The 72,089-nt window shown below is 43.0% G+C and overlaps 1 protein-coding gene and 1 pseudogene across 4 annotated transcripts; both read left to right on the top strand.

Annotated features, from left to right (window-relative positions):
• The first annotated feature begins 18,436 nt into the window (after positions 1-18,436).
• LOC125408114 (chromobox protein homolog 1-like) lies at positions 18,437-19,269 on the top strand (annotated as a pseudogene).
• Positions 19,270-32,240: 12,971 nt separating this feature from the next.
• Positions 32,241-71,432, top strand: Asb9 (ankyrin repeat and SOCS box containing 9). 4 transcript variants are annotated; one of them, XM_048446185.2, is made up of 8 exons: positions 32,241-32,334; positions 41,045-41,258; positions 50,190-50,269; positions 60,083-60,190; positions 62,506-62,656; positions 64,996-65,130; positions 66,889-67,080; positions 71,220-71,432. In XM_048446185.2, exons 2-8 carry the CDS (start codon positions 41,177-41,179, stop codon positions 71,342-71,344), a joined length of 873 nt encoding a protein of 290 aa, XP_048302142.1. In that variant the 5' UTR covers positions 32,241-32,334; positions 41,045-41,176; the 3' UTR covers positions 71,345-71,432. The 4 variants fall into 4 exon arrangements, with proteins under 4 accessions (XP_048302142.1, XP_085540676.1, XP_048302143.1 ...); XM_085684550.2 differs by lacking the exon at positions 32,241-32,334 and adding an exon at positions 40,735-40,875; XM_048446186.2 differs by lacking the exon at positions 32,241-32,334 and adding an exon at positions 40,834-40,929.
• The last annotated feature ends 657 nt before the right edge of the window (positions 71,433-72,089 follow it).

Here is a 72,089-nt window from a genome sequence, read left to right as displayed (position 1 = left end):
TTCTACTGGGCCGCACCAAAATCAAGTTAGGCTTTGGCAGTTAAACTGGGCCTCACCAAGCTCAAGTAAGGCTCAGAAAGTTACACTGGGCCTCTCCAAGCTTACTTTAGACTTAGGAAGATACACTGGGCATTATCAAGCTCAAGTTAGGCTCAGGAAATTACACTCGATCTCATCAAACTTAAGTCAATCTCAGGAAGTTAAACTGTGCTGCACCAAGCCAAAATTGATCTCACAAAATTTCACTGGGGCCCACCAAGCTCAAGTTAGGCTCAGGATGTTACACTGGGCCTCCCCAAAATCAAGTTAGGCTGTGACAGTTAAACTGGGCCTCACCAAGCTCAAGTTAGGCTCAGAAATTTACACTGGGACTCTCCTAGCTCATATTAGGCTCAGGAAGTTACACTCGACCTCATAAAAATCAAGTTAGACTTAGAAATTACACTCGATCTCGTTAAACTCAAGTTAAACTCAGGAAGTTAAACTGGCGTTCATGAATCTCAAGTTAGGCTTAGGAATTTACAGTGGGCCTCATCAAACTCAAGATAGGCTCAGGAAGTTACACTGGGCCTCACCAATCTCAAGTTAGGCTCAGGATGTTACACTGGGCCTCACCAAAATCAAGTTAGGCTGTGACAGTTAAACTGGGCCTCACCAAGCTCAAGTTAGGCTCAGAAAGTTACACTGGGACGCTCCAAGCTCATATTAGGCTCAGGAAGTTACACTCGACCTCATAAAAATCAAGTTAGACTTAGAAATTACACTCGATCTCGTCAAACTCAAGTTAAACTCAGGAAGTTAAACTGGCATTCATGAATCTCAAGTTAGGCTTAGGAATTTACAGTGGGCCTCATCAAACTCAAGTTAGGCTCAGGAAGTTACACTGGGCCTCACCAATCTCAAGTTAGGCTCAGGCAGTTACACTGGGCCTCGTCAAGCTCAAGTTAGGCTCAGGACGTTTCACTGAGCCCCAGCAAGCTCTTATTAGGCTCAAGAAGTTACACTGGGCATCAGCAAAATCAAGTTACGCTGTGGCAGTTAAACTGGGCCTCACCAAGCTCAAGTTAGGCTCAGAAAGTTACACTGGGCCTCGTCAGGCTCAAGTTAGGCTCAGGAATTTACACTGGGCCTCACCAACCTCAATTTAGATTCAGAAAATTACACTGGGCACACCAAGCTCAAGTTAGACTCCGGAAATTACACTGGGCCTTATCAAGCTCAAGTTAGGCTCAGGAAGTTAGACTCGACCTCTTCAAACTCAAGTTAAATTCAGGAAGAAAAACTGGCCTTCACGAATCTCAAGTTAGGCTTAGGAATTTACAGTGGGCCTCATCAAACTCAAGTTAGGCTCAGGTAGTTACACTGGGCCTCACCAGGCTCAAGTGAGGCTCAGGCAGTTACACTGGGCCTCACCAAGCTCAAGTTAGGCTCAGGCAGTTACACTGGGCCTCACCAAGCTCAAGTTAGGCTCAGGAATTTACACTGGGCCTCATCAAACTCAAGTTAGGCTCAGGACGTTTCACAGGGCGCCACTAAGCTCTTGTTAGGCTCAAGAAGTTACATTGGGCCTCACCAAAATCAAGTTAGCCTGTGGCAGTTAAACTGGGCCTCACCAAGCTCAAGTTATGCTCAGAAAGTTACACTGGGCCTCTCCAAGCTCAAGTTAGGCTCAGGAAGTTACACTGGGCCTCACCAACCTCAATTTAGATTCAGAAAGTTACACTGGGACTCACAAAGCTCAAGTTAGTCTTCAGAAATTACACTGGGCCTTATCAAGCTCAAGATAGGCTCAGGAAGTTACACTCGACCTCGTCAAACTCAAGTTAAACTTAGGAAGTTAAACTGGCCTTTCCGAATCTCAATTTAGGCTAAGGAATTTACATTGGGCCTCATCAAACTCAAGTTAGGCTCAGACAGTTATACTGAACATCACCAGGCTCAAGTTTGGCTCAAGAAGTTACACTGGGCCTCACCAAACTCAAGTTAGGATAAGGCAGTTACACTGGGCCTCACCAAGCTCAAGTTAGGCTCAGGAATTTTCACTGGGCCTCATCAAACTCAAGTTAGGCTCAGGACGTTTCACTGGGCCCCACCAAGCTTTTGTTAGGCTCAAGAATTTACACTAGGCCTCACCAAAATCTAGTTAGGCTATGGCAGTTAAACTGGGCCTCACCAAGCTCAAGTTAGGCTCAGAAAGTTACACTGGGACTCTCCAAGCTCATATTAGGCTCAGGAAGTTACACTCGACTTCATAAAAATCAAGTTAGACTTAGAAATTACACTCGATCTCGTCAAACTCAAGTTAAACTCAGGAAGTTAAACTCGCGTTCATGAATCTCAAGTTATGCTTAGGAATTTACAGTGGGCCTCATCAAACTCAAGTTAGGCTCAGGAAGTTACACTTGGCCTCACCAAAATCAAGTTAGGCTGTGGCAGTTAAACTGTGCCTCTCCAAGCTCAAGTTAGGCTCAGATATTTACACTGGGTCTCTCCAAGCTCAAGTTAGGCTCAGGAAATTACACTGGGCCTCACCAATCTCAATTTAGATTCAGAAAGTTAGACTGGGCCTCACCAAACTCAAGTTAGTCTTCAGAAATTACAGTGGGCCTTATCAAGCTCAAGATAGGCTCAGGAAGTTACACTTGACCTCGTCAAACTCAAGTTAAACTCAGGTAGTTAAATTGGCCTTCAGGAATCTCAAGGTAGGCTTAGGAATTTACAGTGGGCCCCATCAAACTCAAGTTAGGCTCAGGTTATTACACTGGGCCTGACCAGGTTAAAGTTAGGCTCAGGAAGTTACACTGGGCCTCATCAATCTCAAGTTAGGCTCAGGCAGTTACACTGGGTCTCACCAAGTTGCAGTTAGTCTCAGGAAGTTACACTCGACCTCATAAAAATCAAGTTAGACTTAGAAGTAACACTCGATAGCGTCAAACTCAAGTTAAACTCAGGAAGTAAAACTGGCGTTCATGAATCTCAAGTTAGGCTTAGGAATTTACAGTGGGCCTCATTAACTCAAGTTCGGCTCAGGAATTTTCACTGGGTCTCACCAGGCTCAAGTTAGGCTCAGGCAGTTACACTGGGCCTCATCAAATTCAAGTTAGGCTCAGGACGTTACACTGAGCCCCAGCAAGCTCTTGTTAGGCTCAAGAAGTTACACTGGGCCTCAGCAAAATCAAGTTAGGCTGTGGCAGTTAACCTGGGCCTAACCAAGCTCAAGTTAGGCTCAGAATGTTACACTGGGCCTCTCCAAGCTCAAGTTAGGCTGAGGCAGTTACACTAGGCCTCTCCAACCTCAATTTAGATTCAGAACGTTACACTGGCCCTCACCAAACTCAAGTTAGACTTCAGAATATACAATGGGCCTTATCAAGCTCAAGTTAGGCTCAGGAAGTTTCACTCGACCTCGTCAAACTCAAGTCAAACTCAGGAAGTTAAACTGGCCTTCACGAATCTCAAGATAGGCTTAGGAATTTACAGTGGGCCTCATCAAGCTCAAGTTGGGCTCAGGTAGTTACAGTGGCCCTCACCAGGCTCAAGGTAGGCTCAAGAAGTTATACTGGGCCTCACCAAACTCAAGTTAGGATCAGGTAGTTACACTGGGCCTCACAAAGCTCAAGTTAGGCCCAGGAATTTACACTGGGCCCCACCAAGCTCTTGTTAGGCTCAAGAAGTTACAATGGGCCTCACCAAGCTCAAGTTAGGCTCAGGAATTTACACTGGGCTTCATCAAACTCAAGTTAGGCTCAGGACGTTTCTCTGGGCCCCACCAAGCTCTTACTAGGCTCAAGAAGTTACACTGGGCCCCAACAAAATCAAGTTAGGCTTTGGCAGTTAAACTGGGCCTCACCAAGCTCAAGTTAGGCTCAGAAAGTTACACTGGGCCTCTCCAAGCTCAAGTTAGATTTAGTAAGTTATACTGGGCCTTATCAAGCTTAAGTTAGGCTCAGGAAGTTACACTGGGCCTCACCAGGCTCAAGTTAGTCTCAGGAAGTTAAACTGGGGCTCACCAATCTCAAGTTAGGCTCAGCCAGATATACTGGGCCTCATCAAATTAAAATTAGGCTCAGGAAGTTTCACTGAGCCCCAGCAAGCTCTTGTTATGCTCAAGAAATTACACCTGGCCTCAGCAAAATCAAGTGAGGCTGTGGCCGTTAAACTGGGCCTCACCAAGCTCAAGTTAGGCTCAGAAAGTTACACTGGGCCTCTCCAAGCTCAAGTTAGGCTCAGGAAGTTACACTGGGCCTCACCAACCTCAATTTAGATTCAGAAAGTTCCACTGGGCCTCACCAAACTCAAGTTAGACTTAGGAAATTACACTGGGTTTATCAAGCTCAAGTCAGGCTCAGGAAGTTACACTCGTCCTCGTCAAACTCAAGTTCAATTCAGGGAGTAAAACTGGCCTTCACGAATCTCAAGTTAGGCTTAGGAATTTACAGTGGGCCTCATCAAACTCAAGTTAGGCTCAGTTAATTACACTGGGTCTCACCAGGCTCAAGTTAGGCTCAGGAAGTTACACTGGGCCTCACCAAGCTCAAGTTAGGCTCAGGAATTTACACTGGGCCTCATCAAACTAAAGTTAAACTCAGGTCGTTTCACTGGGCCCCACCAAGCTCTTGTTAGGCTCAAGAAGTTACACTGGGCCTCACCAAGCTCAAGTTAGGCTCAGAAATTTACACTGGGACTCTCCAAGCTCATATTAGGCTCAGGAAGTTACACTCGACCTCATAAAAATCAAGTTAGACTTAGAAATTACACTCGATCTCGTTAAACTCAAGTTAAACTCAGGAAGTTAAACTGGCGTTCATGAATCTCAAGTTAGGCTTAGGAATTTACAGTGGGCCTCATCAAACTCAAGATAGGCTCAGGAAGTTACACTGGGCCTCACCAATCTCAAGTTAGGCTCAGGATGTTACACTGGGCCTCACCAAAATCAAGTTAGGCTGTGACAGTTAAACTGGGCCTCACCAAGCTCAAGTTAGGCTCAGAAAGTTACACTGGGACTCTCCAAGCTCATATTAGGCTCAGGAAGTTACACTTGACCTCATAAAAATCAAGTTAGACTTAGAAATTACACTCGATCTCGTCAAACTCAAGTTAAACTCAGGAAGTTAAACTGGCATTCATGAATCTCAAGTTAGGCTTAGGAATTTACAGTGGGCCTCATCAAACTCAAGTTAGGCTCAGGAAGTTACACTGGGCCTCACCAATCTCAAGTTAGGCTCAGGCAGTTACACTGGGCCTCGTCAAGCTCAAGTTAGGCTCAGGACGTTTCACTGAGCCCCAGCAAGCTCTTATTAGGCTCAAGAAGTTACACTGGGCATCAGCAAAATCAAGTTACGCTGTGGCAGTTAAACTGGGCCTCACCAATCTCAAGTTAGGCTCAGAAAGTTACACTGGGCCTCGTCAGGCTCAAGTTAGGCTCAGGAATTTACACTGGGCCTCACCAACCTCAATTTAGATTCAGAAAGTTACACTGGGCGCACCAAGCTCAAGTTAGACTTCGGAAATTACCCTGGGCCTTATCAAGCTCAAGTTAGGCTCAGGAAGTTAGACTCGACCTCTTCAAACTCAAGTTAAATTCAGGAAGAAAAACTGGCCTTCACGAATCTCAAGTTAGGCTTAGGAATTTACAGTGGGCCTCATCAAACTCAAGTTATGCTCAGGTAGTTACACTGGGCCTCACCAGGCTCAAGTGAGGCTCAGGCAGTTACACTGGGCCTCACCAAGCTCAAGTTAGGCTCAGGCAGTTACACTGGGCCTCACCAAGCTCAAGTTAGGCTCAGGAATTTACACTGGGCCTCATCAAACTCAAGTTAGGCTCAGGACGTTTGACAGGGCGCCACCAAGCTCTTGTTAGGCTCAAGAAGTTACATTGGGCCTCACCAAAATCAAGTTAGCCTGTGGCAGTTAAACTGGGCCTCACCAAGCTCAAGTTATGCTCAGAAAGTTACACTGGGCCTCTCCAAGCTCAAGTTAGGCTCAGGAAGTTACACTGGGCCTCACCAACCTCAATTTAGATTCAGAAAGTTACACTGGGACTCACAAAGCTCAAGTTAGTCTTCAGAAATTACACTGGGCCTTATCAAGCTCAAGATAGGCTCAGGAAGTTACACTCGACCTCGTCAAACTCAAGTTAAACTTAGGAAGTTAAACTGGCCTTTCCGAATCTCAATTTAGGCTTAGGAATTTACATTGGGCCTCATCAAACTCAAGTTAGGCTCAGACAGTTATACTGAACATCACCAGGCTCAAGTTTGGCTCAAGAAGTTACACAGGGCCTCACCAAACTCAAGTTAGGATAAGGCAGTTACACTGGGCCTCACCAAGCTCAAGTTAGGCTCAGGAATTTTCACTGGGCCTCATCAAACTCAAGTTAGGTTCAGGACGTTTCACTGGGCCCCACCAAGCTTTTGTTAGGCTCAAGAATTTACACTAGGCCTCACCAAAATCTAGTTAGGCTATGGCAGTTAAACTGGGCCTCAGCAAACTCAAGTTAGGCTCACAAAGTTACACTGGGCCTCTCCAAGCTCAAGTTAGACTTAGGAAGATACACTGGGCATTATCAAGCTCAAGTTAGGCTCAGGAAGTTACACTGGGCCTCACCAGGCTCAAGTTAGGCTCAGAAAGTTACACTGGGCCTCACCAATCTCAACTTAGGCTCAGACAGATATACTGGGCCTGATCAAATTAAAATTAGGCTCAGGAAGTTTCACTGAGCCCCAGCAAGCTCTTGTTATGCTCAAAAAATTACACTGGGCCTCAGCAAAATCAAGTTAGGCTGTGGCAGTTAAACTGAGCCTCACCAAGCTCAAGTTAGGCTCAGAAAATTACACTGGGCCTCTCCAAGCTGAAGTTATGCTCAGGAAGTTACACTGGGCCTCACCAACCTCAACTTAGATTCAGAAAGTTACACTGGGCCTCACCAAGGTCAAGTTAGCCTTCAGAAATTACACTGGTCCTTATCAAGCTCAAGATAGGCTCAGGAAGTTACACTGGGCCTCTCCAAGCACAACTTAGGCTCAGGAAGTTAAACTGGGCCTCACCAACCTCAATTTAGATTCAGAAAGTTCCACTGGCCCTCACCAAACTCATGTTAGACTTAGGAAATTACACTGGGCCTTATCAAGCTCAAGTCAGGCTCAGGAAGTTACACTCGACCTCATCAAACTCAAGTTAAATTCAGGAAGTAAAACTGGCCATCACGAATCTCAAGTTAGGCTTAGGAATTTACAGTGGGCTTCATCAAACTCAAGTTAGGCTCAGGAATTTTCACTGGGCCTCACCAGGCTCAAGTTAGGTTCAGGCATTTACACTGGGCCTCACCAAGCTCAAGTGAGGCTCAGGCAGTTACACTGGGCCTCACCAAGCTCAAGTTAGGCTCAGGAATTTACACTGGGCCTCATCAAACTCAAGTTAGGCTCAGGAAGTTTCACAGGGCCCCACCAAGCTCTTATTAGGCCCATGAAGTTACATTGGACCTCACCAAAATCAAGTTAGGCTGTGGCAGTTAAACTGGGCCTCAACAATCTCAAGTTAGGCTCAGAAAGTTACACTGGGCCTCACCAACCTCAATTTAGATTCAGAAATTTACACTGGGTTTCACCAAGCTCAAGTTAGACTTCGGAAATTACACTGGGCCTTATCAACTCAAGTTAGCCTCAGGAAGTTTCACTGAGTCCCAGCAAGCTCTTGGCAGGCTCAAGAAGTTACTCTGGGCCTCAGCAAAATCAGGTTAGGCTGTGCCAGTTAAACTGGGCCTCACGAAGCTCAAGTCAGGCTCAGGAAGTTACACTGGGCCTCACCAACCTCAATTTAGATTCAGAATGTTACACTGGGACTCACCAAGCTCATGTTAGACTTAGGAAATTACACTGGGCCTTATCAAGCTCAAGTCAGGCTCAGGAATTTACACTCGACCTCGTCAAACTCAAGTTAAACTGAGGAAGCTAAACTGGCCTTCATGAATCTCAACTTAGGCTTAGGAATTTACAGTGGGCCTCATCAAACTCAAGTTAGGTTCAGGTTGTTACACCGGACCTCACCAGGCTCAAGTTAGGCTCAGGAAGTTACACTGGGCCTCACCAAGCTCAAGTTAGGCTCAGGCAGTTACACTGGGCCTCACCAAGCTCAAGGTAGGCTCAGGAATTTACACTGGGCCTCATCAAACTCAAGTTAGGCTCAGGTCGTTTCACTGGGCCCCACCAAGCTCTTGTTAGGCTCAAGAAGTTACACTGGGCCTCAGAAAAATCAAGTAGGCTGTGGCAGTTAAATTGGGCCTCACCAAGCTCAAGTTAGGCTTAGAAATTTACCTTGGGCCTCTCCACGCTCAAGTTAGGCTCAGGAAGTTACACTGGGCCTCACCAACCTCAATTTAGATTCAGAAAGTTACACTGGGCCTCACCAAGCTCAAGTTAGTCTTCAGAAATTACACTGGGCCTTATCAAGCTCAAGATAGGCTCAGGAAGTTACACTCGACCTCATCAAACTCAAGTTAAATTCAGGAAGTAAAACTGGCCTTCACGAATCTCAAGTTAGGCTTAGGAATTTACAGTGGGCCTCATCAAACTCAAGTTAGTCTCAGGTAGTTACACTGGGCCTCACCAGGCTCAAGTTAGGTTCAGGCATTTACACTGGGCCTCACCAAGCTCAAGTGAGGCTCAGGCAGTTACACTGGGCCTCACCAAGCTCAAGTTAGGCTCAGGAATTTACACTGGGCCTCATCAAACTCAAGTTAGGCTCAGGAAGTTTCACAGGGCCCCACCAAGCTCTTATTAGGCCCATGAAGTTACATTGGACCTCACCAAAATCAAGTTAGGCTGTGGCAGTTAAACTGGGCCTCAACAATCTCAAGTTAGGCTCAGAAAGTTACACTGGGCCTCACCAACCTCAATTTAGATTCAGAAATTTACACTGGGTTTCACCAAGCTCAAGTTAGACTTCGGAAATTACACTGGGCCTTATCAACTCAAGTTAGCCTCAGGAAGTTTCACTGAGTCCCAGCAAGCTCTTGGCAGGCTCAAGAAGTTACTCTGGGCCTCAGCAAAATCAGGTTAGGCTGTGCCAGTTAAACTGGGCCTCACGAAGCTCAAGTCAGGCTCAGGAAGTTACACTGGGCCTCACCAACCTCAATTTAGATTCAGAATGTTACACTGGGACTCACCAAGCTCATGTTAGACTTAGGAAATTACACTGGGCCTTATCAAGCTCAAGTCAGGCTCAGGAATTTACACTCGACCTCGTCAAACTCAAGTTAAACTGAGGAAGCTAAACTGGCCTTCATGAATCTCAACTTAGGCTTAGGAATTTACAGTGGGCCTCATCAAACTCAAGTTAGGTTCAGGTTGTTACACCGGACCTCACCAGGCTCAAGTTAGGCTCAGGAAGTTACACTGGGCCTCACCAAGCTCAAGTTAGGCTCAGGCAGTTACACTGGGCCTCACCAAGCTCAAGGTAGGCTCAGGAATTTACACTGGGCCTCATCAAACTCAAGTTAGGCTCAGGTCGTTTCACTGGGCCCCACCAAGCTCTTGTTAGGCTCAAGAAGTTACACTGGGCCTCAGAAAAATCAAGTAGGCTGTGGCAGTTAAATTGGGCCTCACCAAGCTCAAGTTAGGCTTAGAAATTTACCTTGGGCTTCTCCACGCTCAAGTTAGGCTCAGGAAGTTACACTGGGCCTCACCAACCTCAATTTAGATTCAGAAAGTTACACTGGGCCTCACCAAGCTCAAGTTAGTCTTCAGAAATTACACTGGGCCTTATCAAGCTCAAGATAGGCTCAGGAAGTTACACTCGACCTCATCAAACTCAAGTTAAATTCAGGAAGTAAAACTGGCCTTCACGAATCTCAAGTTAGGCTTAGGAATTTACAGTGGGCCTCATCAAACTCAAGTTAGTCTCAGGTAGTTACACTGGGCCTCACCAGGCTCAAGTTAGGCCCAGGAATTTACACTGGGCCTCATCAAACTCAAGTTAGGCTCAGGTCGTTTCATTGGGCCCCACCAAACTCTTGTTAGGCTCAAGAAGTTACACTGGGCCTCACCAAGCTCAAGTTAGGCTCAGGAATTTACACTGGGCCTCATCAAACTCATGTTAGGCTCAGGACGTTTCACTGGGCCCCACCAAGCTCTTCTTAAGCTCAAGAAGTTCTACTGGGCCGCACCAAAATGAAGTTAGGCTATGGCAGTTAAACTGGGCCTCTTCATCCTCAAGTAAGGCTCAGAAAGTTACACTGGAACTCTCCAAGCTCACTTTAGACTTAGGACGATACACTGGGCATTATCAAGCTCAAGTTAGGCTCAGGAATTTACACTCGATCTCATCAAACTTAAGTTAATCTCAGGAAGTTAAACTGTGCTGCACCAAGCTAAAATTGATCTCACAAAATTTCCCTGGGACCCAACAAGCTCAAGTTAGGCTCAGGAAGTTACACTGGGCCTCACCAACCTCAATTTAGATTCAGAAAGTGACACTGGGCCTCACCAAGCTCAAGTTAGACTTAGGAAATTACACTGGCCCTGATCAAACACAAGTCAGGTTCAGGCGTTTACACTCGACCTCCTCAATCTCAAGTTAAACTCAGGAAGTTAAAATGGCCTTCACGAATCTCAAGTTAGGCTTAGGAATTATAGTGGGCCTCAGCAAACTCAAGTTAGGCTCAGGTAGTTACACTGGGCCTCACCAGGCTCAAGTTAGGCTCAAGAAGTTACACTGGGCCTCACCAAGCTCAAGTTGCTCAGGAATTTACACTGGGCCTCATCAAACTCACGTTAGGCTTAGGAAGTTTCACTGAGCCCCACCAAGAACTTGTTATGCTCAAGAAGTTACACTGGGCCTCACCAAAATCAAGTTAGGCTATGGCAGTTAAACTGGACCTCACCAAGCTCAAGTAAGGCTCAGAAAGTTACACTGGGTCTCTCCAAGCTCAGGTTATACTTAGGAAGATACACTGGGTACTATCAAAATCAAGTTAGGCTCAGGAATTTACACTCGATCTCATCAAACTCAAGTTAATCTCAGGAAGTTAAACTGTGCTTCACCAAGCTAAAATTGGTCTCAGAAAATTTCACTGGGGCCCACCAAGCTCAAGTTAGGCTCAGGATGTTACACTGGGCCTCACCAAAATCAAGTTAGGCTGTGACAGTTAAACTGGGCCTCACCAAGCTCAAGTTAGGCTCAGAAATTTACACTGGGACTCTCCAAGCTCATATTAGGCTCAGGAAGTTACACTCGACCTCATAAAAATCAAGTTAGATTTAGAAATTACTCTCGATCTCGTCAAACTCAAGTTAAACTCAGGAAGTTAAACTCGCGTTCATGAATCTCAAGTTAGGCTTAGGAATTTTCAGTGGGCCTCATCAAACTCAAGTTAGGCTCAGGAAGTTACACTTGGCCTCACCAAAATCAAGTTAGGCTGTGGCAGTTAAACTGTGCCTCTCCAAGCTCAAGTTAGGCTCAGATATTTACACTGGGTCTCTCCAAGCTCAAGTTAGGCTCAGGAAGTTACACTCGATCTCATTAAACTCAAGTTAATCTCAGCAAGTTAACCTTTGATACACCAAGCTAAAATTGGTCTCAGAAAATTTCATTGGGGCCCACCAAGCTCAAGTTAGGCTCAAGATGTTACACTGGGCCACACTAAGCTCACTTTAGGCTCAGGACGTTTCACTGCGCCCCACCAAGCTCTTGTTAAGCTCAGCAAGTTATACTGGACCTCACCAAAATCAAGTTAGGCTATGGCAGTTAAACTGGGCCTCACCAATCTCAAGTAAGGCTCAGAAAGTTACACTGTGCCTCTCCAAGCTCACATTTGACTTAGGAAGATACACTGGGCATTATCAAGCTCAAGTTAGGCTCAGGAAGTTAAACTGTGCTTCACCAAGCTAAAATTGGTCTCAGAAAATTTCACTGGGGCCCACCAAGCTCAAGTTAGGCTCAGGATGTTACACTGGGTCTCACCAAAATCAAGTTAGGCTGTGACAGTTAAACTGGGCCTCACCAAGCTCAAGTTATGCTCAGAAAGTTACACTGGGACTCTCCAAGCTCATATTAGGCTCAGGAATTTACACTCGACCTCATAAAAATCAAGTTAGACTTAGAAATTATACTCGATCTCGTCAAACTCAAGTTAAACTCAGTAAGTTAAAGTGGCGTTCATGAATCTCAAGTTAGGCTTATTGATTTACAGTGGGCCTCATTAACTCAAGTTAGGCTCAGGAATTTACACTGGGCCTCACCAGGCTCAGGTTAGGCTCAGGAAGTTACACTGGGCCTCACCAATCTCAAGTTAGGCTCAGGCAGTTACACTGGGCCTCATCAAATTCAAGTTAGGCTCAGGACGTTTCCCTGAGCCCCAGCAACCTCTTGTTAGGCTCAAGAAGTTACACTGGGCCTCAGCAAAACCAAGTTAGGCTGTGACACTTAAACTGGGGCTCACCAAGCTCAAGCTAGACTCAGGAAGTTACACTGGGCCTCTCCAAGCTCAAGTTAGGCTCAGGAAGTTACACTGGGCCTCACCAACCTCAATTTAGATTCAGAAAGTTAAACAGGGCCTCAAAAGCTCAAGTTAGACTTCCGAAATTACACTGGGCCTTATCAAGCTCAAGTTAGGCTCAGGAAGTTTCACTCGACCTCATCAAACTCAAGTCAAACTCAGGAAGTTAAACTGGCCTTCACGAATCTCAAGATAGGCTTAGGAATTTACACTGGGCCTCACCAAACTCAAGTTAGGATCAGGCAGTTAGACTGGGCCTCACCATGCTCAAGGTAGGCTCAGGAATTTACACTGGGTCTTATAAAACTCACATTAGGCTCAGGACTTTTCACTGGGCCCCTCCAAGCTCTTTTTAGGCTCAAGAAACTACAATGGGCCTCACCAAACTCAAATTAGGCTCAGGAATTCACACTGGGCTTCATCAAACTCAAGTTAGATTCAGAAAGTTACACTGGCCTCGCCAAGCTCAAGTTAGACTTAGAAAATTACATTGGGCCTTCTCAAGCTCAAATTAGGCTCAGGAAGTTACACTCAACCTCGTCAAACTCAAGTTAAACTCAGGAAGTCAAACTGGCCTTCACGAATCTCAAGTTAGGCTTTGGAATTTACAGTGGGCTTCATCAAACTCAAGTTAGGCTCAGGTACTTACACTGGGCCTCTCCAGGCTCAAGTTAGGCTCAGGAAGTTACACTGTGTCTCTCCAAGTTCAAGTTAGGCTCAGGAAGTTACACTGTGCCTCACCAATATCTAGTTAGGCTCAGGACGTTTCAGTAGCCCCCACTGAGCTCTTGTTAGGCACAAGAAGTTACACTGGGCCTCACCAAAATCAAGTTAGACTGTGGCATTTAAACTGTGCCTCACCAAGCGCACGTTAGGCTGAGGAAGTTACAATGGGACTCACCAAACTCAATTTAGATTCAGAAAGTTACACTGGCCTCGCCAAGCTCAAGTTAGACTTAGGAAATTACACTGGGCCTTATCAAGCTTAAGTTAGGGTCAGAAAGTTACACTCGACCTTGTCAAACTCAAGTTAAACTCAGGAAGTTAAACTGGACTTCACACATCTCAACTTAGGCTTAGTAATTTACAGTGGGCCTCATCAAACTCAAGTTAGGCTCAGGTAGTTACACTGGGCCTGACCAGGCTAAAGTTAGGCTCAGGAAGTTAATCTGGGCCTCACAAATCCCAAGTTAGGCTCAGGCAGTAACACTGGGCCTCACCAAGATGCAGTTAGGCTCAGGAAGTTACACTCGATCTCAACAAACTCAAGTTAATCTCAGGAATTTAAACTGTGCTTCACAAAGCTAAAATTGGTCTCAAAAATTTCACTGGTGTCCACCAAGCTCAAGTTAGGCTCAGAATGTTCCACTGGGCCTCACCAAAATCAAGTTAGGCTGTGGCATTTGAACTGGGCCTCACCAAGCGCAAGTTATGCTCAGGAAGTTACACTGGGACTCACCAAACTCAGTTTAAATTCAGAAATTTACACTGGGCCTCGCCAAGCTCAAGTTAGACTTAGGAAATGACACTGGGCCTTATCAAGTTCAAGTTAGGCTCTGGAAGTTACATTCGACCTAGTCATACTCAAGTTAACCTCAGGAAGTTAAACTGGACTTCAATAATCTCAAGTTATGCTTATGAATTTAGTGGGCTTCATCAAACTCAAGTTAGGCTCAGGCAGTTACACTGGGCCTCACCAGGCTCAAGTTAGGCTCAGGAAATTACACTCGACCTTGTCAAACTCAAGTGACACTCAGGAAGTTAAACTGGCCTTCACGAATCTCAAGGTAGGCTTAGGAATTTACAGTGGGCCTCATCAAACTCAAGTTAGGCTCAGGAAGTTACACTGGGCCTCACCAAACTCAAGTTAGGCTCAGGCAGTTACACTGGGCCTCACTAAGTTGCAGTTAGGCTCAGGAAGTTACACTCGATATCATCAAACTCAAGTTAATCTCAGGAATTTAAACTGTGCTTCACCAAGCTAAAATTGGTCTCAGAATATTTCACTGGGGCCCACCAAGCTCAAGTTAGGCTCAGGATGTTACACTGGGCCTCACCAAAGTTAAGTTAGGCTGTGACAGTTATACTGGGTCTCACCAAGCTCAAGTTAGGCTCAGGAATTTGTGCTGGGCCTCATCAAACTCAATTTAGGCTCAGGACGTTTCACTGGGCCCCACCAAGCTCTTGTTAGGCTCAAGAAGTTACACTGGGCCTCACCAAAATCAAGACAGGCTGTGGCAGTTAAACTCGGCCTCACCAAGCTCAAGTTAGGCTCTGAACGTTACACTGGGACACTCCAAGCTCAAGTTAGACTTGGGAAGTTACGCTGGCCCTTATCATGCTCAAGTTAGGCTCAGGAAGTTAATCTCGACCTCATAAAAATCAAGTTAGACTTAGAAGTTACACTCGATCTTGTCAAACTCAAGTTAAACTGAAAAAGTTAAACTGGCGTTCATGAATCTCAAGTTAGGCATAGGAATTTACAATGGGCCTCATCAAACTCAAGTTAGTCTCAGGAATTTACACTGAGCCTCACCAGGCTCAACTTAGGCTCAGGAAGTTACGCTGGGCCTCCCCAATCTCAAGTTAGTCTCAGGCAGTTACACTGGGCCTCATCAACCTCAAGTTAGGCTCTGGACGTTTCACTGAGCCCCACCAAGGTCTTGTTGGGCTCAAGACGTTACACTGGGCCTCAGAAAAGTCAAGTTAGCCTGTGGCACTTAAACTGGGCCTCACCAAGCTCAAGCAAGGCTCAGAAATTTACACTGGGACTCTCCAAGCTCAAGTTAGGCTCAGGAAGTTACACTGGGCCTCATGAAGCTCAAGTTAGGCTCAGGAAGTTACACTCATATTTATCAAGCTAAAATTAGGCTTAGAAATTTACACTGGACATCATCAAACTCATGTTAGACTCAGATAGATACACTGGGCTTTACCAATCTCAAGTTAGGCTCAGTAAGTTTACCTGTGCCCACTAAGCACAAGTTAGTCTTAGGAAGTTACCCTGTGCCCCATCAAGCTCAAGTTAGGCTCAGGAATTTACACTTGGCCTCACCAAGCTGAAGTTAGGTTTAGGATGTTACACTGGGCCTTATCAAGCTCAAATTATGCTTAGGAAATTACACTGGAACTCATCAGACTCAAGTTAGACTCAGGAAGCTACACTGGGCTTCACCAAGCTTAAATTAGGCTTAGGAATTTACGCTCGACCTTATCAAGCTCAGGTTAGGCTGAGGACATTTCACTGGGCACCACCAAGGTCAAGTTAGGCTCTGGCAGTAAAACTGGGCCTAACCAAGCTCAAGTTAGACTCAGGAAGTTTCATTGGGCCTCACCAAGCTTAAATTAGGCTCAGGAATTTACACTGGGCCCCAACAAGCTCAAGTTAGGCTCAGGAATTTACACTCTGCCTCACCAAGCTCAAGTTGGGCTCAGAAAGTTACAATGGGCCTCTCTAAGCTCAAGTTAGACTTAGGAAGTTACACTGGACGTTATCAAGCTCAAGTTATGCTCAGGAAGTTACAGTCGACCTCATCAAACTCAAATTGGACTCAGGAAGTTACACTGGGCCTCACCCAGCTCAAGTGAGGCTCAGCAAGTTACACTGGGCCTCATCATCCTCAAATTTGGCTTAGGAACTTACACTGGACCTCATCAAACTCAAGTTAATCTCAGGAATTTACACTGGGCTTCACCAAGTCAAATTAGTCTCAGAAAGTTTCACTGGGCCCCACCAAGCTCAAGTTAGGCTCAGGAAGTTACACTCTGCCTCACTAAGGTCATGTTAAGCTCAGGAAGTTACACTGGGCCTCATCAAACTCAAGTTACCTTCAGGAAGTTACACTGGGTCTCTCCAAGCTTAAATTAGGCTTAGGACGTTACACTGGACCTAATCAAGCTAAAATTATGCTTAGGAAGTTACACTGGACCTCATCAAACTCATGTTAGACTCAGGAATTTACATTGGGCTTCACCAATCTCAAGTTAGGCTCAGAAAGTTTCACTGTGCCCCACCAAGCTCAAGTTAGGCTCAGGAAGTTACACTGGTCCCACCATGCTCAATTTAGGGTCAGGAATTTACACTTGGCCTCACCAAGCTCAAGTTAGGCTTAGGAAGTTACATTGGGCCTTATCAAGCTCAAATTATGCTTAGGAAATTACACTGGACCTCATCAGACTCAAGTTTGACTCAGGAAGTTACATTGGCTTCACCAAGCTTAAATTAGGCTTAGGAATTTACACTCTGCCTCATCAAACTCAAGTTAGGCTCAGGAAGTTACACTGGGCCTTCCCAAGCTCAAGTTAGGTTTAGGAATTTATACTGGGCCTTATCATGCTCAGGTTTGGCTTAGGAAGTTACACTGGCCTCATCAAACTCAAGTGAGGCTCAGGCAGTCACACTGGGCTTCACCAAGCTCAAATTAGTCTCAGAAAGTTTCTCTCGGCCCCACCAAGCTCAATTTAGGCTCAGGAAGTTTCTCTGGGCCCCACCATGCTCAAGTTAGGCTGAGGAAGTTACACTGGGCCCCACCAAGGTCACGTTAGTCTCTGGACCTTTCCCTGGGCCCCACCAAGCTCTAGTTAGTGTCAAGAAGTTACACTGGGCCTCCACAAGCTCACGTTAGATTCAGGAAGTTACACTGGACCTTATCAACCTCAAGTTAGGCTCAGGAAGTTACATTGGGCCTCATCTAGCTCAAGTTAGGCTCAGAAAGTTACACTGAGCCTCACCAAGCTCATGTTAGTCTTAGGAAGTTACATTGGGCCTCATGAGGCCCAACATACCATAAGATTCAGCTATGCCACTTTTGCACATATACCCAAAGATCTTGATGTCCTACTAACTAAGCAGAAGATGCAGCCACATCATGTTCTGCAGGCTGAGAGAGAGAATGATACTGGACCTGGCTTGGGCTTTTGAAACCTCACAGCCTAAACCCAGTGACACACTTCCTCTAACACGGACATACCTACTCCAGCACAACCATATTTTCTAATCCTCCTAAATATTTCAATCTAATCCCCAGTGACTAAGCATTAAAATATATGAGCCTATAAAGTGTATTCTTACTCAAACCACCACAATATCTATGGACTGGTGAGTGGATAATGAAAATGTGGTACATTTATATAATGGAATATTATTCAGCTGTTCAGAAAAATAAAATTATGAAATTCACAGCTTAATGGATGGAGATAGGAGTGGTCATTCTGAGTGAGGTAACCTAGACTCAGAAAGACATCCATGAATCTTTAGATCTGTGAATTTAAATTAGAGTACCAATAGAAGTCAGGAAGCTAGTAGAGTTCTTTCAACAGAGGAGAGATGGAATGCAGGTGGGATAAATGGGGGTGATGGAAAATAATGAAGCAAGGATTAAATGGGTGGGAGATGGAATGGTGAGACTAAGTGGACTTGGTGGACAACAACAGCCACAACATGGCACCTGGAGAAGTGGCTTAGCAGTTAAGAGCATTTCATGCTTCTGCAGAGGACCTGGGTGTGGTTCCCAGCACTGATACCAGGCATATCTCAACTGCTTGTCGCTCTGGTTCTGATGCCCTCTGGACTCCGCAAACCTCTACATACACAGGGTGTACATTAACTCAAGAGCATACACATGAAAGAACACATGAAATTGGGATGGGAGAGTTGTGGTTAGGGAGTAATTGTATAGGAAGGATTGAGAGTGGAGTTCATTAATACATATTTTGCAGGGAGGCTCTCTTGTTTGGCTGGCCTTCAGCCATGCCTGCAGTGTGCTGCTTCAGCTAGGTGCTACTGCAGCCACATAGATTTTTTTTTTAAACCTCTCTTCTTTGGGGGCTAATCCCTTGGGCTGTGTGACTCAATATGTGAATAGCACGGCACCTATTCCCCTTGGACACTTTGGTACTGTTATGAGCAGTATCACTCTTTACATTAGAAAGCTGATGAGTAATATGGGGAAAGAAAACAGGAAGAATGTGGAGGATGTGCTAGAAGAGGAAGAGATGGTGGAAAAAGTTCTTGATTGGTGAGTTGTCAAAGGCAAAGGGGGATATTTTCTAAAATGGAAGTGTCTACCAGATGAGGATAACACATGGGAACCAGAAGAGAACCCAGATTGCTCTGAACTCATCTGAGTTTCTTACAGTCACAGAAAACAGCTCACGAGACAGAAAACTCAGAGGGAGGCAAGTACAAAGATGATTCTCATTCTGAAGATAAGGGCGAGGAAAGCAAACCAAAGACGTGCTGCGGAATATTCCTACTCTGTGAACGTATGCCACTGTGGTTGATTTAATACAGAGCTCAGTGGCTATTAGCTAGGAAGAGGTTAGGTGGGACATTTGGGGACAAAGAGGTCTCATGGAAGAAAAAAAGTCGAATTGCCAGCTGGACACAGAGGGAGAAAGTCCTGCAGGAGGAGCAGTAAAAGTCATTAGTCTTGTGGCAACAACTAAGATAAATAGAAATGGGTTAGGTGCTAGTGGGACAAGCCTAAGCTATAGGCCAAGGTTTTATAATTAATAAGTCTCTGTGCTGTGTGTGTGTGTGTGTGTGTGTGTGTGTGTATGAGAGAGAGAGAGAGAGAGAGAGAGAGGAAGAGAGAGAGAGAGAGAGAGAGAGAGAGAGAGAGAGAGAGAGAGAGCTGGCAGATCAAAGAAACATCTGTCTGCAAAGAAGAAAGAGTCAGAAAAGTAAGTAAGGAGGCTTTGCCTGGGGTCTGGAGCCTGCACGGATTATTGGAGCTACTGACTCCAGTGGACAGCTCATGTTCCAGATGAAATGAAAGAGCTCTGAGGAGACTGACCTGGTCCTTGCCAAGGAAACCAATGCCAAGTGCCCACAGGTTGTCATATCCTTCTATGTGGAAAGGCTAATGTGCCATTCCTACCCCTCAGAGGATGGTGATAGAAGAGACAAGAATTGGTCCTCTTGAGGTCCAGCCTGTCACCTTTGATTGTGAATTTTAATGGGGGAGGAAGGAGTTCTACTTGTCTTGACACCACAGAGGTGGCTTGAGAAGATGTCCTTTGAAGAGCCAGCATAGTTTCTGTGCCCTGCAGCAGATCAACTGCTTCACATCATTTCAAGCTGTATAATTTGCATCCCCATACCAGTGGAATGGTGTTTCAAGGCAATCTGTTCTGTGCCTCGCTAAGAGAGCGGAGGGCCTTCCATGCAGGCCACAACCTGTAGAACTTGGATGTGGGAAAGCAAAGACACTGCTGATCTTCAGAGAGCATCTACACAACCCACAGCTTTCTTCCCAATAGTATGAATCACATTTTTACAGCCTAGCATGTGTGTAGTTTTTGACTATTCCTGGTATTGGTGGTTAGAAGATTGGGGTAGCGAGGAAGGGAGATGGGTAGAATCATTTTGGTTAAATTTGGAGCCTAATTGAGGAAATGGTGAAACAGTAGAAAGAACAACTAACTAATGGATTGGTTCTATGTTTTTTGAATAGTTTGTCTTTTCAAAAAATTTCATTGGCACCGTAAATGAAGATGGAGAGACTATTAAAAAAACTCTGTGAATACTGAAACCCACAGCCAAGGTGTTCCTGACCTGAGCTCACTGTGGACCGCAAAGGACAAAGCCCGTTCCAGAGTTCCCAGAGCCGCCATTTGAAGATGGAAATTGAGGAGGAACGGTTTTATTGGAGAGAATATACAGGTGACCATTCTGCCTTAGTGGTGCTAATTCCTAAAACTGGAGAAAAGATCTTTCCAATTATGAAGCTATAAATATCAGTTTGTCCATCCCTGCTACTGGCTCATGTATTGCAGGAGGGCCTATGGGAGGTGGGACAGGAGGGCCTGTACTCTTAGGGTGGAAACTCTTGGAACCTCTGTTCTTTTTTTGTTGTTTGTTTGTTTGTTTTTCTCGGTTTTGAACCCCAAAACTGCTCATGGTAGACTCAGTTACTGATAACACAAACCCCACTGGGTCAGTTTAAGGGTTGAATGACTTCACAGGTCTCCTGTTCTCAGGAGAGTAACTTTCATATTGGAGTAGTGGTTCACTTGAGAATAAAAACTCTTCAGATTAACTGATATCCAAAATACTGTCTTGAATCATGAGATAAAATCAGCTTTTAGTATTGTCTAGACCTGCACATAGAAATACATTGTAAAATCTTTTTAAGCATATGTATGTGAAAACTTGGCTTAAATGTAGACTTCATACCATACTGCCAGTTTTTCTCTTTAAACTATGGACTTATAAAAAAGCCTAAAACATATCATTCATGTATGAAATTTTTAGACAATAAAAATTAGCAAATAAGTGGCTTTGCACTCACAAAATAAGTATTAAAATTTGAAGATCCAATACAAAACAGAATATAGTATAAAATATTACTAACATTTGCTATCAGTCACACATTAAAGGGATCAATTTATTTACATCTTTTTACTTTTGTAAGATTTATTTATTGTTTTATGTGTATTAGTGATTTGTCTTCATATGTATATATGTACACCATGTACATAGTTGGTGTCCAAGAAATCAGATCCTCTGCAACTGGAGTTAGAGATGATTGTGGGTGCTGGGAATTGAACCCATGTCCTCTGGAAGAGTAGCAAGTGCTCATAACCTCTGAGCCAACTCTAGCCCATCATTTTACTTTTTCAATGTGAACATAACAAACTTTTAAATTATGCATGTGGCTCATATTATATTTGTTAGCATTGTTTATTCTTGACTGTTTTGTGATTTTATAATATCGAATAATTCCAAGTAGTTAATTATGGGGGGTATGGTGGTTTTAATAGGTATGACCCAATAGACTCATGTGTTTGAATGCTTGGCCCATAGGGAGTGGCATTACTATGAAGTGTGGTCTTGTTGGAGGAAGTATATTACTATGGGGGCAGGCTTTGAGGTCTTATATGCTCAAGCCATGCCCAGTGTGAGACACAATTCTTCTGCTGCCTATGGATCAAGATGTAAAACTCTCATCTACATCTCCAGCACCATGTGTGCCTGATTCCTGTCAAAATGATAATGGACTAAACTGTTGTGGATTTTAAAATTTTTTATTAATAAATAAAGCTTAGAGTCAAATATTAGGGAATAAATCTGATTGATCCATGAAGCAATGGAGAAATGATCACCTGATCCTTTTTTCCACCTTTCCTGATCAAAAAGAGTGCACATTTAGCCGGGTGGTGGTGGTGCACACCTTTAATCCCAGCACTCAGGAGGCAGAGGCAGGAAGATCTCTGTGAGTCCGAGGCCAGACTGGTCTACATGAGCTAGTTTCAGGACAGGCACCAAAAGCTACAGAGAAATCCTGTCTTGACTTCCCCCCCAAAAAAAGAAAATAAAAGAGTGCACATCTTTTAAGCCCCTTCTTATTATTTCTGTGTCTCTCTATCTTCCTCTGAGTCTACCAGAAAACTCTGGTTTACTCTATTGGCAGTCTCAAAGCGATAATGTAAACAAATCTCCCACAACGTTTCCCTCTTTTTGTCTAAATAAAAGGGAAGGTTTTAACTCCAATAAAGCAAAACTATATAAAATATTATATATTTTTTTATTTATTTTATTTTATTATATATAGTAATATAATATTATATATATTATTTATATATATAAAATTATCAGGTATTGGCTAAATAAAATGAAAGGTATTAACTTTAACAAAATGCAACTATATTCAATAAGAACAATTATCAGGCATTGTCTAAATAAAAAGGAAAAGTATTAACTTTAGCAAAATGATACCATATACAATAAGAACAATCATCAAGTAAGAATTACATTCAGAATGTCCAGTTCATTTGTATTTTGCAAACTCAGAGAAAATACTCCATTATCTATCTTTTCTTGGTGAGTTCAAAGTTTTGTGCCTAATTAACTAAGGAAATCTGTAACTATAAATTTCTAGTCTTCCACCCACCAGACACCCAAGAGGGATATAATATTACCTGAGTAGACAAGAAGTGCAGAGCAAACAGCTTCCAAAACCATAGAAATGATGGAGACATTTGGTTGTCTGGACAGTCACCCATGGTTCTTCTGCAATGTTGAGGCATCCAAATTCAGCATACAGGCCTAGAATATCTGTAACTATAACTTTCTAGTCTTCAACCCACCAGGCACCCAAGAGGAATATAATATTACCTGCCTAAACAGGAAGTGCAGAGCAAACAACTTCCAAAGCCATAGATAGTCTGTCTGGAGATGACAGCATCTTTACAGGACCCTGAAAAACTGAGAAAAAGATCAATACCTGGGAGCTAGTTGTCCAGTCTTGGTGTGATGGGAAAGTGCCAGGCTTATCTGAAGTTCTGACTGAAGTAGTGAATGATGCTGGACCATCTTAGCTAACTGCCTTAAAATTGTCCCGAGAAGTTTGTCGTCCAAAGTTGATCACTGGGTAGTGTCTATCAGCTTAGTGTTGTTGCCAATTTTGAGATAAAGTTTATACCTTAAGAAACCAAGAGATTGACTGGGTGGTGGTGGTGCACACTTTTAATCCCAGCACTTTGGAGGCAGAGGCAGGTGAATCTCTGTGAATTTGAGGCCAGGCTGGTCTACAGAGTTAGGTCCAGAATAGCCAGGACTGTTCCACAGAGAAGCCCTATCATGAAAAAAAATTAGGACTGGAGAGGTGGCTCAGAGGTTAAGAGTACTGGCTGCTCTTCCAGAGGTCCTGAGTTCAATTCTCAGCAACCACATTGTGGTTCACAATCATCTGTAATAAGATTGGTGCCATCTTCTGGCCTGTAGGCATATATGTAGGCAGAACACTATATACATAATAAATAAAATCTTATAAAATCCCAAAGGTTTATGAGATTATTGACAATAGAATAGTTTTTTTCCTGTCCCATACTAGGTGCCCCCTCTGACAAGAGACAGAGGTTTTGGTTTTCCTTTAACAAGAATGCTTGGGTTTAGAAAAGGAGAGAGCCATGCTTCAACTCCAAAGTCACCTCTAATTTTAATTTTTTAATTGAGTTGGGACTACAAAAACCTATTTGCATTACATAACAGCAGAAACAAACATTTGGAAAGATTTATGAATTTTTTTCCTGTTGGAAATGTACTATAACTGCATGTCATGTAGGATTGTATGGTATACCTATAGTATGATTTATATTGTAATATAAAAAAACTGTTTCATTTTACTAAAGACATATGTTGGAGCATTGTCAGTCTTAATTTGTACAGGTATTTCCATCATGGCCATAATTTCTAATAAATATTTAATTACAGAATCAGCCTTTTCAGAACTCAAAGCACTTGCTCATTGAAATCCTGAATAAGTACCTGTGGTATACTGCACATACTTTAATTTTCCAAACTCTGAAAAATGAAACAAATCCATCTGCATTCTTAATTAGCATTTTCAAAAGCCAAACACATTCAGTTAACATTTTTATAGTTACTGGGTCTGATATCATTTTATTTACAGCTGAAGTCAATTTTTGTAAAAAAAATCAGTAAAGGCTTCTTTTGGGCCATGTATAATTTTTATAAATGACTCCATTCTCTTTCCTGATTCTTCAACCATGTCCCAAGCATTTAAAATTGCTATATGACATAAGGCCAAGGTGTGATCATCAAATCTAAATGATCTTTTTAAATCAGCATACTGGCCTTTACTGAGAAGTTGGCCTTGGGAAATTTCCATACCTCTATCTGTACTTTTGCTGTTCTATGATGCTGTTCTACCATACTTTTCATTGTAACTGAGGACTGGCTTCCGATATTGCTGCAGCTATATCTTTCCAGTCTTGTAGAATAATTCTGTCCTGAGTTGTCTATGAATTTAACACCTGTTTCACAAATGGTAAGTGCATATCACATGAAACACTTGCTTCCTTAAATATCTTCAAATCTAACATTCCTACAGGACCCTTGTTAGCTTCTACACAGCCTTGGGGCATCTATCATCTGTTGGTCGTTCTTGTATAGTAACTGGATAAATTAATTTTGGTTGTATAATAATCATGGGCTGCTCCTCTTAAGTTTCATAATGCAATGGTGAAGTAGGTTCTGCTCTAAATTCCTTTGTCTCTGTGTGAGTGTTTTTATTAGTTCCATTAGTAGATCTTTTAAAGGATTTTATCTTATTAGTCAATTTTTCATAGTGTTCACCAATATCAAACCACTTTTAAAGGATAAACTATGAATTACCAAACTGATAATATTTATAATTGACATTATGTCAATCCCAACTTAGTTGTTATCCCTTCGTTTAATCTTCTTCATTTCCAAACCATCCGTTTCTTTTTTTAAAAGATTTATCTATTTATTATGTGCACAGTATTCAACCTCCATGTATGCATACAGGCCAGAAGAGGGCACCAGATCTCATTACAGATGGTTGTGAGCCACCATGTGGTTGCTGGGAATTGAACTCAGGACCTCCGGAAGAGCAGTCAGTGCTCTTAACCTCTGAGCCATCTCTCCAGCCCCAAACCATCCATTTTTGTTCAGAAACCTAACTCCCTGCATTGAAATATTCACCATTCATAGCATGGGATGTATATATATATATATATATATATATATATATATATATATATATATATAATATTTTTTAAACATAATTTTCTCTTTAAGGAAGACACCTGGGAATTCTTAGATCTGCTGCTGATGACAACAAAGGGAAAGCTGTACAAGGGTACTGGGCAACCTGAATGACAGCTGGTGATGAGCTGCTGACTCAGGCAGCTGCTGAGCCAGCAGGTGGCTGCAACAGTGCATTTGGGGGCTGGGTGCACAGCCCTTGCAGGAATATAACGATGAGAAAGGCTTCTGTACCAGCTGTTCTAGTGCCTGTCATTTTTCTGATGTCAAAGTTCATTATTTCACCCACACAGTGAGACAAACCAGTGACCCAAGGAAACAGGGAAGTAACTGGTTTAAAAACCCATCATGTCAGCATGGATGGGAGATAGATGCTCTCCTCCTTCCTGCCCATCAAGGCCTGAAACTGTTAAGAGAGCTGGCTCTGAGGTCATAAGGGCTGGAGAGCAGACTCTGCACCTCACCAGAGCAGCACGGTAGAGCTAATCCTGTTGACAGATGTGTGGGTGAGCCAGCCCTGAAGTTGTGAGCATGGGAGAGCTGTCCCCACTACTCATCTGTCCTGTGATAGCATGGGTGGGGGAGAGATGCCCTCCCCACTTCCTATCAATGCCTGAGACAGGTGGTCCTGAGGTTATAAGAGCAGGATGACTGGCCCTGTCCCTCATCTGCTGCAGCACTCAAGAGAGTGGTTCCTATGCCGTTGCCTGGGCCATACAGTGGAGCTGACTCTGAAGGTGTAGGTGTGGGGGATTTGACCTTGAGGACGTGAAAGTGTGAAAGCAGAAGAATGGACCCTGCCCCTTGCTAGTAGCAGGAAGGAGTGAACTCACCAGGACAATGCAGGAGTGCTCACCCTGACAGTAAGGACAAAGGTGAGCTGGTAGCCTGACCAACCTTGCAACTACCCAGACCCAGAACCAGGGTTGTGCTGGCCCACTCCAGCATCCACTCCATCTGCGATCTGCTGGAACACGCGAAGCGACCAGTCCTGCAGACACAAAGCTGCAGGATTTCCACAACACTGTGCAACAGCAGGATATCCAAGAGGAACCCCAGTGAGGGCCCAGCATTGATAGTGTAACAGAAACTAGAGACCTCGAACCAAGCCAATGACTCTCTGCAGTGAACACTTCCAAGTAAAGATAATGGACAAAAGGGTTTACTGTGTGACTCACTGTGTCACACTACAGCTTCCATGGCAAAACTGATTCTTTTTCCTTCTCCCTCTCTTTCTTTTTTCTCTTAAATTTTATATTATTTTATTTTGGAGGGGAGGTTGCCAGGGCAGAGAGTGGATATGAAGCGGCAAAGAAATGAATGGAATGGGGAGGCATGATGTGAAAGACACAAAGAATAAATAAAAGAAGGGGAAAAAAGCCACCACACGATCTCGTCATGAGATGCCAGCTATTGTGGTTTCTTTTATTGTTTTATTAATAAAGAGAGCTCAGGAGTCAAATATTAAGGAATAAACCTGATTGATCCACGGAGCAATGGAGAAATCATCACCTGACTCTCTTCTCCACCTTCCCTGATCGAAAAACATGCACATCTTTTAAGCCCTTCCTTATTATTATGTGTCCCTCTATCTTCCTCTGAGTCTGCCAGAATACACTATGGTCCACTCCACTGGCAGTCTCTGAGCATCATCCCCCCCAAAATCTCCAGCAACACTAAACCTCTGAAGCTGTAAGTCAGCCCCAATTAAATGTTTTCCTTTGTAAGAATTGTTGTAGTCACGGTGTCTCTTTATAGCAATAGAAACCCTAAGACAGGGGGTAAACTATTGTATCATATTCCAAAACCAAACCTTGAATTTTTGTAAATATTTTAAAATTTCAAGTAATTGCATAAAAAGGCTGAAAAAGTGTGCATGAACATATGTGAAAATTATGACATTTTTGGTAAGTATATTATCAAAGGCAGAAACTGTGAAAGAGAAGGATTAACTAGAATACATTAAAGTCTTGCAGCAGAATGCTATATGTTAGGTAAAAGGGTGAGCACAAATGGAGGAAATCTGTGTGTGATGTGTGTGGCAGTTATAAAACTAATATTCTGACCAGGTAAAGAGGAAAGACATTCTCTATCCTTGCCCTTAGAGTCCTTACCAAGTGGAGAATGGGAAACAACAGTTTGACATTCTTTGTGCTGAACACAGTGTTAATACTCAAGTCTCACTTGCTGAGTTGTTGCTTATAACTGAAACATAAAGGACATACTGGTTACTTTTTAGAAGCTATTAAAGAAATGGTCGAGATTTTTCTCTTATATTGAAAATATATTCTTCTATCTTATAATATATCCCAACCACAGTTTTCCCTTCCTCCACTCTTCCCCATATCTACTCCCCCATATCTACTCCCCTTACATTTCCTCTTTAGAAGAGAGCAGGTTTCCAGGAGATGACAACCAAATAGAATAAAGCAAGATACAGTAAGACAAGCCAAAAGTCATCATATTGAGGCTGGACAAGGCAACCCAGTAGGAAGAAAACAGTCTCAAGAGCAGGAAAAAGAGTTGGAGATAATCCACTCCCACTGTTACTAGTCCCACAAAACCACCACGCTATCAACCATAATACGCAGAGGGCCTGGTACAGACCCATGTAAGGACCTACCCATGCTTGCCATTTCCATCTCTGTGAGCTCAAACGAGCCCTGCTTAGTTGATTCCGTGGGCCATGCTCTCTTGGGAGCCTCCATCCCTTTTGACTCATACAATTTTTCTTTCTCCTCTTCCTTGGGATTCCCCTGAGCTCCAAGGGAAGGCACCCAATGTCTGTCTGTGGGTCTCTGCACATGCTTGTGTCTGCTGCCAGTGGAAGCCTCTCTGATGACAACTGGACAAGGCACCTATCTATGTGTATGGCAGATATCATTAGAAATAATTTCATTGATCCTTTTTAGATCTAATTTAGACTAATCATGTTTTGTTCTAACCTAGGTCTCTGTGCTATTTAGTATATTATTTAGTTTGCTTTACAGGCTATAGTACACATATTGTTTTGCATGGTGACAAAAATATATCAACTCATCTGTCGTGAGATGGTTCATCTCTAGTTGTCGTAAGTGTATACAAATTGAATTTTTTATAAAATATAAATCATTGAAGAATTTTTGCAAATCTTAGGAGGTTAATTCTTAGCAATCTTGTGGAAGTTATGGGCTATTCCAGACTCTACAGCATCAGGTTAAGAATGGACAAAAGCAGAAATAAAAAAGTTCGGGTTAAAGAGTTACAGTGATGGGCAACTGCTTTAGAGAAGTACGTTAGGAAAGGTCCTTGCCGTGTGTTTCTATTGCTGTGAAGAGACAGGACAACCACAGCAACTCTTATAAAGGAAACATTTAATTGGGGTGGCTTGCTTATAGTTTCAGAGGTTCAGTCTGTTATCATGATGGTGGGGGGCATGGTGGTGTGCAGGCAGACAAGGTGCTGGCGGCATTTTGATCAGAAGGAAACAGGAAGTGGTCTGTGACACTGGGTTACTTGAGCATGGGAAATCTCAATGCCTGCCCCCCCCACCCGAGTGACACATTTGCTTCAACAAGGCCATATATACTCCAAGAAAGCCAAACCTCCTAATAGTGCCACTCCCTATGAGCTTATGGGTGCCAATTACATTAAAACTACCACGCTCCACTCTCTGGCCCACATAACTTTTTAACAATATCCTAATGCAAAGTGCATTTAATCCAACTTCAAAAGTTACCATAGTCTGTCACACTCTCAACAATGTTTAAGAGTCCAGAGTTCAAAATCTCTTCTGAGAATTATGTAATCTTTTAACTTTAATTCCCTATAAAACAAAAATAAAAAAACAGATCACACACTTCCAATATTTAATGGCACAAGATATACATAACCGTTCCAAAATGTACAGAAGGGACACAGTGAGGAAATACTGGACCAAAGCAAGACCAAAAACCAGCTGGGCAAATTCCAAACTTTGCGTCTTCACGTTTGGTGTCAAAATGCTCTTCACCATTATTAACTACAGCACACGTCTTTCTCTTGGGTTGGTTCCTCTTCCTTTATCAACTCTTCTCGATGGGTATCCTATGGCCCTGACATCTCTAACATCTTGGGGTCTCCAAGGCAATCCAGGCTTCAACTTCACACTTCACACAAAGTCCTCTCTAGGCCTCTATTCAGGGACACCCTTGACACGTGCCTGGCCACAGCAACATTCCTTAGCCTCAGGGCAAATTTCATAACCCCTTTCTTTTATCCTTAACTGCAGAGCTATGTGGCCAATGCTACCTGGAACATGCCCCCTCATTCAATTATGTCTTTACCAGCTTTCTGTCCTTTACTAAGTTTAACTGTTCTGAAACTGAATCTCTAGATTGGGCTAGCCCCAAACTCAAAGGTCTGCCAACCTCCACCTCCCAAGAGCTGGGATTAAAGGTGTGCACCACCACACCTAGCTGTCTGTTTTTCTTTAGTTCCTTTTTACAAGTTGGACATTTAGCTGGCTGGGATCTTGCCTGGAAGTCACCACTCCCTTTATTCATTTCTTAATCTGTTTATCTCCTTGAACACAGGATTTATCTATTCCACTTATTGGTGCTCCTTTTCTCAATCTGTACATTTTGTATTTTTATTTGCTCAGCTTGCTCCTTTTCATTATAAATCATCAGAGTTAGCACTGATAACCACAAAACAGAGTTTATACTAGGCTGTTTTGAGATTTCCTCTGCCAATGGAATTAATCCAAATCTCTTCCCTTTAGCCTTAGGCAGACTCTTCAGACAAGGGCAAAAATGCAGCCACATTCTTCACCAAAATATTACAAGAACAATCTTTAGGCAACATACTAAAATTATTTTCTTCTGAAACATTTTGAGGTAGCCCCCACAGTTCATCAAATCACACTCAGCACCACTCTCTTCCATGCTCCTACTGTAATGGTAAAAGTAAAACACTGCAGATCTCCAAATGGCTGCAGTGGGCAGCAGGCCATGAGACCATGCTGCAGGACCCCAAAGTGCAGGCAGCAGGCAGTGGGTCCCGAGACCAGGGCAGACAATGAAGGTAGCTGGGTCCCAGGCAGAAAGCTGTGTGGCGGGTGAGAGACCCAAGATGGATAGGCACACCACGCAGAGTGAACTTGGATATTTATTTAGTGGGCTATGGAAGAGAAGGGGAGAAGTGGGAAGAGGGGAGAGAGAGAGAGAGAGAGAGAGAGAGAGAGAGAGAGAGAGAGAGAGAGAAACAGAACAGATGGGGGAAGGGGAGAAGTGGGGGAGAAGGGAGAGACAGAAGCTGCCTCTTAGAGAGGGAGATGGAAAGGAAGGGACTCAGGCTAGAAGTTGAAAATCTGCTTGCCTCAGCAGACAGGGGAGGTAGTGGGCTTGTCTTGTCCCTTAAAGAGACAGGACAGATCATTACACCTACTATTATGACCCACTAAACAGTATTTAAAGCATTCCACTGCTTTCCTAACCCCAACTCCCAAATTCTATATTTCTCCAAACAAAAACCTGGTCAGGCTTATCACAGCAATATCCCAGAGCCTGGTACCGACTTCTGTCTTAATTAGGGTTTCTACTGCTGTGAAGAGACCCCATGACCACAGCAACTCTTATAAAGGAAATCATTTAATTGAGGTAGATGGCTTACAGTTCCAGAGGTTCAGTACATTATCATCATGGCAGGATAAACGGCAGTGTGCAGGCAGACTTGGTGCTGGCTATGTCTTGATCAGAAGGTGGCAGGAAGTAGACTTAGTGTCACGTTGAGTGAAACTTAAGCAAAAGAGACCTCAAAGTATTGCCACCACAGTAACATACTTCCTCCAACAAGGTCACACCTCCTAATATTGAAACCCCCTTTGGCAACCATTTTCTTTCAAACCACCACAGTCCCGATGGGGTAACTGATTTTTAAAATTATTATTCATTATGTATATAATATTTGTTAATTTTTACTGCTGTGGGTTTTAGTGATTTATTTCAACGTATTTTCAGTACAATAATCCACCTTTCCCTCTCTTGGTAGGATATATATTCCAAGTCTCCAGGGGATGCCTTAAACCATAGGTAGTTCTGAACCCAGTCTGTATGCTTTTCCCATATCTACACACTCATGAAAAGTTTATGTTAGAAACTAAGTAGAAGAGATTACCAGTAATAAATAATAGTAAAATAGAGCAATTATAATAATATATAAACAACTGTGTCTAACATCAGAAAAATAGGCTAAAAATGTGCTGTATGTGCAGAGTGCCCAGACCCAATTGATATAAACTATAACACAATTCTTACACTTAAGGTTCAGGGAAAATCATGGGAGAGAGGATGAAAAGATTATAAAAGTCAGAGGGCCAGGACCCTGGCTGCTAGAATAGTATCTTCCAGACATGACAGGGAAGTTGCACCCAAGAATATTAAAAATTATGGTCTCTAAAACAAGAGCTGCATAATAACACCAACTGACATTCCAGCCTGGATGGGGGAAATTTCACAAGGTCCTATCCCTAGATGAGAAATTGGAGGCAACTGATGGTTGTTGAGAGAAGGGGAATCACTCTTTGCTAGGGACCAGCTCCCCGATAGGTTATTCTGTTCCAAGTGGTCAGCCCCAACCTCCTGTATATATGCACAAGCCCTAAAGGGACTCAGTAGGTCATATATATTATTGAAAAAATAAAAATTTAAATTATAAAATGAAACATTTCCCCAGCCATTAAAAGAAATGAAGCTGTGTGGTTTGAAGGACTTGTTTTGTAGTCTAAGACAAGCATGTGTTTTCTCTCACTTGTACTTCTTAGAATATATATATATATATATATATAGTATATATATATACATAAAATCATATATATAGTATCTATATATACATAAAATCATATATATATATATATATATATATATATATATATACACACACACACATAAACCAGAGGAACAAATAGACTAACAGGATGAGGAAGGGTTAAAACAAGGACCGCAGATAGGGAGGTACAGTAAGAAATATGTCTAACATATATTGTATAATTGTGTGGAAATGTATATGTGTAGCATGGCAACGTGTATGATGAACGCATACAATAAAATTAAACTACTACTAATAAAGAGGTTTGAATATGTCCTCTCCTAGAATACTTTATTGGGCTGTACTCCCCCTCCATTTCTTTGAGATGATGTGAGATGGTACAACCAATGCCTATGTAAGCAGATGACACGAAGGGAACAGTGGGGGCATTGTGACATAGCATTGGGCACCATCAGCCAGGTTACTTGAACATTAGCTGTGTGGTTGTGGTACCATCCCAGTTGATTTGAAAACCAAGGTAATAACTTAAATGTATATCGGGGATGGGGTACGAGCGGTTGAGTGGATAGTATAGATACTATATGGAGTGATGGTTCATGTGTTAGGCAGTATAAACAAGAGGAATTTCAACATGCTGGTCTGAATGATGCACAATTGAAAACCTGTGAATTATTTCCAGACTTTCTTCATTGAATGGTTTCACAGTGTAGTTGGCCACAAGCGACTGAAATCATGGGAAGTGAAACAGTGCATAAGAGAGAATACTGTATGTCTTTTACCTTTTTACTTGGATTGAAAGTAGGAACCCTATTGTAAAATTATTTGTGATGGCTGTTGCTTTCAGAAACCTTTTGAAAATAGTTTTTGTAAGTTTCAAACATTTTGGTACTATCTTTTAAAATCCCTATCATATTACAAACTGTTAGCTGTTTAGATTAGTTCTAATTTACTTTTATCATAGATAATATTGACATAAACTTTATTTCTATAAAATAAAAAGATATTTATGGGTGTGAGTGTTTTGCCTGTGTGTATGTATGTGTACCATGTGTTTGCCTGGTTCTCGTGCCAGTCAGAGAAGGTGGTTGAATCCTCTGGAACTGGAGTAAGTTTCAAGTTGGCAATGTGGGTTCTGGGAACCAAACCCAGGTCTTCTACAAGAGCAGCAAGTGCATTCTCTGAGCCGTCTCTCCAGCTCTTACCTCTTCATAATTTTAAAAAAAAGTGTTTGAAGGATAATATCTCTTCCTTAGAACTTCTCCAGTGCCTCGGCCTGTGCAGCCTGGATAGCCTGGATAGCTAAGACTGGCGGGGTGGGGGGGGGGTGGGGGGGTACCAGGATTGAGACACGGACTCTTCTTTTCAGGTGGAAGAACAGCAACCTTTACTTTACCCAGCAACCTTTTAAACCTCTACTCCTTCTGTGGAGCCCCACGGTCCAGAAAGAACACAAACATCCTTGTCAATTACAGACCACAAGGAAGTTTCCTTGCTGGTCAGGGGGAGTGAGGGCAGCTGGATCACAACACTCCAGCTTTCGGTCTTTTACTTTATAAATCTGTGTTTGCTTTGTTCAACACAGTATTTGAAGGACTTATGTGCTGGCTGGTTTTATGTCAACCTGACACAAACTACAATCTTCAGAGAGGGAGCCATCATAATATCAGGTTGTTTCAAGCCTGTAAGACATCTTCTTAATTGGCAATTGATGTGGTGGTAACACCGAGGATGGTGCCATCCCGGGGATCATGGTCCTGAGTTCTATAAGATAGCAGGTTGAGTTCTATAAGATAGCAAGCCAGTAGGCAACACTCCTTCACGGTCTTTGCATCAAATCTTGCCTTCTGTCCTGACTTCCATCAATGACAAACAGTGATATGGAGGTGCAAGCCAAACAAACCTTTCCCGCCCCAACTTGCTTGTTTATGATGTTTTATCTTAGGAATAGTAACCCTGACCAAGACAACTTCTTTTGCATTTTATAGATGTAAGCTTTACATATTAAAATAATTAAAGCAATAGTTAAAAATTTAAATGTATGCACAAAGAATAATTTTCAGGGAAAAAGTTATTTTTCAGACTTAGGGATGAATACTAATGCCTCGTGGATGCTAGGGAAGCACTGTATCACTAAGGTACATTTTTAACAGTGGGGAAAAGCTTCTCATAACCTGATATTACCTATCTCTCTCTATATGCATGTATGTATATACATATGGATAAATATCTGTCTATATCTATGTAGATATACATCTGATATGCCTTTCATTTATTTGATTAAGTAATTCACTATTTGTATTGCTACATTTATTATTATTACTATTATTATTTTAGGCAGGGTCTCTCTATATATCTCTGGCTGTCTTGGAGCTTGTTTTATAGACTAGGCTGGCCTTGAACTCACAGAGATCTGCCTGCCTCTGCTTCCTGAGTGTGGTGATTAAAGGTGTGCACCATTATGCCCAGAACCATATTATTTTTAAAAGGAAGTTTGCCAGTATTCCTTGATGGTTTTAAATCCCAATGCTTTCAAGATCTTGAAGTTATTCATTCGCACATTTGCAGAGTTCATTCAACATCTCTAATATTTTGTTCACATTTTATTGAAGATGTATATGTTAGCTACTTTTCTGGTTGCTTTAGTAAAATAAGTTAACAAAAACAACGTAAGGGAGGAAGGAACTGTTTTGACTCACAGTTTGAGACAGCGCAGTATGGGAGCAAAGGCTTGGCAGAAAGAGGTAGATGCTGCTGCTCCATTCACTTTCGTCATGTTGTTCATTCAGCCCAGGACTCTAATCGGGGAATGGTGCTGCTCACATTTGGGCGGATTTCCTGTCTCAGTTAACCCAGTCTAGAAGCTCCTTCATACACAGGCCCAGAACCTTGTCCTCTAACTGTTTATAATCCCTAGGAATTTGACCATATTAGCAATCATAATGTGTTTCTCCTAAAGTCATTCTTGCCCCCCATACTTCTAATAGTGTATCTGCAAGTGCAGATGGGTTCATGTATGATTGCTTTATTTGTGGTAACAATGTTCATCATGGAGAACATACATGCACTGGATGCAAACAGCATAGCTTTTTTTTTCAGCATTTCAGAAATATGGCCTGAAGCTGCCATGCTGAGGAAGGAATTACAGACTAGACACAGTATATCCGAGGCAGATGTTCTTCATACTGAAGGACTTCATTTTTTTTTCACAGCAAATAACGGCCAAGGTCTGCACTTGCTTGAATGCAGAATGTATTTTACCCTTTCTTTAGACAATCTCATATCACAATGAATACATTGGTCACACAAATTAACCAGTTTAACTTGTGAAGAATGTGTACCAGGTTTTAACTTCTATTTATCAATTTTGCTATCTCACCCACACCTACAATGCTATCTTGAGAAGCTTCTAGCTTGCACAAGAATTGCAAGGATAACTCAACAAATGTCTTTGGATTCATTACCTTACTTCACTAAATGTTTTCATTTTAACATGGTGGCTTCTCCAGATGTATTCATAAATGCATAAAACACATATATGCAACTCCATATACATATGCACATACATACACGCCTCTGCATAATATATGTAGAATCATATATATAACACATATAAACACATATATAAACATATATATATATTAGTACTTATACATATATTTTAAATGAACTATTTGTAAGTTGCAGACATTAGGATCATTCTGAACTATTTGTAAGTTGCAGACATTAGGATCATTCACCACAGCTAGGGTTAAGAAAAGGTGAGGGGGCAAAAAATAGAGGTTGAAAAGCAATTATTTATTTCGTGTTTGTATTCTCACTTGTATACACACATGCACATGCATGCACCCCCTGCCATATATGGCAACTTGCTGGAAGTTGTTTTCCTACTTCCACAGTGTGGTTCGCTAGGATTGAACTCAGATCATCAAGCTTGGTAGCAATCACCTTTTATGAGCTGAGCCATCTCACATATCTAAGTGGGAACAAAAAAGAAGCCAATTTCCAAGGTAAATTCTATAGTATAGTTTTTTTTAAAAAATTCTATACTAAAGCAAAGAACCTACAATAATCAAAATATAAAAAATAACTTAAGCAAGATAGGCTGTTGTTTGTTATTTATGATTCTTCATTATTGTGCAATGTGCAGAGTCACATTTATATTCCCAAATGACAGTAAAGAAGATCCCAGGTTGTTGCTCCAGGGAGAGGGAATTCATCAACCTTTTCCTACGTGTGGAAGGAGTGGAGCTGGCACACTTCTTCCTTGGCCTTACAGTCTCATCTAGCTCTGCCCCAGTACTCCATAATATGTTTCCCAAGAACCCAGAGGTTCTCTCCCAGACCTCAGAGCAGTAATGAGAGGGAGGAGGAAAGATACGGTGCGCTACAGTGTACCCCGCAGGCAGATGTACCCTTCCACGTTTGGGACACTACGCTTTTTCTGTCTTGTTTCACCATTCAAGATTCCATTAAAGATCAGTCAGTCATCAAGAATCTTTATTCTTCTCTATTCTAGAAAGCTCTTCATTTTCACTTCTGTCTTTTGCGCCCTTGCTTTTTTATGATCAAACATTTTTTTTATCTTTTCTTAACTTTTATGCAGTGACTTTTTTAAACATTCATGCAGGAATATAATGTTTTTGGATCCAATTGACTCTCCTTTTCCTCCAATTCTTCCCCTATGCCCTTCCTTCTCTGGTTTCACATCCATGCACGTACATGTAGAACAAAGCAACCTCGCTGGTTATTAAATTAAACGAAACAGAACAGACCTACTGGTACAGTTTTAAGAGTCCAGTCCCAGGGTTACATAGGCAATTTTACCATTTGAGTTCACCTCAAGAATACTCCATTATGTTATTTAAAATTATGTTCTTGTTTGACTCTTATGGTACTCCTTCACGGACAGGAAGGGCTGAGTGCTGTCTAAAGAAACACCAGAGTTCTCGGCTTGCAGCACTTTTGTCAACAACAGAATGATAGAAACTTTGCCGAGAAGCAGGTAATTCCAAATTAGAGAAGTCGAGTGCCTCTGGGTGCCTAAAGGATTTGCACTAGGAACATTGCTGGCTGATTGCTTCTGCATCAACCTTGACTGATTAGAAGGCTCCCCTGCTCCTCAGCTTCAGTCCCAGCTTATGTCTATTTGTTTTTCTTCGATCTTGAGATAGGACTTTGCTATGCAGTCTTGACCTCGTACTTACTAAATAGCCAATTCAGGCCTCGAATGTGGGAATCCTTCCACCTCAGCCTCCTCCAACCTGAGATTTCAGGGGTGAGCCGTTGGTGGTGACTTTCAAGAACCCCCATATTCTCAGAGGTAAATGAGCTAGTAATCTGTAAGTGAGATGTGATTTGATTATCTAAGTGAAGATGGGGGCACAGACACCATCTCCTGTAAACAATGCCACTTGGAAGGAATGAGTATGACCCTGCCAAATTTCACTGAACATAAGCACATGCGCACGTGCAAGCGCGTGCGCGCGCGTGCACACACACACACACACACACACAGGTACACACATACACTGATGGGCACAAGGGCTCACTATGACTTACTAACACTATTGATCTCTTATGGCTTATGGTCAGTCATCTTATTTTCGATAGTCATAGCTCATACATGTATGTATGCAGTTCAATTTTTTATCATAATAGATCTCTAAAATGCATGCAGCTTTCTTGTAGGGAACTATTATCAAGCAGTTGGAAGTCCAGCTCCCATCTTATTTGCTAGCAGTGCCTATCATAGTAAATACAATGAGAGGATTCAATGCTGGTAAATTCCTTCCCAAGTGCGACAACCTGGAAATGTTCTTTTCTGCCATTTTGAAACTTAGATTTGACTGTGGGAAAATAGCATCTTATTCAAACTGAATTAAATGCAAGAAAGTTGGACTCTGAAGATTTTAGTGGGAACAGATGGTAATAGTATCCAGCTGCCCCAAGATAGCCCTCTGTTTAAACCCCTCCTCGGCCTTCTATGTTGGAAGTAAACTTTTCACTCTCTGCCAAATCCGTTTACTGTTCTGCATGTCTCTGCTGATACAGCACTGGAAGATTTGCATGCGTACCACCTTCCCTGTAAATTCTGAAACCAGAGATGGTAAGCATTTTGGCTGCATTTATCCCAATTTTCAATGAGCAGCCACTCTTTAAAACTAAAACTTTTATTGAGAAAATTACAGCTTCATGTATAGTTCCAAGAAATAAGGAAACAAGCTCTCCTGTGCACCGAGCCTGCCTCAGTGGGAAGATGAGACCTCTTTGCGATGGTATGGTAACACATCCCCATCGGAAGTCAACATCCATGGCCCGGGCAGATAGATGGCTCATTGGGTAATGTGGTTGTCATACAAGTATGAGGATCTGAGTTCAGATCTCCAGCTCACATATAAAGCCCATGCAGATATGGAGGTTTACCTGTACTTCCAGTGTTTGGTAGGTGATGATAGAGGATCCCTAGCGCAGGCTGACTGTCAACCCTAGCTGAATTGATGAGCTTTGGGTTCAAGTGGGAGACTCTGAACCAATGCAAAGCAACCAAGAAAGGTACCTAACGTCAATCTCTGACTTCCATATGTGCATGTACACACATATACATTTACCCCCACACATGAACACATGCATGCACACAACATACACACAACATACACATACGTGCTGAAAAAAAAGAAAACATTCATGTAATCTACTGATCTTTTTAAGTTTCCTATATTTACTTGTGTCCAGCTATGTATGTGTATGTCTTTGGTTTCATTTAATTTATTATATGTGTAAGAACATACTTTTAAAAAGATTTATTTTTAAGTTTTTAAATTTAGATGTATATGTGTGTCTATGTGTGGGTATTTGAACATGAATGACAAGAGAGGCGAGAACAGGGCCTTGGAGCTGGGGGTGGGTTACAGCTCTGAGGGGAAAGGTTTCTCCAACACAAGTGTTACAGCTCTGAAGGGAAAGGGATCCTGGCAGTTGGGGGCCAAGGAATACTACAAAGTCATGTCACACATATCAAACCTCATGTAGGAGATTTATTGAGAAAGATGCATGAGGGTGCCTACATCTGCTCAGGCAACAGGGAACTGAGCAGGAGGTAGGCTAATGTAGGCTTTCTTTGGGGAGGAGTTCTCCAGGGTGATTTCCAGAGTAGGGATTGGTGAGATTTCAAGCCAAACCCGAGAACTGGCGGGGTTTCAAGATCAGGGACTGGTGGGTTTGAGTTCAGGGATTGATGGGTTTTTGAGCTCAGGATTGGTGGGTTTGAGCTCAGGGATGAGATCAGAGATTGGTGGGGTTGGGCAGGTTTTCAAACCCGGAAGTGGACTCGGACCTTTCAACCTATGAGAGTTGCAGGCAGTTGTGAACTGCCTGATGTGGACATTGGGAACCAAACTCTGGTTCTCTCCAGCCCCATAAGAATGTAATCTTTAGTTAGTATTTCCATTCTTTGGAATCTCTCCACTAGAGAAGCTTGCAGATAGGCCCAAAACAATGTGTGCAGAAACTGCTTACAATGTGTATCTCACAGTCCTAATGGTCACATCCTGCTAGCATCATTGGGGAACAAGGAAATGCTCTTTTTTTATATTTCAAGACAGGATTTCTCTGCGTAACCCTGGCTGTCCTGGAACTCATTCTGTAGACCAGTCTGGCCTTTATCTTACAGAGATCCACCTGCCTCTGCCTCCCACGTGCATTAAAAGCATGTACCATGACCACCAGGCACAAGGAAATACTTTTATCACAATGTCAAATGCAGTGGAGAATAAAGAAATGAATATATCTATATATGGGACAATAGAAAGCTTTCCAGACTAAAAGTAAAATCTATAGGACAGGATGATAGTAAAATTACTAAAGACGTACAAGGGTAAGTGTACGTATGCACAGAAATGCATTAAAAATATGAAGGATGCCGCCGGGTGCCACAATGCACACCTGTAATCTTAGCACTCTGGATGTGGAGGCAGGTTTGCTACTGGTTAGAGGCTTGCCTGACTACGTACACAGTGTGCTCAAGGTCAGCCTGAACCACAGAGCCATCTTTTATCTGAAAAAGCAAACAAACAGCACGCAGTGGTTACAACTAGTTACAAAATGTTTCAACTGAGAACCCAAACATCTCAAACAAACAAATCTCTAGCGTTTGGAAGCCAGCCTGTCCTTGAGAGTAGCTCAGAGACTTTTGGGGATAAGATAGTCTCTTCAACCTGGAGGAGAAGGAAAGTGGGGATCTTTCCTGAGCAAGTGATGTGGAGCATGTAGTTTCTTGGTGCCGGAGAATGTCACAGATGGTGAATAGATGCGGGGCAGGAAAAGCAGCAAGCCACTGAGGCCAGGAGGCTCTGCTTACACCAGGCTCCTTTCAAACCCATTGACGGTGGCCATATGAGTGATTGCCTGGAACCAGCACCCGGGATGAAAAGTGGAAATAGAAAAGTCACTTGTACTGAAAGCCTAAATCCTCGTGTCGGCCAACTGAGCGGACCTTAACAAAACAGCTCTCTTCCCAACCGGCAATTGAAAGACAGTGGGTCTCATTCACACCTGTGATCCATTTCTCTAACCTCAGCCACCCAGCAGTTATATACAGGTAAAACTAAAGTGTGTACAGGAAGGGCAACATAGGACATGGCATGAACTTGCAGCCCCCCAAAGAGGAAAGCAAGTCCTTTCTGTCCCTCTCCACCTCTACCCCTTGCATTTTTGTAACATACAGACACATTTTTCCATAAGACACTCCCAGCAAAATTGAAACCACATGTGCAGATGGCCAGGCTGGGCTGTACATGGTCCATGCGAGCAGTTCCTCTGAGCTCTTGCAAAAGCAGCTGTCTCGGTTCTTGGATGCTGGGGCTTGTCTGAGACGCCCTGAAGTAGCAAACAGATCTCAGGAGTTTGAACAGCGGCCTCCTACACAGCCACCCAGCTCCCTTCACTATCCAAAAGTTACAAAGTATAAATTTCTTTCTCTATAAACTTTAAAGCTTGCTCCCTGATTGGTCTCAGTTTAGAAAAGAAAGGGGCGTGACATCAGCAGCTTTGCAGACTTGAGGTCTGGGGGGGGCTGTTGTGGACTTTGGCCAGTCTCCAGCCTGCTAGGTGGAGTGTACGTGTGTGTGTATGCATGTGTGGTATGCAGTGTGTGTGTGTGTGTATGTGTCGAATCTGTTTGACCACAGGTAGTACTCACATAGCCCTGCCTGTGCTGTTCTCTGCTGCAGACTGCCTGGACCAGGACGTGTGCAGTTCAGCCAACCACAGAACTGGAAATTCCCAGGGACACCAGGAGCATGTCGTTCGGGTTTTCCTGAGCAACTGAAGTGGAACGGAGTTTGCTGGCCTACGAGAGTACCATGGACGGTGAACAAGGGGGCAGGAGTGACAAGCCAGGAGGCTCTCCTCACCTCAGATTCCTTTCAAACCCATTGATGGGGGGTGAGTCATGGAAGACGTGAACTCGGAGTGCTCGGGAGATTGGCTAATGTCAGGAGAGAGAAGAGATATTGACTATGTCAGTGGGTCTTTCTGTGGGATACCCATAGGGCAGCTACTAGATAGACGTTCATCCATAGGGTCCTAGTCTGCATCCCTAATGTGGTTATTTAAAAATCTACCTTTATCTGTAGAGTCATAAAGGTGAAACAAAATTGAATTATCTAGGGGCATTTTCTAGGTGAAAAGTTTTGCAGCAAGGAATCATTCTTTTGTGGGTTAGATGTATTACTTATTAAATAGGAGGTTGAAGAGTTACTTATAAACAGCAGGGGTTTGGTCTCCTGTGCGGTCCAGGTTGGCCTTAAACTCATTATCCTCTTGTCTCAGCCTCTGAAGTTCTGAGATTACAGGTGTGTGTGTGTGTGTGTGTGTGTGTGTGTGTGTATGTATGCATGTATATGTGCATCACCATTATTGGGTCCTATAGGAGCATTTAAATTGCTAAAACACTTCTTTTTGTTAAAAATTCTCCTAGACATTTCATATTTGGTGAGGCTGGGCTTGTCAGGGATGCTGGCTGATTGATTGACATTAGAAAGGAGACTTAGAAAATACTGAAGGGTTTCCCACAGGTGTGAAATGCACCTGTTGAGTGACACACTGCACGTTGGTTGGTGGAGAGTCTCATGAAGTCACTCGCTGTCACTCCTCTGTTAGCACTCAGCAGGTTCAAGATGAAGCAATTCTGGGCCTAACCGTTCAAGGAGACAGTATTACATTCAGTTCACTGGTGGGCTGCCCAAAACACTTGTCTACCAGAAGGACAATAAACAGGGGTTCTAAAGTCCCCTAGGACTTAATACTGTCTTTCTGCCCCGGTATGTAAAGGGAAAACGATAGAAGGTAGACAGCACAGATGCCTTCCATCTCTGATTGAGGAGGCCTGCACATTCTTCTTTGCAATTTTCCTTGCAAACTGTGTCAGCCCTCAGTGCTGAGCAGAGCATCCATACACGAAGACAGAGCTGAATTTATTAGAATGTATAGAGCACACACTAGGAGTAGTAGGGAGGTCGAGTGGCATTGAGATTCACTGTCAAAAAAAGGGGGGGTTGATAACTATAAAGCACGGATCCTCTCGTTGTTGGAAACGGCGAATTCAGGAGCATTCTGAACAGTCACTCCACAGCAGAGGCTTCTGCTTTTAGATTTGTTTGTATGTGGGGAGAAGAACTAGCCACTTTCTCCAAGACGATATGCTGCCGGCTGTTCCAGCTAGGACGGGAGTACCTTGGAGTCAATTTTGTGAGAATTAATTTGGAGAGACGGAACTGGATGATGAAGCACACACGTGTGTGTGTGTGAACATGAAAGTGAGTGCATGCACTATATACCTGCATGTGAAGGTGGCGGGCACAGGCCAACATTGGGTATATTTCTCTACTGCTCTCTATCTTGTTCCTTGGAGACTGTCTGTTTCTCATTGAACCTGGAGTATACGTTTTGGCAAGACTGGATGGCCAGTGAGCCCCCAGGATGTGCTGTCCTTGCTCCTCTAGTACTGGGGATAAAAGTGTCTGCTCCCATGCCTGGCTTTTTCCCTGGATGTTGGGGATCTGAACTCAGATCCTTAGAAGGCAGTTTATTCACTGAGCCATCTCCACTGCCACTGGATGAGAAAGCTTTCAAAGCTATGTGAAGTGGTTTAGGCTTTGCGAGTTGGGGAACTGGAAGTCCTTGATGGTTCTGAAGCAGAGACCTGTTGATAATGAAGACTATGAGTATATTAATGCCTCCAAGTTAGGATAGGTTAATAACTTCAAGTTAGGATAGATTATGGCAACAAACTAGTTCACTGGTTCCACATCCCTCAGCATCTGAGAAGAGTTGCTAATAGGAAGGGTGACACTGCTTCTGAGGAAGTGATAGGACTGCGGTGAAGTCTGGGTATCTTCATTCTCAACAGGTCCTAAGTGATGCTGACAGGGATTGTCAGGGTCCATGCTTTAAGAACCACTGCACAAAATCAGGCAGTGGTGGCATACTCTTTTAATCCCAGCACTCGGGAGGCAGAAGCAGGCGGATCTCTGTGAATTGGAGGCCAGCCTGGTCTACAAGAGCTAGTTCCAGGACAGGTTCCAAAGCTACAGTGAAATCCTGTCTCAGAAAAACAAAAAACCCTTAAAACTAAAAGAACCACGGTACAAATCCCAGCATATAGCTGATACCTAGGTCAGACTAAAGAAAAGATGGAGAAAAGGCTTTAATTTTAAAGAAAAGAGAAATCATATTGTGCAGCTTGATGCACTATTGTGGCAAACCAAGAGAAAGCATCCTAAATTGTGACGTTTTCAACCTCAGTTAGGTTTGACAGAGCTAGATAAGAGGCAAGTTTGAAAGGGTGCTGGCTTTGGAGTGGGGTGACGAAGGATGCAGAGTTCTCTCCCTCTAGCTATGTTATATGTCCATGTTCCTGTATGCGTACATATGGGTGTGCATGTATATATGCATGTATGTGTGTGCGAAGGTCAGAGGTCAGTGTTGTGTGTCATCATTAAATACTCTCTTTGCCTTAATTTTTTTGGGTCATGGTCTCTCACTGAGCTTGGAGCTTGCCAATTAAGTACGGCTGGCTAGAGAGCTCCAGGGATTCTCTTCACAACCATCACCCAGCACTGGGATTGTAGACACATTGCTGAATTTTTTTTTAATGTGGATGCTGTGGATTTGAACTCATGTCCTCATTCTTATGTGGCACGCTTTTTAATAAGTTGACACTCTCCCTAGCTCGCCAGAGTTCTATTTTGGACAGAAACGAATGAATCCACAAAGCCTGATGCTATGGGGGCTAAAGTTGGAAATGAATGCAGGTTGAGTACAAGAAGCCTCAGAATGTTCTGCGGAGGGCTTGTGGCTGAAACCCAGGGAATGGAGAAATTTTCCAGTGGCCAAGAACTGGCACCTGGGGGCATCAAGGATGTGGAATCATTAAGTTGAGCAGAAAAGCAGAATGGGACTTCTGATGCTACTAGTCCATGCAGCCTAAAGGGTTAGCAGCTTTCAAAGACACAAGAATCACAGGATAGATGCCCAGACACTTGGACATAGCTGCTTGCTTACCTCCTCCTTCTTTGATCCAGGATGACAAACTCCCTCCCACCTTCCACACCCAACAGAACCATTGCACCCATGCAGCCCTCCTAGGTTTTTTCCCCCTCTTCCCTAATAGACATATTTTGCTCTCTGCTTTGCACCAGGGGTTAAAAACCACCCCACAGCAGTAACTTGTTACATTTGTTTACACTTCTGAGGCCTTGACCTTGGTAAAGTGTGGAATGAGGAACATTCAGAATGTTGTTTCCAAAGTTGGCTCCAAGACACTCAGCTCAGTTGTAGGTACCAGCTGGCTCAAGGACACATCAGAGGGAAGTCTAGGACCGGGTAGGAGTCCTTTTCTCTGCTCCTTTCTCTCAAGGAAGGGAGAAAAGGATGGGAAGATGGAGAGCCAGTTCTTTCCAGAGATTTAGTTAATGCTTGAGTTTGCTGTCCCAGGGACAGGGAAAGAATACCATTCCTCCCCTGAAAGTACTTTGTTAGGAACTGAGTTGTACCTCCCAAAAGATACTTTGAAATCCTAACTTGGCTTTGCACTTCAAGAAGAGACTGCTATTGATAAATTGAGTGGCTGCAGGTATAATCACTAAAACAAAGCCTCACTGGCATGGCTTGGATCCTTAATCCCTGAAGACTGGTGTTTCAATAAGAAAAGGAGAGGGAACATTCAGAGAGACTGATATGAGGCAGGGGCAGAAATTAAAGGAAGGCATCTACGAACCAAGGGAAGCCAAGGATGGATGTCCAGTATTAGAAGCTAGAGAAGGAGAGGAGGGATTCCTTCCTGAGACTTGGAAAGGGCGTGTCCTTGCTGAAACTGTCAGGCTTCATTTAGACTCCCAGCCTCGACAACAGCAAGAGAATACATTCCAATTGTCTTAAGCCACCTAGTTTGATGTAGTTTGTCACAGAATTTTAGGAAACTAACTCACATTGCTTGTAAACACTTCACAAAGTACATTGAAGGGAAAATTAACCTCCCTAATTCCATCTATCCTCCATTTATTAGTATCTCTCCATAAGTTTAAAGCAACATATTTTTTTAGATTTAGTACTTTTGTATGTGTGTGAGTGTGTGCCTGTGGAGGTCCCAAGGACAATTTGTGGGCATTGGGTCTCTCCTTCCACCACGTGGACCCCGGGGATTAAACTCAGGCCATTAGGCTTGGTGGCAAGTATCTTTACCTGCTGAGCCTTCTCTCTGGCACAAGTGGGTTTTCATTTGTTTGTTAGACAGGAAGCTCATACATCTGTAGGGAATTCTTTCTTTACAAGATGGAACCCATCCTATTAGAAGAGAATTTTCACATTTAAGCAGAAAGCAGGCAAGAATGCACATAGAAAGGACGTAGTTTTTCTCTGCCGATGGGTTGGTTACTTTAAGATATTGTGGCAACTTGGCAGAGGATGCTCCGAGGGTGTCCTCTCTGTGTAAACAGAAGAGGCAATAGTGTGAAATTGTGGAGAGCAGAAGGGAGGAGGGTCCAGAGATGGGGAAGAGGGGAAGAGGGGAGGAAAAGGGGGTGGATAATGGATGGAATAGATATGACCATCTTGCCCAACAGGATTCATGTTCGCTCCACCCTCCCATAATCAGAATTCTTCTCCAATGCTGTAGTATGGGCTCATGCCACCAAATCTGCCTTTGCCACGTTCCAGATACTCCAGTCTCTTTAGAGCAACTCCCTCCTCCCACTTTTGACCTTGTGAGATGTTTCCTAACGTGGACAGATTTATGCTCCTGCCCCACATTTACCAGAGTTCTTTGAGCTTTTTTAATAGCTCTTTTCAGAATGCAGCAATTAGTGCACTTTAAATCTCTCCTGAAATAATGGAAATCTTAGAAATTGTTCCAGAAAGCACAATAACAGTGAAACGACAACCTTCCTAATGTGCCACGGGCTTGATAGAGACGCTCTCCTTTTCTCGGATAAGTTTAATGGCACTAATTGGAGGACTCGTGGAGTAGTTTTGTCTTGAGTGTTTCCAGCGTTAGTTCACTCATAAGCTACAATGCTGGATCCATGCTGTTATCAGCGACCTCATTTGGCATCCATTTTGTTTTTGGCTGTAAAACCAGATATAGACCATAGTTGAACAAATGCTATTAATGAGTATTCAATATGCCAAGAGTGTGTACAATCTGTTGCGTACAATGACTCTCGAATTTCAAAGACTGTGGTGGAGTTGATGTAAAAGAGGTATTGTGGCCTTGAGTCTCCCCGTTATCTCATGGATAGTCTTCTACCAGGACCACCGTCCATGGTCTGATAGGAACATAGTCCCCTCTTCTGCTTGTTCTGTTCTTTCTAGTTGACAGTTGTCAGGAAGTGGGTGAGGTTGCCTTCGGATTTTATGGGCCATACATTGAGCCTGTAGCTCATTGCTTACTTCAGACATGTGTCTTGGAAACTCCTGGAGAAGGGTGTTCTAGGTCTTTCCTGAGTTGACTGTCACACGGAACAAAACTTAGCCTTCCTTCCCGTGTTTTATAGAGCAAAGGGTGTGTGGATTATTTCTATGCTGCAACATGATGGTGTTTGATTTGTCCTCACTTTCTCCCCCTCATCCCCTCCTTCCATCTCTCCCTTCCTCCCCCTTGCATGTGTAGTCTGTGCTGTGTCAATGCTAGAAAAGTGTTAATGTGTTACTCTTACCAGTATCAATATTTAGGTTTTTACATACTCCGCTGTTCTGAGATATGCTAAGAGTAGAGGCCTCGTATGCACTTAAGAAAGGTTTAGGCTAAGCTTAGACCTATGTTTTTCTTCTGGGCAGAAGCACGAGCTTAACAAATGTTATATCAAAATGGCTTTGGAGTTAGAAGGGTAACCCCTGTCTATTGTTGATGGAAATACATGGTAGGATTTGGAAAGTACTTTGGAAAGTACTCTCAAGAGGCTAAACATAAGTCTCATTTTTGTGTGGGGCGGGTAGACACAAACAATTGAAAATATACATCTATCCCAAAGGTAGACAAGAATGTTTATAACAACATTATTTCTAGCCCCAAAGTGGAAACAACACAAATTTGCTTCACCTGGTGAATGAGTCAATAAAATGTAGTCTATCTATAACAATAGTTATCTGACTAAAGACGGGATGAAGTGCTAATACATGCTACAGGGTGGACGCAGCTTAGAGCATACTGAATTAAAGGCGTCAGTTCCAAAGAACCACATAACATGCAATTTCACTTAGAAGAACTGTCTAGAATAGGCAAATCCTTAAAGACAAGAAACAGATCAATAGTTTTCAGGAGTTGGGGCAGGTGCAGATATCTAGTGAATGTTAATGGCCGTGAGGCTTCTTCACAAGGTAATGAAAATGGCCCGAGATCGATTGTGGTGTTGGTTGCACAATTCTGTATTTATAATTAAAAGCATTGGGTTATATATACTTCCAATGGGCAGATCATATGTAAGTTTTAGCTCAATGAAGATGTTCACTAACTAACCAGATGTAGATATTAGTATTGTCAGCCTTGTGGTGTGTTCTCAAATCATATTTTATACTTCTAAAAGATGCAGGCTGTCTCTGTTGCATAAATGCTGAATTCTGCATGGTTTCAAAGCATCCATTAGACTTGGTTTTGGTCTTGGGGGAGGAGCATCAATCTGTATTTGCTGTAACAAAGAGGAATAATGTTTCTTTGATGACTAAGTAGGAACTGAGACCCAGTTTGGGGCCTTCAGTTAATAATATAGTTGCAACACTTTAATGACATCTGGACAGAGATGTAATTTAGGCCCTAAATGACCTTCCTGGACTGTTTAGGCTGTCAAATATAATAATCTTAGACAGCATTGAAAATGCAGAGGGTTTTGACAACTGTATTTCTTAGCATCTGAGTGCTTGGAAGAAAAAAAAATAAGCTAATCATGTCACACTCAGTCATTGGTGTCCAGTTGCACATGCACTAAAACTACTTTTCAAAACCATCCTCAAGATAATGTCTTTTCTCGCTGAGAGTGTTCTGTGAATGGTGTCCTCCATGATCAGCATCCAAAGGATGGGATTACCTGCAGTGTTATTTTAATTCAGCATCCAACCTTTCTGTATTTATAATCTGAAATTAAAACTCCCTAGAAGTGATAATGCGATTCCTGTGAGAATGAGGAACCTCTGTGAATGCTGTGAGGATAGGTACCTAGTTCAAGATTTTGGAGCTAGGAAAAGCCATTTCCCTTAAGGTGTTTTGTCTCCAGACCTTAGTGACCCCAGTACGAAAGCACTGGCTGGGCTGCATGTAGGCGGCCCACACGGCGTCCTTTCATGTACTAAATGCTTAATGAGTCCATCTGCAAGGATGGTAATTTGCTCAATGGGACAGATTTGCCAGGGCACTGATGGCTCCAGGTGGCAGGCAGCCCTCAGCTAACACGTGTTAGGTACAAAGTGTTCTTGTCTTCCCCTTCGTGGTCTTTCAGTCTGCCAGGCATTAGCAATTCCCCTTGCTCTCAGGCTCTCTCAGCCTTTAACAGCCCTTAAGTGCCCATGCAAGGAGCAAGGAGCATTAGAAAGCTGCACCTTGCCTGCGTGTTGTGTGCTCATCAAAGCAAGGCAGAGCTTGGAGTCGATGCCGACTCAGGCAAACCCTCCCCCATTGTAGCTTCCTGCATCTGGTTGTTCTGGAAATCAGATGCAGCTTGAGATGAGAAACAAATCTGGTCTATGCCGCATTCAATTATATTTATACTTAATTAGACGGGCAGAGGAAAGCTTACTGTGTTGGATAGGATTTACGGGCTTCTTTCCTGAAAATTTGTATTCCTCTTGAATGAGAGTAGACCACGTTTGCTGTTTTAAATGCAATGCTTACGGACTGTAATCAAGACACTGTTTAGTGTCACGACAAGATAATAATAGTAGCTAATATGTATTGAGCCATGGGTAAGTATATTTCTGTCTTTACCCAAAATTAAACCGAGCGTCAGAGTTTGTTCAGGGGGCTGCTGTTCAGAAGAGGTCTCCTGGGTCAGAATTCACAATGTTCTTTTAATCACATTAGGACATTTGTTAGAGGGGAGGGCCACAAATAATGTCACAATTTCAAGGTTAGACTGAATTCTGATTTGTGCTTAATATTGGGACAGACGGTAGCCTACAAATAGATACAGGTTTACCTAGATTGGATTCCAAGCCTAATGGTGTATGTAATTATATGATTGCTACTATTAGTGCATGCTACTGTTTGCTGAGATGTCTAAGTTTGTGTTTCGTGCAGGAAGTGAGACTGGCAACCACAGCTGAACTCGCTAATGCTGGTAATTAGCAAACCTCTCACGTCACTAAATGACTCCTTTGCCTTTGAAGCCAGTATGAAAATGGGAGTTCAGTCATCTACCTGTCATTGCAGCTTGCCTCTTTAAAGTAGTAATTTAAATCAGAGTTGTTTTGAAACGATGTATAAAACCAAAACCTGTATGCATTTATGAGGTACTGGGTAATGGCTTGATCCATGTTGAAACCATGTTATGGATATCTGTCTCTTCAAGCACTGATTGTTTCTTAATGCTAAAATATCAACAGCTTTATAGCTTTTTGATACCTGTATCAGGCAGATGCTATTTAAAATCCAAGGAGCAGTGGGCCATAGTGTTTTGTTCCTCTCTCAAAGAGTGATTTAGTATCCACTAATCAATCTTCCTTATCTTTTCTCTCATCCTACTCCCCCCCCCCCCCGCCTCTGGTGACCACTGGTCTCCTCTTCATTTCCTGCATAGGAGCTAGATCATGTTGGACTTGTTTTTGGTGCTTGGCTTCCTTCACTCAGCACGTGAGCATGATGTAACCCATTCCTCTCTTTCCATGCAGATGTCGTGTCTGATTGGTCACCTCTGCACGATGCTGCTATCCATGGACACCTGCTGACCCTGAGGAACCTTATCAGCCAGGTAGCTCTAAAAATAATAATAACAGTATCAAGTACATGCCATTGCTATATATCAGACTGAGAAAAGAGAAATCACAGAGTGATAGCAAGATAGAGCTTTCCTCAAGCAAAGTCAGCAAAATGAAGTGGATCTCATTGTAATAACCATTTCCTCCTTTGTAGGCTGTCACAACGTCCGTGTTTTGTAAAAACCTAAGCACACAGTGGGAAGCGTGCTAAATAGTTGTTCAATGACTTACCAGAAAGTGGTAAATTATGTTCCTGTCCGTTTTCTAAATAAACCGTGTTCTTACATTTATCAGGGGGAGATGGTTCAGTCAGTAAAGTGCCCACTGTACAAACATGAAGACCTAAGTAGGAATATCTGGAACCCCCCCACACACACACAAAAAAAACCCCAGCAAATATTAATCTGGGCACAGTGGCACTATAACAGCACTCAGAGCGCAGAGACGAGCAGATCCCTGGATTTGCTGTCTAGGCGGCTGATGAATGCTGGGTTCAAGAAGAGATCCTGTATCAAAAGAAGAGGTGGTGAGCAAAAGTGAAAGATACCACTAGTTTTCTACCTCCAGCCTCCATGTGGACACAGCACACGCATATGTGCTCATACAGAAACACACACAGAGACTTGTAACACATGAGCAAATTCACCTTGCAAAGTGTGGATTTTCAGCGGCAGCAGCTCCGTCTCTCAGGGGGATAATTTCTAGAGCCATGATTGGTCATCATACTAGAGTGGCGCTAATGCATCTAGTGGGTCGAAAGCAAGGAAGGTGTTAAGTGTCCTGCAGTACATAGGACAGCCCTTGTGTCAAAAATTAGGCGGCTCTAAATGTCAGCAGCACAAGACTGAAAATCTCCTAGTGTAAAATAAATGCTTGAAAATGTCCTTTTATATAGGTGATATTCAGTGATATTTCCAGTTTGGTCAAATTTCCAGTTACCTGTGGCTCTTGACAGTTTGATTTTAGTTTTCTTCTCCTTAGGTGCAATTTGCCTGTACTTACCAATTTTTGTCGGCTTTAAATTATTAGAATCTTTTACACACACCCTTTAAAAAGCAGTTTAGATTCTAACAAAGTCTTTGTTCAAAAGGTTCTATTCTCTAAAATGTTGCTGTATGATTGTGAGTGCTCTCTCTCTCTCTCTCTCTCTCTCTCTCTCTCTCTCTCTGTGTGTGTGTGTGTGTGTGTGTGTGTGTGTGTGTAGAACTAGGGATGGAACCCAGGGCCTTGCCCAGGATAATATAGTTTGCACTTTTGCAAGCCAGAAAAATCTATGGACACACTATCAAAGAAAAGTTTCAAATACATAAAATATAAATCAGGGAAAATTTATCAAAATATTGAAACAAATGTGTGATTTAACAACATATGGACTTTTAGATTGATTTGTTAAAGTTTTAGTTGTGATTTTGAAGCTACCACGATTCTAAGCAGGGTGACACGATCTTAATAATTATGATTCACTGAAAATATCCGTGACAGCTATGGATGATAATGCTATTAATTTCAGGACACACAAAAGCAGTTAAAATAAAAGTCAATTCAGAAAACACCTCAATTTGATGGACCTATCTAAAATAAGAAATTTGTCCATAAGTATTTTATTTCTAACATAAAATTTATATTACCATAAGCTACTCTATTAAGACAGTTTTGGAATCAGCAGCCTTTTAGAAATAGATTCTAACACACAACTCTAGCAAAAAGATGTTAGACTAACATTTAACATTCCGGTAAAATGAACTATTTATGCTAATAAGATAATATGAAAAGTTATCATTGATGCATTTATTTATCACTTATTTTATTTGGGTTTTGTCTGTTTCATTTTTATTTGATGTGTATGGGTAGTTTGCTTGTATATATCCTTGTATCCCATGTGTGCGCAGTGCCACAGGAAGACAAAAGAAGGTACTGTGCCCTTTGGAACTAGTGTGATAGACAATTGTGAGCCACCGTGTGGGTACTGGGAATTGAACCTGGGTCCTCTGGAAGAGTAGAAAGTGCTCTCCACTCCTGAGCCATCTCTACAGCCATATGTGTCACTTGCTAACAGGAAAGGTGCTTTTCTACATTTGGTATTTGTATATTTACTGACCATTAATTTAGAGCCATGCCTTTATCTAAATTCTATGAAGGCAGTTAAGTGAGTTCTCATGTTTGGACATCAGTCACTGCCTTTATAAAATGAAACCTCTAATACCCACCTCAATGTCCACCTCAAAACTCTGGAATAAACACTCATCCCAATAGAGTGGTAGTAACCATGACTTCTTGCGAATGTTTGAGTTAGTTGACATAAGCTTGACTTGGCTAGGCTCAGCTCTAAGCTGTGGCACACACATCTTTCTTTGACCTCTGGCTACCCAAGGGATTTTCTCTTCTTGGCAAAAGGCTGTTGCATAGCAGGGCAAGTTAAATCCTCCAAGGATGGGATGCTTCCAATCCTGGTTTATGCCACATCTGCTAACATTGAATTGGGTGAATCAAATCAAAGGAAGAATATATTTTGTCAACTATGATGTCCATACAGCAATGAAAGTATGTAGGTGAATCTGACCAACACATTGACCAAAAGTGGCAAATGCAGAATACATACTTCCTGGGTCAGTTAATGAAATGTTAAACACGTGAGAGAAAACTGAATGTCCAGTGTTAGACGCCAGCTCCGCAGTCCCTTTGGGTGCCAGAGGTGGGGGTAATCTGGATGGCATATAGATATTTTCTTTCTTTACCTGTATTCTGATGACACAGGTGTATTTTTTTTTGTGATGATTCGCTGAGATAACACTTAGGGTTTGTGAGCTGTTTAATAGATCTGTTAGAGTAAAACAACAACAACAACAAAAGCATTAAAACCCAACAATGCTGGTTCGTTAGATCAGCAGAAAACAATTAAGCCACCAAAAACATAACAGAGAACTTAATTTACTGGTGTTCCCTCCAGATTTTGTGTTAGAATTCCCATAGGGTGCTGCTTGGTGGGGGATCTTTAAAATTATGGACCCGTCACTGGACCCACTAATGAAAGCCTGTAATCCCAGATACTCTGGAGCTGAGGCAAGAGGAGTACAAGTTCAAGACCATCCTAATTTACAGAGTATGTTCAAGCCCAGTCTGTGCACCTCAGATCCTATCTCACATGTTTAAAAGGGCTGGAGCTGGGGTGGGGGATAGCTCAGTGGTTAAAGTGCTTGCATGTCAAGCATACGGACTAGAGAGTGGATCCCAGAACCCATATAATGCCCGTGGGGATGTGGCCCATCTGCAATTCCAGCCTCGGAAGCAGAGACAAGAGATTCCCGGTGCAAACTGGCTGGCAAAACTAGTCATGTCTTGAGGCTCTGGGTTTGACTGATAGAGCCTCCACCAGTGAATAAGGAGGAAGGACAATTCCAGACATTGACCTTTGCTCTACACGAGAAAGTGCACCCACATGCACATGAAGCCATACTTACACACTCACACATATACAAACATTCATACACACATGCACATAACACACACAAAACATGGAAATGGAAACAAAAGACAAAAACAGAAGACGAAAAGGGATTTGGGTATTGGTGCAGGAGAATTGTCTGTAATCGGTCAATCATATTTCAAATAAATGCTGATTGGCCAGGCGGGAAGTATAGGCGGGGGAAACCAGACAGGAAGTAGAGGTGGAGCAAAGAGAATGGGAGTATTCTGGTAATCAGGAAGCTCCCTTGCCATTTCTGCCCAGATCACTGAAGAAGCAACGTGTGAACTGACAGCTGAAAAAGGTACTGAGCTACATGGCTAACACAGACAAGAATTATGGGTTACTATAAGATGTAAGAATTAGTTAATAAGAAGACTGAGCTAATGGACCAATCAGTTTATAATCTTACGGAGTCCTGTGTGTGATTTTCTTTGGGGCTTGCCAGCTGTGGGGTACTGGGCAGGACAGGTACCCCAACAAGCCGGCCCCTCATGTTACAGGGTATAGCTCCAGTGACAGAACACTTGCTTAATGAATGACAGGGTCTAGATTCAGCCCTGTGTCTTACAACAATGAACCAAACAAACAACGTGGGAGCTGAATTCAGCCTCCTTTCGTTATATTTCCATCATTCTTGGGTGTAGCTTGGCTACCAGGACCTTTTGAAAGCTTCCTACATTATTCCTCTCTGTAGTCAAAACCAAGAAGCATCTCCGTTAGTTCTTACCACAAGCAAGTAGGGAGAGCAGATGTTTATCCCCCAGAAACTTGAGGAAAGCTATTAGCCCTTCTTGCCTTTTGAGGGTTTCTAGTGCTGGGATAAAACACCATAACCAAAAGCAGCCCGAGGAGTAAATGGTTTGCCTCAATGTATAGTTCCAGGCCAACAGTTTATCAGAGAGGGACGTCAGGGCAGGAACCAGGAGGCAGGAACTGATGCATAGGCCGTGGAGGAGGGTTACTTACTGGCTGTTACTCAGGGCTTACTCAGCCTACATTTTTTTAGAGCACTCAGGACCGCCTGCCTAGGGGTGGCAAGGCCTACCTACGGTGAACTGGGCCCTTTCATATCAGTCATCAATCAAGTAATGCAGGCTTGCATACAGGATGATCTGGTGGGCACTTTTTTTTCCAGCTGAGGTTCCCTTCTGACGTGACTCTAGTTGTTTTCAAGTTGATTCAAGATTAGCCAGCACAGATGCCCACTGGAATCTTTAAAAGGCTAATTAAAGATCAGTACAGAAGCAAAAATTACTTCCTTTTAGAAATTGGCAACTGACTGAAGGCTAAGTGAAAAAGAAGAAGAGATCCCAGATAGTGTTGACCTGGTTGGTTATTACTGAGTGCTGAACTTTTGCAGCCACCATTTTCCAGTCTTAATAACTTTAGGAGGCAGGTGCAGTGGTAGCCATTTTACATAGGAGCATATTGTACCTTAGGGATAGGTAACTGGCTGCTAGTCACACTGCTTGTTAGGTTCTGGTACTTGTGTTTGACCTTGGGAGTAACTGCCATTCTACCTCCTGAGCTCTCAGTTGTAGAGATCAAGCAAGCTCTTCATGCCAATGAGAGAAATGGGAGTGGCAAGGATTTTTTTCTTAGATCGAAACAGGCTGACTTTATATTGCTAGTTGGGTCCCTAGGTGATTATATCTTGGCATAGAATTTGAAAAGGCACCAGGGATGCTTAAGAGCGTGTGTGTGTGTGTGTGTATGTGTGCGCGTGTGCACGCGTGTGTGTGCGCATTTGCATGCAATCACATGTAAGCAGCATAGAAAAGAATATACAAAAAAATCCAAAATATTTGAGGAGAAACTTTGAGGAAATGCCCATGCTGGGAGAGGTTCAGAGGCAGGGACAGAGTCAGTGAAAGAGAAAACCTATGGTCTGAAGATGGAAATCAGGTAGAACAGTATGTTAGAGGCCAGAGGAAAGGTTTCCGGAGGTCACAATGAATAAACAGCAAAATCAGAGGTGGAAGGACGTGGAAGACTGAGCATTGCATATTGGCTTTGACAGAAAGGTTACTGGTGAGCTTTACTTATTTTTATTTGATTTTTAATGAAGCACACAAAGCAGCAAGTTTCCTTAGGGCATTTACATACACTCCTGCTTTACTTATGACACTTGCATACAATCTTAGTTTCGGTTGACCTTCTCCCATGTTCTCTTTCCCATCTTCTACCCCGTCTCCAGTGAAAGCTTTTTACCCTCTGGTGGAGTTTATCTTCCATTTTAAGATCATTAAGAGAAGTTTGGGCAGGATCGCATAGTAGAGGGGAATATCTGATAGAAGGCAAAACCGAGAGCCTAGTTAATTTTTGTTGTGGGGGGATAGTGAAAGCAAGGAGGATGCCGGATGATGGCTGGACAGAGGCTTTGGGACTCAAGGACAGGAAAGTGTGGGGCGCAGAAGTAAAGTATGTCTGAAGAGAGAACTGGGGAGTGGGAGAATGTAAGAAGGTAGATGACATAAGGTTTTATGGATGGAGGACGGACCCCATAATTCCAAGGGCTGTCAGGGCAAGTCCATATGTTTCTTCCTCACAGAAAAGATCAAGGGGAAGGAAGATTGTAGAAGGTGCAGATAGACTTCAGGGGTAGGGATAAGGGGGCCATTTCAAATGGCTGTGATCTCTTTGGTGAAGCAGGACGGGAGTGAATGTGAGGAAGCCAGGTCATCACCAGCTTCCTTTTTGCTGAGAGTACAGAAGGAAGTAGGAACCAGAGACAGAAAAGCTGACCAGCCTAAAGGTCTTTGTGGTTGACTCCAGCTAGGTGGCCACATGACACTCCGTGTTGTAACAGAATGTTATGGGGGACTGAGCTCTATATTGGCCCAGTCACCAATCCTCAATCCTGTACAACCCAAGCGGCCTGCCAAAAAAGGTGTGTGGCCATGGGCTGAAAAAAAGGTGGCAGCTCTTCAGAGAACCATTAAAAAGAAGCTGTCCGGTCAGTATGTGTTTGCGTAGGCAGAGCTCACCGTGGATGAAAAATTACACCCTGATATTATACGATTCAGATTTGTCAATTAGTCAGACAAATCCTAAGATCATTGAAGGTACAGCTGTGGCTTGATGGACTCTAAATAAGGCCCTACAGGTTCAGAAGGAGACCTAGAGGAACTTTGCTGTAGCGTGACTCTATAATGCATGGTTAAAAGGTTTCACACCGAGGCTCATTTCCTTGTTGCCTTGTGTTTTCCTGGGTTTATCTACAAGTTCCCAAGTGCAGGCTTTGAACTCGCTAGAGGACTACTTTTCATAATACAAAATGAGTAAAAGATTTCATTGAAAGGACAGTTGTCTTTCATTTCATCCTCTGTTAGACAGGCAAAAAAGCAGCCGTGCGTGCGTGCGTGCGTGCATGCGTGTGTGTGTGCGTGTGTGCATGTGCGCGTGTGCGTGTGTGCGTGTGTGCGTGCGTGCGTGTGTGTGTGTGTGTGTGTGTGTTTATGTGTGTGTGTATTACTAGAAATTGAATCTAGGGCCTTACACATGTTTGGCAGTTAATCTACTACTGAACTATGCTACCAGCTTTTTTTTTCTTTTCTGAGTTAGGGTTTTATTAACTCGCTGGTACTAGCCTTTGAACTTTGCTCTGTGGCCCAGGCAGGATTTGACATTTTGATCCTGAGCAGCTGGGACTGCAGGCCTGTGCCACCAGGCCTAAATTTGCAGTTAACAATTTCATCATGAATTTTCCTACATGCTGCAGGGTGAATGGTGTAGATTAGACAGATAGGAGAACATTGACAATGAAAATTTAAACAAAACAAGAAGCGTTGGGATGGTGCTGTCACTAAAATGAACAAATGAATAATAATAGCAATAGTAAAATAATGAGTATCATGTTGTAAAATCCATGGTGATGCTTGGGAAGGGATATATTCAGTTCTTCTGGTGTCAGGACATTGAGAGCTGTGTTTTGCAGTGTTGGGGTGTACACATGGAATTTGAGGTTCTGGAGAAAGGGAAACTCAGTATCTTTCCTCCCTGTAAACAGCAGATTGGGCATTGAGAGAGACTGTCAATGGCGTTGGAGCCTCTCATTTACAAACATATTATGGCAAATCTCCCAGAGCCTTTTCCCGGGCTCTGGATCTGAGCCCCTATGAACCGGGGCGTGAGCATCAAGTGATTTGATATCTCAAAATGTATGACCCTGCCGATGAGAAGGTAAAAGCCAAAGGCTCAAGATGATTAGTTGCTGACCCACTAATAAATGTTCATAGAAGTAGAAAAATATGTGTCAGGACTAATGGAGAGTAAGGCCATTTATTGGAACCATTTTGGGCAAATTTAGACTATTCCAGGAAGAAAAGTTATAATACATATTTGAGTCATTGATTAAATTAGCCATGCATAAGGGCTAGAGAGATAGCTCAGTGGATAAGAGCATTTGCTACACAAATATGAGGACCCACGTGAAAAGCTTGGTTGGTCACATTAACCTGCAACCTCAACACTGTAGGGGTTGGGGAGGGAAGGAACAGAAGGCTTGCTGGCACTCTCTGACTGCCAATCAAACTTCAGGTTTAGTGAGCGATGCTGTCTCTAGGGCATAAGGAGGATTGTCATAAAGCAGGACACATGTACCTGAACATGCATGCGTGTCTACATCATACCTGTACACCTACACACATAATCTCTCTCTCTCTCTCTCTCTCTCTCTCTCTCTCTCTCTCTCTCTCTCTCTAACACGCACACACACACACACACACACACACACACACACACACAGAGAGAGAGAGAGAGAGAGAGACAATTAAAAACAACCTAAGCATATGTAGATTTAAACGTACATTTTTTTGTACCTGTGTCTCCAGGACAACATGTTCTAAGATCGGGGTAGGGCTGGGGCTCTGGACCTGCTCTGCTCCTGGACCGCTTTTCATGTCCTGCTTGCACTGAGCTCAGGATCTGTCTCCTGGACTACACATTTCCCCAGAGGGTGATGGATTCTGAGGCTAAACTTTTAGACTTTTTTGCATTTCCAGACCTAGGGCCGAGTATGAGAATGCAATTGGCTCTTTGCTTTGGGACTTTTTATCTACTGAGGTTCACCTGGTGGTTTGGCCCTGTATCATTTGGCCCACACCACTTGCTGTGTAAAAAATTTGCTCAAAAGTTAGCAACATGAAGCAACAAACAAGTGGCTTTGTTATGGACTTTGTCAGGAATTTAGACAACATTTTGATGGGGCCGGGACTCTCAAAAGAAAGTCTACCGTCGTCGTTAAGTTTGACTAAGGTAAGATCAGTACCCAGGCCTACTGAGGCAGCAGCTGACAAGATCCAACTCCTCCTGAGGGTCTCACTTCTTGACTGGTTGTTGGGTGGGGGCCACCCTCATTTTCTTGTCAAGGACTTCACCAGAATAAGCCCAGAAGATGCCACCACTAAAGAGAACAAGGCAAATAAGAGTTGTTAAATCTTGGAAACAACCTTTATATATTATCTTATTTAGAAGCAAATCTTGGTATGAATGCAGCTCAGTGGTAGAGTAGTGGCTTGGCACATGCAGAAAGACGAGGAGCAGAAGGAGAGAAGAAGAAGGGAGAGGGGAAGTGGAAGGGAGGAGGAAACGTAGGAGAACAGTTGAGGGGGAGAAGCAGAGGTGAGAGAAGAGAGGACCGGAGGAGGAAAGGGAAGACTACAGAAGAAAGAGTAAGGGAAGAACAGTGGAAGAACCTGGAGGAGGAGGGGAGAAGAAGAAGGGGAGGATGAGGAAAACTGAAGAAGGAGGAGGAAAAAGAAGAATGAAGGAGGAGCAAGAGGCAGCATCAGCAAATACTGCATGAAAGGGGAGCCGAGTACACAGACCATTACTGCTAGGAGACAAGACTCACTGTAGGGCTTCCCAGGCAATGCGTGAACACGCACGCGCAAGCCAGGCAAGGAGAGGCTCACATATGCTTTCCCTCACTCTCCTGTCATACTTGTCCCTCTCAGTAGGTACTTGGTGATGCCCACTGTTAAATCAAGCAGATTGACAAACAGTCTACCAGGTGAGCCACATCCCCAGACTCCTAGGTATTTGTTTCTTGAGTGTATGTAACAGTGAAATTGCCGAGTTACTGGCTTCAGTAGATCCTGGTAAAGTCATTTCCTTTGTGGCTGTCTTATATTAGGCTCTCGTTTGCACTGTGGACGGGGCCACTTTTCTTGTCTTTTTGTTTTTACCTGACAGTGATGACTTTAGTAGACATTTTTTTCCTGCCCATATGATTTAACTTTTCAGAGAATTCACATAGCACTGGAATTATATAGCTGAAAACCAAGCTGAGGGTACTGTTGCCTTCTCCCCCATTTTGAAGCCATTTCTCTTCTTCTAGGGCTGGCCTGTGAACATCATCACAGCCGACTACGTGTCTCCACTCCATGAAGCATGCCTGAGAGGTCATCTGTCGTGTGCAAATGTTTTAGTGAGTCACGGAGCTCAGGTAGGTGAAGCTTAAATAATAGAAACAAGCAGTATCAAAAATGAAGGCTGGCTATTTCCATCCCTCTGAATAATTTCCAGCACCTTCGACTAGTCTGATTTGAAATGTGAGGACTGAGCCGTTTCTAGAGTATTATGCTCATCAAGTGCATATACTTTACTGGGAGGTGGACTGTTTAATTTTTAGCTAGAAAGTTGTATTAGTTCCTTTTTCTGTTGTTGTGATAAAACACCATGGCCAGAAGTAACTTGGAGATGAAAGAGTTTATTTGGGCTTACGGTTCGAGAGAAGTAAGAGCCCGCGATGGAGAGGCATGACTGCAAGCGGCAGACTTGGCAGTAGGAGCAGGAAGCTGAGAGCTCGGATCTTCAAAACCAAACAGGAAGAAGAAAGAGGATGCGGTTCAAATGGTTCAAAGACAAACATCCTTCAGCAAGGCCACCCCATCACCCCAAATAGTCCCACCAACTAGGGAGGGACTAAGTGTTCAAATACCCGAGCCTATGAGGGGTATTTCTTCTCTGTCTCTGTCTCTGTCTCTGTCTCTCTCTTTCTCTCTCTTTCTGAGACAGGGTTTCTCTGTGTAGCCCTGGCAGTCCAGGAACTTGCTCTGTAGACCAGGCTGACCTCGAACTCAGTGAAATCCACCTGCCTCTGCTTCCCAAGTGCTGGGAATAAAGGTGACCACTGCTGCCTGGCCTACGGGGGATATTTCTAATTCAAACTACCACAAAAGTCATGCTTAGAGTCTGAAGCATTTCCCTCATCAGATAGCACTAATAAATAATGCTACATAATTGTAAGCTCTCTGCTTTCATGTCTCTGGGTGGCAGGGAGTGAAATGCTGCAGGAAAGGTGAGAAATTCAGCTAGGGATGGCTGGGATGTCAGAGTAAGAACTTCTCTGTAATCTCTCATCCTTTAGCAAGCATCCTGCATTTGTTCACTGGAGAGCAGGGATTGATTGCAAGGGCAGCAACAGAAGGCAGGCCTTTTCCCCTTGCGTCACATTTGCTATTGTCATATTGGCTAACGTAAGTCTTAAAGGCAAGCTCAGATTCAAACACTGGAAAACTAGCCTCCGTCTTGTGATGGGAGGGTCTGCAGAGCCATATTGTAAAGGAATGTGCACCATGTGAGTGAAAGAGCCAGTTTGGAGACTAACACAGAGCCAAAAGATTAATAGGATTGTTGGGAGCACATACAAGTGTTTATCTATTTCCAGCATGGTGATCGAAAGGGGCTTTCTATAGGAAATGATGTCTAATCTGAAACAGAAAGACCTTAGAACCAGTCAGCCAAATTGTGAATTAAAGGAAGGTAAAGACTTTGAATGCATGAGACACAATAGACACAAAAGCCTGGAAGTAAAATTGGGCAGATTTTACCAACCCATTTCTGTGGCAGGAGAATAGTGGGTGAGAAGGTTTCTTATGATGAGGACAGGGCCAAGGCTAAGGGGAGGCAAAAGAGGCAACTGAGATGGAAATGCTAAAGAAACAGTCACTCCGTGGTCCTGTGGCACTATGGGACCCCGAGAGTGAGCATCTCCAGCATGTCATCTAGGCCTTGGCCTTCTTTGGAAAGAGGGTGTGGCAGTGAATTCAGTTTTTTCCCCACAATATCTTCATTTAATGGTTACATCAGATTATATGATTAGAAGAGTCTGTGTATTTGGGCTTGTTTGTAGCTGAAACATCATGACATGGTTGCTAGTTTGTAAATTTCGGTGAAATTTCTAACATTAGAAAAACAGCTCTGAAATATTTAATTTTATGATCTTGTTAACCAGTGTTGTATCTATTTGCAAACATATTTAAGTAGCATCTTGACTGGCTATATAAATTCTTCGTTGATCCGACCCTACCATCTTACCAATTCTCTCATTTATGGATGAATAGAACAAAATCTTGGCATATGTTAAGCATATTTGCACGAGAATCAACCTTTTAAATAAAAAAAAACCCAGGTTTTTTTAGAAGTCAATTTCAGATTATTCTGGCTACTGTCTAGGATAGATGTCTAAAATGGAAATGTTAATTTGTAAGCCATGCTATGGATCATCACAACTAATTTCAAAGTTCATAACCCCAAGGAAGGCAGGGAGAAGATCGAATCTTCAGTAATATTATTTACTGCCTTATATGTTATACTTCTTTTCTTTTTTATAACAATTTGGTGGTCCTCATTTTACATAAAAAAGTGGACTTTAAGGCTCAGAGAAGTTAAAAAAAATGCTTTGAATGTGGGAGGGTTAACCTGTGTGTGGTCCACCTCAGTCACTGTCTTCATCCTGGAGCTGGGTTTTCTCTGCAGGTGAACGGCATGGCTATAGACTGGCGAACTCCCTTGTTTAATGCCTGCGTCGGTGGCAGCCAGGACTGTGTGAATTTACTTCTAAAGCATGGAGCCGCTCCCCACCCTGAGAGTGATCTGGCCTCTCCCATCCACGAGGCTGCCAAGAGAGGTAAATCCATGGGGAATTTTGTTTTTTTTACCCAGTCCTACTGAAATGGGAAAGAAGAGGGATGCGTTTTGGAGCAGTAGCTTTCAAAGGGCACCTGGTAGGAGGAGCATCAGTATGATGGGACTGTGAAGGCAGCCTCTTGGGCCCTGCTCCAGCCCCATTTAAGCCAGATCCCTTCCGGGGATTCTGGTGCACAGTTAAGTTTGAGAATCACCTTTTCAGAGCTATACTTTCATAACAAGGGATGGTACATAGTAGACTATGGATCTTTGTGGAATACTTGACGCCATAGAAATCCAGGTTTTTTTTTTTAAAGTTCCTATTTAATTGTTTGAATCAATAGGCGTCACACTAACATTTTCATTTGAGGCTATCATGCACCTCAGTCATATCCAACCCCATTTCCCTCTCTTGCCCTTCTTCCTCTTCTAAGTAGTCCCCCTTCTACTTTTATGGTGTGTATGTGTGGGTGTGTGGGTGTGCACATGCATATATAATCTAAGTTTCACATATGAGTGGATGTGTATTTTGTATTTGCCTTTCTGGGTTCGACGTAGTTTGCTTAACAAGATGCTCTCCAATTACATTCATTTTCTTGTGAACAATATAATCTCAGTCTTCTTTATGGCAGAATAAAACCGTGCTGTGCATGTATCATATTTTCCCCCCATTAATGGAGATCTGGGATGATTCCATATCTCGACTACTGTGAACCATATTATGATAAACCCGGGTTTGCAGATATCCCTGTGGTACATTGGCTCAGGTTCCTTTAGTGTATACCCAAGAGTATTGGTATAGCTGAGTTGTCTGGTAATTTCACTGAAGTTTTTCTGGGGGACCTCCATCATGCCTCCATTGTGGGGTGTACTGGTTGACATTCCGACCTGCAGTGGATAAGGGTTCCTTACCATTTGTTGTGTGTTGTAAAAATAAACTTTCATTTTTTTTGTTTTAGGGTGTTAATAGTGGTTTAGGGTCATTTAAGTTTGACAAGCGAACCATATTTTCTATCAATTCAGGGATGATCTTAGAGTTTTTTTTTCCCCTGTTGCCATGATAAAATACTCTGACCTCTGATGAAAGCAACTTAAAGGACAAAGGGTTGATTTTAGCTCCCACTTCTAAGTACAGTCCATCATGGTGGGGACTTCAAGGTAGTGGGAGCCTGAAGCAGCTGGTCACATGTCATTTACAACCAGGAAGCAGAGAACGATGGATGCACACACGCTGCTGCTTAGCTTGATTTCTCCTGACCGGGGAGTGGTCCTGCCCACGATGAAGATGAGTCTCCTGGCCACGGAATGGCCCTGCCTACAATGAAGATGAGGCTCACATACTAATTAACAACAATCAAGATAATCCCAGAAATTATCTTTCTGGGATAGAAATTCCCAGAAGCCAACTTCAATCAGATAATTCCTCACAAGTGTGCCTGGAGCCTTGCCTTCTAACTGATTCTAGATTCTGTGACGTTGACAGTTGTCCTAAGGGGGCAAATCTTTCTATAAAGTAAGATGTGAAGTTTTACTTTTCTCTGGTGTTTATCATCACTGGCACACCTATACTTTGCTGGAGGACTTTCTATTTACCCAGTGGTTTTCCAGATGACTTTGCATTCAACCACACCAACCCATGTTGAGATTATCTGGGAAAGCATTACCATTACTTTATGAAGAGCCAAACCATCTCAACATATTTACTGCATGCATACAGCTAAAATGGCTCAACATGAGACTGCAGAGAGACAATGTTTAAAGTATGATATTCTGGGTCAAGGCAGAGTGAATCTGTTTGACTGAACTTTGTTTTGTCAGACTGGGCTTTGCTCCCATGGGATTTGGCAGTATCTAAGATTTGCCTCTGCTCACTGTGGCCTAGTCCTTCTGCCTTTGCAAGTTGTAAGCTTCTTTCCCTGTGCTGTGATGCGTCCCATGTCCTCCTTTGGGACCATCTTTAGCCCTGTCTCTCCATGGCTCTTTTAAGCACACAAACAACTGGTAAAGGGGAACGGCTGCAGGTGCCATTCTAACCATAGTTGCAGATACGAATGGTTGGAGCCTGCTCTTCGGCTGACCCTCCTTTGGTTTTTGTGGCAAAAACCTTATTCTCCTCTTCATGGTGTGGCGTGGATGTCCAGTGACGGAGCTGGCCTAATGGACTTTGGAATAGATATTTACTCTGATGTCAGTGTTTGAAATCATTCTCCATTCGGAGTAAAAGAATGTGGCGTTGGATTGCTGGATATGTTTGGGATACATTTAAATACACAAAAAACTGGGGTTGTTGTTTAGGGAATTTGTACCATAATCCCTTTCTTCTTCTTTTTTGGGCTGTAGGCCATGTGGGATGCATCGAGTCCCTTGCAACTTATGGAGCCAATATCGACTATAACATCAGTCACCTGGGCACTCCTCTGTATGTGGCTTGTAAAAATCAGCAGGTAGCCTGTGCCAAGAAGCTTCTGGAGTCAGGTAAGACAAAAAAAGTGAAACAAAATAAGGTGTGCAAATGAAAAGTAAATTAAGTGAATCTTGAAGATCCTTCTGTCATACTAGAGGGAAGACTGTGGGCAAGGGGCTTGAGCGAGACCACACTGTCCTGATGGAAGATTCTTCCACATGGTTCACACTTCAGTTCTCTCACTTCTAACTAGCATGGCAATGAAGAAGAAGAAGAAGAAGATAGTGATACCGCCCATACCTTCTTCCAGGGTGGTTGGTCCTCATTTATCACTAGCTGGTCCTCCCTTTCCTCTGCCTCTTTCTGGCTGGACAATCATATGTTCAGCTTTGCACAGCTTGCAAAACTTACAACTTCTGGCTGACTCTTCCTATTTGGGACTATCTTCCACATTTCTTTCTGATTAGGAATTTAGTCTGCCATAAACATTTTCCTGTTCTTGAAGAGATGTGCTATCATTCCCTATCTCCCTTCAGTTGTCCAGAAGGGAGTTCCCTTCTCAACACTGAGAACACTATTGCAACTCTTTAATTATCTGAATTCTGTTCCTCCTTTAGGACTCCAGGAGTCTCGCTCTTCCCCACTGCTCTTGAGTTCGCTACTTCTTTTCACTTAACGTTTAGTCATTCTTATTCCCAAGCTTTCTCCGCCACGCTCCCTCCTTCCTATTACTACTTTTAGGTAGAGTTTAAGCTTTGAGACATTTAAAGCTGTTATCCAGGACAAGGCCATGTTTGGCATCTCTCACAAATTAAAAGAAAATGTTGTTTAAAAACAACATTTGTTGAGGGGGCATCGGTTTTTGCAGAGGGACATGAACTCAGTTGAAAGCGTGACCTGCATTTACCTCACTAAGAAGCAGTGTCTGAACTGGGGTAGGGATTTATTTAGAGGGTAGGTAGAGTTGGGTGGGGATATTCCCAGAAATCCACCTGACTCCTAAAAAGAATTTGCCATCCTTCCTGTGTGCTAACAGGATCCATTACTCCACCTCGGGGGAAAAAATACCTTCCTTAATTGATTGTGTTTAATGATCCAGCTCAGAGAGTCTCAAATCCCCATGGCTCTAAATGCAATGCTGGCTGGTCAGTGTGTGAATCTGACTTCGTGGTGTATGCAGGGTTTCCCCATCTCACCTCATGTTTGGTCTGTCTAATATAATGAATACGTAGCTTTCATGCTATCCAGATTTTTCTTGATCGCGTTATGCTCATGAAGAATACTTGGTGTGAGTTGTTAGCTCCATATGCTATGCAGCCCACACTGCACTTCCAGTCACATTGTCAGATAATAATTTCCTTTTATTTGTGTAAAAGTGTGTGTGTGTGTGTGTGTACATGTGGAGGCCAGAGGTCAAAGGCGTTGTTCCTCAGGAGACATCCAGTTTGATGTTCAGAACAGGGCTCTCACTGGGACCTGAAGCTCCCGATTGGGCTCAGCTGGCCTCAGGGGTCTGCCTGTCGCCACCCATCAGCACACTAGGATTACGAGCACGTGCTACCACACTCAGGTTTTCCTCTGGATGCTAGTGAGTGAGCACAGATGCTCATACGTGCATGGCAACCACGTAACCAAGAGAGCTCTATATCCGTTGCTCAGTTTCCCTCTTACTATATTAAATGATATAAAAAAGATCAGTTCCCAGTCTCACGGAATTATGTTCATCACGTATTCTCAATTGTTAAACGCCTTTGAGACTCCATGTTTTGAGAAAGAGGGTGGTTAGACACTGCTCCCCTTTGACCTCTTTTGTTCTTGTGACTGTCTAGGAGCATCTGTGGATCAAGGAAAAGGCTTGGATTCTCCACTTCATGCAGCGGCCAGGATGTTAAATGGGGAGCTGGTGCATCTGCTGATGGACTTCGGAGCAAATGCTCAAGCTAAGAATGCTGAAGGAAAGCGGCCCGTGGAGCTGGTGCCCCCAGGAAGTCCTCTGTCCGAGATCTTCTTGGAAAGAGAAGGTGCCTCTCCTTTCTTTGCCCGAATCTAAGCCATAAGCCCTGATATTCCTTTGATCTTTAGCATGAGACAGGTATTTACTACGTTCAGACTTCCAGTCCAATAAAAGATTGCTCTCTGCCGTCACCATGTGTGGGGAGCCTGAGATAATCCCACAGGGCATAGCATTGTTTATGAAGTAAACAGCCTTCTGTTGTTTGATGTTTGAGTCGGGCTGTTAGGCCAGTTTTTAAAGAGGTCAGCTATTATTTAAAAGTATTTGATATTTAAGTTAACCGAAGCATGCTTTAGATAAATGACTCTCAACCTTCCTAATGCTGTGACCCTTTAACACAGTTCCGCAAGTTGTGGTGACCCCGACCATGAAATTATTTTTGTTGCTCCTTTGTTACTGTATTTTTCCTACTGTTCTGAATCAGAATGTAAACATCTGTGTTTTCTGATGATCTTAGGTGACCCTCTAAAGGGCTTGTGACTCACAGGTTGAGAACCACTGCTTTAGAGACATTCAGCGGGAGCCTTCTAGGCATTGTCTGATCCCCTGAGATGTCTAACTGCTCCGTATAGCAGCCAAACCACAGAATAATTGATTGCTGGGCTTAAGATGCAGATAACCGAGAGTTTAGGGTATTTGTTTAATGAGTCACACCAATCAAGATACATTTACTCTTGCAAGTTAACCGCACTCCTCCATAAATAAGGCCTCACACTGCTCACGCAAATTACTGAACAGTGGCGGGCACAGGAGAAGGGCCATTTCTTGGAGCAAAGATCCCTTCCAGCTTGGGAGGATACCTGATTGCATTATTAGTTGTCCTGGGAGGAAGTTCAGGACCTGCTTTCCTGCCAGAGGCTTGATTATGCTTTGGTTTTGGACTGTGGGATTTTGAAGCAGGCCTCCCTACCCCCAAGGACTCTGATGTCAAATAAGCTGATTGTTTTCTAACCACGGGCTGAGAAGTAGGGCCGAGGCTGAGTGGAATGATAAAGTGGGCCAAGAACTTTCCCCTACCCCCACTGTCCCAGGGCAATTGCCCATCGTGCAATTGCCTGCATTCTTTAGTTTCAGGGCAGGCTGAGGAAGACTGATGTAGGCAGAAGGAATCAACTAGAGAGCTCTTTCCGTTAACCAGTGGGATAGTCACTGGGCATTTCTGCCTGCGGTTTGATGATTTCTTGTTTTAAAAAGATTCTGTGTATACATACAGGGTCACTTTCTCCTACAGTCCCTCAGGGCCCACAGGAATGTTTTAATTTTGATTAAAACAAGAAGACAAATAAAGCTTAACTAGAATTATATTTATCTTTATACTAACATAGTTGTGAAATACTTTGTAATGTTTTTTATTGGGAATATGACACCCAGAGTAGCTGTAACTGTGTCTCGGGTCCTCTGAAATCATATAGTGGGGTGATTATCACTCCTTCCTCTTCATAGAACCTTATAAGATTTTCAGATTGTCTTCACTATGATTTCCTTTTTTTTTTAAAAAAAATTGAGACAGGGTATCTCTATGTATTCCTGGCTGTCCTGGAACTCGCTATGTACATCAGGCTAGCCTTTAACTCACAGAGATCTCCCTGCCTCTGCCTTCCTGCTGGGATTGAAGGTGTGCGCCACTACGCTCAGCTTGATGTTCTCTTTCTACTCTGTTCCCCAAAGGTATTCATAGAGACCTGTGCCATCCTTAATTTCATTTCATCTCACACTTGGCATGGTGACCGTAAGACCTATGATTCTACTGGTTTAGGAAGTCCAGCTTGGTGGGAGAGCACACGCTTACCACAATGAGAAGCTGTAGGTGCCACCCTAAGGACACCCAATTTTACCCTGAAGAAAATCACCTCTGCTTTGCCTTCACGAGTCACTTTTGGGACTCTGGTGAGGCTACTTCTTAGCTGGCAGATAGCCCACCAGAAACGGTCCCAGGCAAGCACAGAAAGTTAGATCTGCAGCTGGAACACATCAGTTTCTGTGTCTGGGTGTCCTTGCTGATTCAGTTTACCTGATGCTCTGTGCTCAGGGAGGCAACTTAATTAAATTGCTGTTCTTCAAGAGTATGGGGACTGGAGAGTATTAGCTGAAACTTAACTGTGCTGAGTTGGGCTCGGCATGGAAGATAGAAAAGGTGGGGATCCCCTTTCTTTGGAAGCTAAGGGAAAGGATTTTAAGAATATTCTTTTTTTTTTTTTTTTTTTTTACCCCTGTGCTTGGTACCTAAAACTCTTTGTCATGGCACAGATTGACAATGTATAATGATTCTCTCAGTCAAACAAGCTTGCTCTGAAGTCGTCTTCTTCATCGAACCTCATGAGCGCTTCCCACAGTTGCCCTGACAGTGTGTCTGGCACGTGTTAGTCACATCCTCCAGCACTCTGTAGTGAAATTAGGTTAACTCCCATTTCTCCCGAAGTATATGCTGTGAAGTTTGTTGTTGCTCTGTGCCTTGAGCATAATCTGGAAGGTGCCCTATCCAACTGGTCCCTTCTGGAAAGTGCTCTTAGGGCCCCAGCTAGAGTGCACACACATCTCTTTGACTATATTTGTTTTCACGTCTCTGAGAGACCCAGAACTAAGTTGACCTGTTGCTTGTGGTAAGGCTGTAGGACAGTAGGGGCCACAGTATCATTTCAGCTGTCGTCTCAAGATTGACTTCACAAGAATGGCCTGGGGCCTGTGGCTTTAACAAAATCTATGTCCACAGGCCCAAACCATCGATAACTGAAGCAGTATCTTTGGGGCGGGACACAGCGTCACGTGTTTAAACTTCCCCAGCTCCAGCCAAATCTAAATTGGATCTTGGATCGAAGGCTACTGTTTCATGGCATTATTAAGGGTATATAGTTTTCTTTTTAAAATTACCAAAAAAAGCCCTGTGGTGGTGATGAATGCCTTTCATCCCAGCATTTGGGAGGCAGAAATAGACTGATCTTTGTGAGTTCAAGGCCAGCCTGGTCTACAGCACTAGTTCCAGGACGACCAGGGCTGTTGCACAGAGAAGCCCTGTCTGGAAAAATCAAGAAACAATTACCAGAAAAATTCCATTTTTATTTGGTGTAAGGAGCAGAGGTAGGGTGGGTGATTATACTTTCCCTTTTATACTATAATCGGGTTCTAAACCTTAATACCATTGACAGAGTCAAGAGCTGTTCTGTGCTCCTGACTGCAGGAAGAAAATACTTCCTTTTTCTTTTCCCCTTCCCAGACTGTTGAGAGCCGTCATCATAAGATGTAAACTCCTGGGTGTTCCCTGTGCATGTTTCTGTTAGTTCAGTTTTCACCCATGATCTGAAGCTTTGGGATAACTTAGAATATAGAATAGAAAAGGAATTATGACTTAATAACAGGAATTTAGGATTCATTGGGAGCTTAGTATATTTGAACATCTTTAAGTTGCTAAAATTATAAAATAATCATACTTTCATCTAGAACAGTGATTTACTTTTTAATGTAAAAGAACAGCACCATAAAACATACATTTTATTTTTATGATTAGAATTTTCATATAGTCATTTAATCTCCAAGTTAGTTTCCTTAAGCATCTGTTAGCAAAGGTAATTTTTAAACGTCTTTCACTCTGTCATAAATTAAAATCCAGTGAGGGGCGGAGATGGCTGAGCAGTTATGGGTGCTTCCTGCTATTGCAGAAGACCGGGGTTCTGTTCCCAGCGTTCACATCTGGCAGTGTACAGCCGCCTGTAATTCCAACTGTGGGTGATCCTATGTCCTCTTCTGGCCTCCAAGGGTACACTCAAGTGAGCTACTATCATTTATACACATACATACAGTTAAAAATAAAAAATAAAACTTAAAATACCAAAAAGGTATTTAGTTAAATAGGAAAAGAGAGAATATGGCCTCGAAATACCCCTTCATATATGCACATAATAATTAATGATGAAAGAGAACAGGAGGAGGTATGCAGAAATGTTTGGAGGGAGGAAAAGGAAGGAGAAATTCATGTAATTATATTATAATCTCAGGAAAATTAAAAAAGCTAAAAACAAACAAGCAAACCCAAGGGAACATGACCTTAAGCGTATAGTATTTCTGTATAAGAATATTATATATTGCATAATTTTAAAGGCAGTCCTAGGTCAGCGAAGCTAATGCGTGACTTGTGCCATGCTCTTTCTCCAGGACCCCTGTCTTTGATGCAGTTATGCCGCCTGAGAATCCGGAAATGCTTCGGCGTTCGGCAGCATCATAAGATTTCTGGACTCCTCCTCCCGGAAGACCTGAAACGCTTCCTTTTACACCTTTAATTGCGTGGGGGAGTGGAGCCACAAACAAGTGAAAAAGTTGAAACTTCTGCCTCTGGAGTTTCAAATAAACTTGTTTATAACATTTGAATGTTTGGTTAGTGCTTTCTCCCCCGCCCCCTCACCCCTGCTGGGCGGTGGCAACACAACAGGCCTTTAATCCCAGCACTCGGGAGACAAAGGCAGGCAGATCTCTGTGAGTTCAAGGCCAGCCTGGTCTATAAGAGCTAGTTCCAGGACAGGCCCCAAAGCTACAAAGAAACCCTGTCTCAAAGAACTACAGTTTTTTTTCCCTCCCAGTGAGACCCTTCTTTTTTAATGGGAACACACTGGGTACTTTATGTTATTGGTTAGAGAGCCCAGAGACTGTCCTCTTTAAACATGACTATCTACAAAATAGCTGTTGGTTTCGAACATGTCCTCCATGGTAAGCACGAAGCAAGGAACACGTTATGCATCTTCTAATTGAGCCTTCACAGCAAACTCCCCAGGTGGGCACTATTTACTGTATTACCTTTGCCAGGTAATATGCTGAAGCTCAGACTGATCAATACATCCAATTACCCAGATCAAGGACAGAGGAGCCAGATGCAACGTAAATTGTCTGCTGTTAACCAGGACAATTTCAGCTAAGAGAGAATTTTCTGTGATTATGGTCCTGGCTCCCACTCTGTGGCATGGAAAGGGAGACAAAGAAGGACAATGTTTCTTTGTTTGTATCTAAAGCCATTTAACCTTTTCTCATTTT

Source organism: Myodes glareolus, chromosome X (assembly GCF_982192425.1).
Source record: "Myodes glareolus chromosome X, mMyoGla1.1, whole genome shotgun sequence".
In the NCBI taxonomy this organism is placed as follows: Eukaryota; Metazoa; Chordata; class Mammalia; order Rodentia; family Cricetidae; genus Myodes; species Myodes glareolus.
The sequence above is the reverse complement of the archived record's forward strand: the minus strand, read 5'-3'. Positions and strand labels throughout refer to the sequence as shown.

What these genes read in the sequence shown, in the direction of transcription:
- Asb9 (XM_048446185.2), top strand. Translation starts at nt 41,177, where the DNA reads ATGGACGGTGAACAAGGGGGCAGGAGTGACAAGCCAGGAGGCTCTCCT. An exon ending in CAAGAAGCTTCTGGAGTCAG is followed by an intron (nt 65,131 to 66,888) that starts GTAAGACAAAAA and finishes GTGACTGTCTAG; the next exon opens with GAGCATCTGTGGATCAAGGA. An exon ending in GATCTTCTTGGAAAGAGAAG is followed by an intron (nt 67,081 to 71,219) that starts GTGCCTCTCCTT and finishes CTCTTTCTCCAG; the next exon opens with GACCCCTGTCTTTGATGCAG.